The sequence below is a fragment of the Diplotaxodon limnothrissa genome, linkage group LG19, assembly GCF_057381915.1.
Source record: "Diplotaxodon limnothrissa isolate DT_005_m linkage group LG19, D_limnothrissa_male_GT1.1, whole genome shotgun sequence".
Classification (NCBI taxonomy): Eukaryota; Metazoa; Chordata; class Actinopteri; order Cichliformes; family Cichlidae; genus Diplotaxodon; species Diplotaxodon limnothrissa.
Window position 1 is genome coordinate 31,026,197 of NC_140614.1, and position 60,948 is coordinate 31,087,144.

Here is a 60,948-nt window from a genome sequence, read left to right on the forward strand (position 1 = left end):
TTACAAGCCTGAAACAATGGACATCCCTGGGAGCCAGTGCAATGTAGAACCAAACAGACTGATGTCTTCTTTTTATGCTAGGTATTACTGTATCGGTTATTATTTGTCAAATCCTTTGGTATTTAAAAGAAGGTTACACAGGTAAAAAAGAAGAAAAGTCTATATTTATTAATATAGTTGGACCAGAGAACACCTTGTGGACTTGATGTGCAACTTCTTTGTACATGCGATAAGGAAATGTCTCCCTCTAGTGTTTATGGAAAGTGTTTTTAAACCTCTATATTAAAGTATTTTGCAATCAGATCATCATCATATCTGAGATCTGTTCCAAAAGCCATTGTTGCATAATTGCTTGTTGTGTATAAATCAAACTCTTTAACAGCATCATGTGACCTGAATGGGAAAACAACATTTAGCAGAAATGTTCATAAAGCGAAGATTTTCCCAAAACTTCAAACTTTCCATATTTATGGAATTCAGCATACAGATGTTCTCCTAACAAGAGGCTAATCTTGATTATCTGGCCCATTCATCTGAAATGAACATATGGATGCACAGTGGGTGTGGCGAGATCAACGGCAACCGGCACATTCGTGTTAAAATAATGAATACACTTATGTTTGAGTAGCACACATGTTTTTGCAAGAGTAGAAATTCCTCGTTTCAATTTTTTCATTTATAATTTTGATCAAAACATCCTCGGATATTTCAGCTCGCCCATCATGCATTTCCAACTCAGGACCAAATACCCATGCGTTGCTTGTTTAGTCGCTCACAGTAAACAGGTTGCAGTTCTATGACAATACATGAGCCTTCAGGAGGGTATTTGAGGTATGCAGATTGAATTAAATACTGTACAGAGGGGCAGTGCACATCAGAGGGTTGGACCCAGTTTTTGGCAAACCACTCATTTTTTCTCGAGTGTCAGTCACAAGGACATAACATACGGTGCACGTTCAATGATACACTACTTCACTCTGCCTGTGCCTGTACTTGAAACATATCAAGGACCATACAACTAATACCCACAAGGCTTCCTTTGAATGCCGTGGAATATTTGGTGTGGCGTGTTTCTTACTGTCGTGTAAGCAAATAAGTGAAATGTGAATTCAGATTTAAGTATTCCAGTGGGATATATCCAGTATACATTGTCTTATCTACTTGTCAAAGTAATGGTTGTGGAGGAGGCTCGAGCCTGCCTGTCCCTGACCTTGGACAGGAAAGAGGGTACACTCCAGACAGCTCACCGGCGTGTCTACGGAATAAAAATTCTTAAAGTTGAAATTTAAAAACAGTGCTATGACAGGTTAAAAGTAATTGCACTGTATGGAGTGCTGCAGCAACAGGGGAAAGCTTGAATACAAATTATTTTTGCTTTTTATAGCCGTTAAAACATCATGTAAGCCCTCAAAATCTTTTTTTATTAGATTCCAAGCTTGAGCTCCCACATGTAAAAGCATTAGTTACGGTCTGAAATGTTCATCCCATATGCTGTGTGCAGCTGAACAGCACAACCTTGTGTCCAACTGGTGACTCAACAATCCCATAATCCCACACCACAGGTGTCATCCTCTGTTTCTAGAAACACTGCAACATGGAAGGGATGAAGTTTCGTAGATATGTTAAATGGCGTTTGTTTGTTTGTTTGTTTGTTTGTTTGTTTGTTTGTTTGTTTGTTTCATGTATCACATAAAGAAAATCTATGAAAATGTAAAAATAGCATTTTGACTGACGTAGTGTTTTATTTCATTTAAATATTTATTTTGTAATAAAACTGTTATGATTGTCGGCTTGTCTTGTGTAATTGTTTAGTAATTCCAGTTGTATTCAATAATTATATACCAGTAGGCAATCCTAATAGATGTACCAACTGCTGGCAGTCTTAATCTGTTTCACATTATCACAAATAATAGCAAACTATATGATAGGCCGTTTACATTTGTAGGCTAAAATATCAAACACGGTAGATTTTTTTTAAAAAAGACGTTTTTCAGCCTAAACAACTAGTCTGATGGGGTTACGCACACCATAGCGTAACCCCATCAGAGCATAAGTCTCAAAACAAGCTCCTCTTTCGCCAACCCCAAGAATAAAACATGTACTTCACCCGTTTCCGTAGCAACCTTTATGTATCAGGTTATTAAAGCCCTTAATAGTGTCTCACAGGGAGTTGTTGTTCCCGTCACAGCTCTTAAAAGTACACTTCTTAAAACCACCTAAATTACAACCACTAAAAACTGGACTTATAACCCCATCATCTGAAAACCCTTACTTACTTTTAGAAACTTATCCAGGAGGTTGCCGTAACAGACAATAAAGTTGCAAATGTGTTTTGTGCTTTTTTGTTAAAAAAAAGATTAAAAAAAATATGATTATTATTTAATACTTTCAGAAATGTATTCCATAACAAACTAATTCACAGCATGAATACTTAAATGCAAATGATTTTCTGTCACCGATTTGTTTAAAACCATATCTGCGTGAATGCGCGCACGTAATTGTGTTTACCTGTAAGACCGCGTGGAGGGCGTTTATTTTGTAGAGCACATAAGTAGAGCACATAAGTAGAGCTGGCGTTAGCAACACGGGAGTTGGGTGGCTTTAACTAGCCACATATTTTCAAGCTACTAAAGTCGGATTTTCGCTTTGAAGCAAACGACGTCTTGGTAAGGTTTGTCGAAATTATGCTGGTACTCATATTGCTTATCGATCTCGTGATAGCAAGAGTTCTGATCTAAAGCTAAGGTAGCTAGCAGCTAGCGTTACCCAGCTAAATGAATAGTAAACAGATAAAACATACTGTCGATGATACAGACAGCAGCTAATGTTGCTTTCCATATTTTGTTATTGCAGAAGCACATTTGTGTAACCCTAAAGCTGTGTGTGTGTGTTTGTGTCGCGTACGTTGTTTGACGTTAACGGCCAATGTTGACAAAGTTGCGTGTATAGCAAAACAATGCTAGCTGTAGCTAGTTAAGAAGTTATAAACGCTGGACTGGTCAGCATCCCAGCTTTATAACAATGATTGTCTGCACTGACTTCTTTATTTGTTGTTTTTGCTGGGTAAGTACGACATTGTTTTGTTTTGTTTTTTTAAAGTGTGTCTTGCCATGACTAGCCATCGCAGTGAGTGGTTGTGGGAGGGTCACAGGCCCTTCATCCAATCGTTCAGCTCGAGTTTGTAAAATGGGAGACGTAAGGCAGATAATAATACGCTTTTATGATGTTTTAATCTGTTTATTATGCAGCTTAAAACATTACGTAATCCCGTTTGTGGGTGTGCGCCTGCTCTTTTCAGTATGTTGAAAAATAAATACAGTCATGTACAGTATGAATGCAAAGTACAGGCCTTAAACGTGAAGTGATGATCAGTCTTGTAAACAATTCAAAGTAGAAGCTCTAAAAAGACAGATTACGTATTAACTAAAGGTGAGTGTTTATACTGTGACTGTTGTGCTTTTAGTCATTATACACTGTAAATCGTATATAGTAATGAGTTACTATGAAAAAATTATAGGCAAGGACAAATTAAGGGAACAACCTGAAGCCTTGGCCCTGCTGTGTCTGAGTGGCCACCTTTATCTTGTGATTGTTTACAATTATAATTGGCTGCTGTTTATTTATTTGTTCCTAATTTATATTTTATATAACTAGATTGTCACGTAAGATATGACATGTGAAACAGGTAGGTTTGCTAAGGCCTAAATATTGTAGTTTATAAAGGTTTTTAAAATGTGTAAATTATTAGCAAAAACAATCATTGTGACCCATCTGTCTGTAGCCAAAGATCTTTAAAAAGTCTCAATGTCTTCCATAGCCAAGTAGGATAATGTGTCACCTGTCATGAAAAAAATCCAAAGAAATGGAATATTACTGTTTTAAAATGGACATGCTACTCATAGATATTTAATATTCTCTCCTTCCCAAGTCACAGAATGGATTTAAAAATAAAGAAAAAATGTCATCAAACTGTATCACAAACTTGCATAAGACTGTCCTGGAGAGATTAAGTTGCAGTTATTTAACTTCGTCTGTCCATGTGTTTTTGTTTTTTTCTTTTGTTTTTCTCCTGGATAGACCATCATGAACCGGTTTAATCAACCAGGCAGTCACAGGACTCTGCCGTTCACCCGGACATCGCACCTTGGAACATGCAAACAAGACCTGGAAAGAGATTCAGGCTTCTCAGGTTTGATTTGCTTACATTCAAAAAAAAAACTAGCATGCCTTTTAAGTCTTGTGATTGTGCAAAATATTCTTGATTTTGTCTGAAAGAACACGTGTCTTGACCTGGGATATAATTAGCCTTTATATAATTAGTGTGAATGCTTGAAAAGCATTCACAGTATTGTTCTTCTAATCTTTATTCTTCTATTTTATTATCTATTCCGTACGTTTTTTGAAAGCCTACTCCTTCAAAACCGTTCAACTTAGAAAAACCATTCAAACACCATTAGATTCCTATTCTTTTGGACATGATTGCTTGTATTTTTCTCATTTTTAACATTTATATTTTTAATTTTATTCAACTTTATTCAACAAAAATTTCCCATGTATTTCAATGGGGAGACCCTTCAAATTCTCATTCAACTTACTCATTTTTAAACTCTTACTACTTCAACATACGTTCACATAGAGCCACCATTCAAACTTTAAAACGAAGACAAGACATTCAACTATTCAACTTGTATTTATCTTTTCAATATCTATTATACTTTTTCTTCAGTTCCAGTTTAAGTTTCATGATGTTTTTTTTACCCGTTTCAGAGTTTATAATGGGTGTGTATGGGACGGAATGTTGGGGCTAGAGTGAGGCAGCTCAACTGCTAGAGTGAGAGGAGCAAAAAAAATAATCTTAAAATCTTTTTTAAAACTGCTGCTGTGTCCGCAGCGTTTGCTCTACAGGTATGATTTTACCCTCAAAACGTAGCCATGGCTGTCCTCTTTCATCCAATGTGTTTACTATTGTACTAGGTGTTATGGTTCTTTCATAAATGTCACCAATGCACAGCCTCCTCCCTCCAACTCTTCCATAGACTCTAATGTTAAAATGGCTCAGAAGGTTCGTTTGAAAATCAGAAGAGCATGGTGTCTTTCCACTGTCACCACGTCCATATAATAAACTCCACAGACATGAAAACTGAGAATTTGGTAGACTAGACATTGCTGTCGCTCACAGTGAAAGAATTTTGTCAATACGACTTTTACTTTTCATTTGGGAACGATTTGTTTCGGCCTGACTTTTCTGTTCATTTTAAGCAGCAAAAGTGAGGTGCATGTCTGTGTCCGTGTGTATGGAGCCATTGGGTGCGGTCACTATAGCAACCAGGCTCACACCTGCCTGCTTAACGAGCTCTCTCTGCCACTCTGCCAAAATTCATCTTAAACACTTCTCTTTCAACTGCTGCTGTGTCCACAGTGTTAAAGCCATCATTTTACCCTCAAAACGTCGCCATCGTTGTTCTTTTTCCAACATCTTGTCTTTCAAAGCTCAGAGATGTAAACTTTTTAAACTGTGTGGGTCCAAGTGGAGGGATCACATTTTAGTCATTCAGTGATTCAAAGAATATGACCTTTTAATATTCTTTCAGATGTTTTCTGACTCTAAATGTTCTTTTCTCATTTCTTAGGTTTTTCTAATTTACAATTAAAACATTTTCAGCTTTTTTCCAACTTCTTCTTCTGTGTAACCTTCAGCTTTTAGCAGTTCAGCACTTTTGTTTTCAGGTTAAATTCGGGTTTTTTTTTTTATCTCATTCAAAATTTTTAACTTAAATTCAGTAATTATTTCATTTCAATGCATACATTCAGATTCAAGCATTCACACTGCAGTTTCTTCAGAAAATGCACTTTCTAGTTACAAATAATGTCTATCAGTTCATGAACAAGGTCGACCCTAATCAAATGTGGAGATCTAGGTCACATTTTCTATGTAGGTTATTTACAGTATGGGGGTTGACCTGAATTTGATTTAGCCCTTCACATTAAGATGATAGTATCCTTTTTCAGACACGCTACACATATTTATCTACATCTGCCACTGTTTTCATACAGCTAATGTTTTTCCACACAGAGCAGAAGCCTTTCTTTTAAACATGATGAGCCTCATATATGTGTCGTGTTGTCCTCTCAGATGCTAGCTCGGAGTACCTCAGCACAGTCGAAGTGACTGACTCTGAAGATGCAGCAAGAAATGGGTCAATAGTCAGCCAGGAGCCAACTGGTCCACAGGTGGCTGTGATGGGAGGTTCATACACTGGACTGTCTCCAATGATCATCATGAACAACTTCGTGTTAAAGCAGGTAAAATATTTCAATATTTGTCTGAACAGACTACTCTTAGAGTGTTTTATTGCTATATTGTCTTTGAGCTTTAGTGCTCAATGGAGCATTGTTTGGCTCAGAGTGTTTTGTACTCTGAACTTTTAGAGAAATTAGTTAAAAGCTTAATTTTGGATGGAGTTTATTAACTCAAATTGAGCATTCAGATCTGTCTGTGCATGTTGTGGGTAATGTTGTGTTTTAACACTTTCCTTAGACTGTGTATGATCTGGGGTTGGGCAGTTTTCTTTATAATTCAATTGTGCTATCCTCTGAGATCAGCAAAAGTGATATCAATGCTGCTGAATTGGTGGTGGGTTAATGTGCACTCACTGAGGTAATAATATCCACTCCCAGTAAGTCATACTTTGTACCCCAAACACACCAAAAGCAATAATGCTACTGTTTGATGATGATTCAGCCTTCCATAATTAGAGTTTATAATAGAACAGTTATTAGCTGAACAGTGAAAACATTATTACATCATTACCTATAGCTGCCTCTCCTTTTTAAAAAAACAAAAAAACTTTTGGGGGGGGGGCTACAATCCTCCTAAGTTGTTCAGTCTGTGTTTACTTGTGTAAAATCTCTCACCACTCTACACAAAGCTCTCACCACACACAGTGGCCTCTTTCACCGACAAACACACACATACACCCACAAAAGTTGAAAGCGTGAGATAAACAGCGAACCCGGCAAGCACTCACATGGAGCTCTCGTTTAAATAAAACCAACAGATATAAACACCCTCTGTTTTGTCTCACTTTGATATTATGATGATGGTTCAGTGTAGCAGGTCCTCCCCCTAACACACAGACACACTTAAGTCATTCATCCATTTCAAAGTGGAAGAGAGGCCTCTCAAGTATCTTATTATAATGCAGAGATGCCAACAGCAGAACTAACCAGACACATTAAATGTAATATAAATGGAAGCTTGACAATCCCTGAGATCATCGACTATAACCCTGTAACTCTGTCATGCACTTTATGTTTAACAGCTACCATATTATAGATAGTATAAGAAATGTTTTATAACATTAAAGGTCTGTTTGTTTGTTTTTTTTCTTATTTTCTAGCAATCATCCACAGCTCCAGCAGAAAAACAGTGGAACTTTCCTTCACCATTGGAAATAATGCCTCAGTCACAAGTGGTTCTTCTTCAACCCATGCTATCAAATGACAACAACAGCTCTCCTAAGACTGGCTCTGAAAACACACGTCAGTCAAAAAGCTACATGCCCATCCTCAAATCATATCCCAAAATTGCCCCGCATCCCATGGACACACCCACTAAGAGGGTAGGATCCTCAAGGGTGAGGGGGAGTACAGCAGCAGGATATAACCAGCGACAGAGGAGGCATCATCATGGCCACAGGGTGTACAGCACCCCCAGCCCCCTGTCAGCACTGCAGATGACAGCCCAAACCACATCCAACTTTGAAGCACCAACAAACCAAGCACAGAGTCAAGAGCAGCTTATCAAGTCTTTTTCCTCACAGGTAGGAACCAGCTCCCTGCCCTCCTACACAGATGAATTTAGGACTCTAGCAGGAGACAACAGGATGCTTGATGACGAATTCGAGGATGAGGACTCGATGCGCACTAATAAGGAGAAGCGCTTCAGCAATACCTACAACATACTCAACAAGTCCGGCTTGCTGGGGATCACCATGCGCACAAAGCAGCTGATCAAAGAGAATAAGCGCACCCAAGACCAGCTGCAGCAGCTTCAGGAGCAGACGACTCTGCTGCTGGAGGCTCTGAGCAGTGGAAACCCACAACTCTGGACTAAACTCCAGCTTTCTCTCCAGGACACAGAAAAGGAACAGTGGGGGGCGAAACCGCAGAGCATCCTAGCTTAAAATATGTACGGACATAATCAGTAGTCCTGAATCTGGAGACGAGGATTAATCAGGAGGCCACAGGGGGATTTAATAAATGTGGATAAATTGTGTTAAATATACTCTTGAACTAAACTTTAAGCTTTCAGACCTTTATCAGTAGGCTGTAGGTATTAATCACTTTCTGCAGCAAAGTTTAGAAATTAGACAGTTTTGGAGCAGCTGGTTGGATATAAAACTAAAGGTCTGTCTCATATTGCATGTTGTTGTTCCGACGACATCAGAATTGATATTACTCCAGGACCGTCACTTCAAACGACCGGTCACATTGTTGGGATGCAGTAGCTCTGCAACTTCGTGATAAAGGATTGTGAAAAACCAGCAGAAGTGATATGGGAAGTCAAAAGCTATTTTCAGCCGCTCCATTGTCACAAGGGTCCCCACAGTGGGTAGTTCCACATGTTTGATTTGGCAGAGTTATTATTCCAGATGCAACCCTAAAGGGGATTTCTGTCTCCAACCTAAATATCATTACGGAGTTGGAGAATGGGAATTCAGAAAATGTGACATAAAGAGCAAGAAAGTCTGTATAGATGACATATCAGGGTAGATGAATAGGTTATATTCAGTCATATAGTGCTGATCTGCCCAGCCAAACATCTTCACAGGATAGCAGTAATTATATTTGCTGCTTGTGGTGACATTTCCTATACTTCTTACCCTTAGCAGTGTCAACAGTGACTGGGCTAGTAGAGCAGAAGATATCATTGGCATGCTTAACAAGCGTTTGTGTTTTTGCTCTCAGTCCCAGAAGAGGAAGGCAAAAATTTGCACTGCTGGTTTAAGCTTAGGCAATGAAACTACATAGCTACATTTATGGGGAAAAGGGGGGTTGCAGTTGTAGTTTTAACTGCATGTTAGAAAAGGGCAGAGTCATTTGCTCTTTTTCTCTTAGTTGCACAGTCGTGACGCAATAATGTGATCGGTCCACAGACACTAAAACGCTGACATCAGATCGTGCTGAGGTCGAAGCAGCCGTTCTTATGAGATGGGAGTTAGGAAGCATGCTTGTATTTCGAACCCTTGCCTATAATGAATTTTCTTGCCTCTTCTGTTTCAAAATAGCAAGTATCACTTGCAATAGGGCTATGGCTTCTGTGTCAAACTCCTAAGTGTAGGGATGCACTGATTGTGAAGTACTGACACCAGTGTTTAGCCGATAGCCCAGGCTGATACGTTTTTATTTTTCTCTTTGTTTTGTTGAAAAGTTGCAAATGTTTAAAATTCTTTCATACTTTGTCACGCTACCTTTTCTCATTAAAACCAGCTCAAAATTGATGGCACACTGTAGATAAACACTGGCCTCTCACTTTGATAAGTGTTGTCTTACGTGCTGAGAAGCCAGTGGTCATCCACATGATTGATTTCAGTTCGTAATGATGTTCGGTCAATATATCGGTGCATCCCTACTTGATTGCATTAATGCATGCCTTACAGCACATACAAAGACACATGGGGTTTACTCCTTATACGTGGCATGAATGTTGCTAGTGTGGAGAAAGTATGAGGGTTATTTACTTCTTAGATCAAATCCATCTTTCATCTTTAGTCAGCAGGTTCCTGTGATCTTTGTTTTTCTTTATCCTTTATTTCTAAACTGGTAAATCAAACTGATAGAGCTGATGCATCTTTTGTAGGAAGTGTCTTTTCAAACGGTGTCTGATTCACAGAGAGTTCAGATGGCTTGCTAAATCGTAACAGTTTGTTTTTCGTTTAATGGAAGTTTATTTGGTGTCAGTATTATTTATTTGTAATGATGTTTCTGACCAAGACTAAAGTTGTGTGAATACTGTAAACAGAGATTATTGCACGGATTTGGCCAGTTCTGGTAAAGTAAGCTTCTTTTTTTTTATTATTATTATTATTAAATAGAAACTTCATACCTACAGCTTGTAGCAGGTGATGTGCTGTAGCTATATAACTGTGTTGCCTTTGGATTTGTTGCTCTCATGTTCATTCCTGCTTTAATTTTTGCTTATTATTTAGTATTAATTTAAACTTTAAAACAATGAAGTGGGCTTGTTTTGTTTCATTTCTCAGATTTCTGAGTTGCCTCTAAACATAAGCATAAGATAATGTGAATATAAATGTTTATCAGAAGCCCTGCACCTCTTTCTTTTTTTTTACCGGTAAGTTAATGTTGTATGTTATGTCAATGCTTGAGCAGCTAAGATTTCTTTATTTCTTTTTGAGCTTAATTTGGGAGAAAGTTTAATATACTTAAGGGTTTCCAAAGATTTATTCTTCTTTGAAGTTGTATAACCACCCACAGTGTGGTTAGATAATGCATTCAAAGTTACAGTATAGAAATCATAAGCACAAGTTAAATATTAAGTCTAGGTTCACTTTGATTTGTTTTCAGGACCACGATTTGCATACCCCAACATTAGTAATTAACCTGAATATTAAAAATGAATCAAAAGCAGTCTTGGTTTTAAAAGGGCAAAAGGAGGGTGGCAAATTATTACAGTTTGGATACTTTTTTTTTTTTCTGATATTGTCAAGTGTGCTTTGTGTAAAACTGTTGGAAGACCAGTGTGTCATTATTAAAGACAATAATTAATCACTTGCTGTGATTTGAATACTTTTATTGGTATAACAGGAATAGACAAAATATCTCTAGAAAGTATACTTATTGAAACCCAAAACCTGTTCGACATGAGCAGTGTATTTGTAGCTGGAGTCACAGAATAACAGTGAAAAGTCCTTAATAATAATATTATTATGCAGAGCGCCTTATTATTAGCAGTGTAGTGAATACCTCATCTTTGGGGTCAGCTATAAGCAAATAAGAAATGACTTTATGGCACATTGTGAATAATAACCCTGGATAATCGAATATTAATCATCTTCCCCACCCATTTTCCAAAGGAGCATTCCCTCTTCACACTGCCTGAGTCACATTACTTTGAGTAGAGTACATCAGGCTAAACATGTAATTGTCACAACAGTATTGTCAAGCCCGGCAGTTTATGCTGCAGACAAACGGCTTCTTTGTCTGATAGCCCTTAACGACAAACGAGAGTCATTGTCACGAAAACTACCCGGAGTTTCCTGAACGTCGCTTTGTAGCATCTTAATAGGATGTGTGGAAGAATATTGCACTTTGATAATCTCAGAGCACCGCATGGCACAGGCTGTCAAATAATACAAAATTGCAAAGCTGTGAAGGCATGCAAAGCCATCTTTATATTTTGATGCAAGCGTTTATAGTAGCGTAAGTAAAACTGCTGGATTCCCAAAAATGACCAACTTATTTGTCTTAATATTGCCTTTTTAAAAAGCTACCTAAAGGATACACTTAGACTACACGCTTATTTCACATTGCTTGTATGGCTCCTGTCCTTAAAGGAATGTGTGCTAACAGCTATTTCACAGACTATTTGAAACGTCAAAAAGCATCCTCTCTGTGTTCAAAATCGTTCCCCACATGGGTCTTTAGACAGCATTTTCTACAACATGTGTCACTTTTTTGACCTGTGAGGAGCTATTGTTACGATATGAGGTTTTTCTTCAGTCCTCTTTATGGGCATCTGCGTCTTCAGAGCACGTCTCTACTGTCTGCACAGGCAGTATAAGACCAAGCATCCAGCGGGTGCCAAAGACGTCCTTGAGGTTAGCTCTCCAGGGGTTGCAATTCTCTGCAAGTTGCCCTCTCTGCATCTGACACCATGTCTGCCCCCGGGCCACCAGCAGCACCTGCTGACAACAGAAACCTGCACACACCAAACCGATGCCCAGCCACACGTACAGCATCAGCACCAGGAACAACTGCAGGCCTGAGATTGTTCCTGTGAGGAGATATTGAGGAGGAGAAATTACTGTCGCATATATTATTGTTAGAATGGTGGATGGTTGTAGTAAAGAAAAGAGTATTAAATGAGGTCAGTGTATATACAAGTAATACCTGTTAGCCTGAAGCTCAGGCAGACTGACCTAAATGCTTAGTTTAAGACCATTTTGATCTCAGTGAAAGCAAATATCATTAGTGTGGCCTAGCTTTGCAAAAGCCCTGCCGCCGTGCTGTTTTAACCTTCTGTTTGCAAAGGGCATCTAATCAGGACAAAGTTAGCTGAACGTGCATGAACTGAGAGGCTGCGCCAAGATCCAGTTTGTGAATCATGCAAACTCTAGCAGACTCCAACAATAAAAATATTGAGTTGTTAATTGGTGTCCCCTCTGCGATATCAGCTTTAATGGAAAACTCACCCATGAAGAAGTAACCAGTGGAGAACGGGAGAAGAGTCAAAAAGGTCAGGGGGTTCTCAAAAGAGATAGAGTACTCCACTGTTAGAAAGGCCACGCCAAGAACCAAAGAGTATAAACATGTGCAGGATGTGTAGATGCAGAACATGATGAAGTAGCGCATGTTTTTGTTGCCGATGCAGTTTCCAGTGAAGAAACAGTGGTGGTCCCTCTTAAGGATAACCTTCTTGCAAAGTTTGCAGAAGTGACGGCCGTTTAGGAGGTAGTGCGCGTCCACTTTATCTGAGCAGTGAGGTGAACACACTGGAATCACAGTCTCGTTGGCACTCTCAGCTGGGTATTTAATAGTCATTATGTAGTTCCCTAACGCATTGAACATCAAGAAAAGGAAAATAACTGTATGTAAAACTTTGGACCCGTCCAGTGATGTACCCTGACTTGGGAAAATTGTTGGAATGAAGAAGCCAAAGTGAAAAATGAAGGTGACTGCTGTAGCCGTAAAAAAGTACGCAGGTGCTACAGCGTTGAGAAGTCTCAGTTTTAACATCCGGGTGAACATATCTGTGTGGGAGCAAAGAACACAGTTAGCAGTGCAAGTGCAAGTAACTGTAAACGTAACTGCGCAGAAGTTTCTGGTCAGTTTGAAATGTTCTTTCTTCTGAAAGCAAAGCACGTTTGTTTGTATCTAATATAACAAGAACAATGACCCAAAATGGTCTAAATCACAACTAATGGTCTGTGGAATCATAAATGATTTATCATTTTAAATGGAACATGATAATAAATTGAATGAAATGGCCTGTTTACATCAACCACCGCTCTTTCTGTGCACATTATGTTACTTAGTTCAAGTTTATTGTGCTAAAAGTCTAACTGAGCATGCGTAGAGAGCTGAACACAGTTGTGGTCAGAGGTTTAGATTCACTCATCATGGGCATCATACTCCCTTTACAAACCACCTCACGTTGGCTTGTATGGGTGTTTATCCTTTTTTAGGTAAAGGCCCTGATGCTTGCACAGTTTTGTGGAGGGAGCAGTACTTCCTGTTTTATAAAATCTGTTCTTGCTCTCTCTCTCTCTCTTTTGTTTTTTTTGTTTTTTTAATTTACTGCATGGATTAACTTTTATTCCTTAAAGCAAGGACAAAGTGATGATTTTCCAGTCCTTTTTTTAAATTTAGAGACTATAATCAGACTGAGACAGCCAATCCAGGCACTTATTTAGCCGCACTTATTGCTTCTCCAATCAGCACACTATTTTCAGTTGTGCTGACATAATTGGAAAATGGTTTTTCTAATGACTAATCAGGCTTTTAATATAACAAACTTGCATTAGGAAACACGAGGTGCCATCAAACACGCATTTGCTGAAAATAGGTCTCTGTATGCAAACACAGGTATTCATGATGAATCACTCTCAACACTTTTTACCAATTTCATGTTAGATGCAAACACAAACGTGCAGCCAAAACAGAAGATACTATAGTACAGTTTTAGCAAATAGACAAAACAAATTCTCAGCTTATGAGGATTGCTAAGTACCTAAAGAATTGGCAGTGCTGTTTGCAATTTAAGGGGCATCAATAGTCTTAATCCAGCAGTAAAGTCATTTACTTGTAGGGAGATTATTACATTAAGATACTTGAATTAAATAGTAGCAAATTGGAGGGAATGACCCTTCCAAGGACACAGTTTGGTCTGAGGCGAGATCAGGTAGGTCTTCCTTTCCATTGTGTCCAAGTGCTTGTTCACAGGGGATAACTGTTTAGTTCTATGTCTACTACTGAATGCTCTTTACCTGACAATTTGAAACCCTGAAATAAATCACACTGAATCTAAACCATTTACAAAGAGCACAGTGCAGAAATGTGAATAGAAGAGAGAATGTAAGCCTGCCGCTTAGAGTTAAAAACTAATTTCTGAGCAAAGTGGGGGTGGGGGACTCCCAGGGGCCACTGAGAATAGCAGTAATGTCTTATCCCTCCCTCTGTCATCGCATAACCTGCAGCACTGAAGGATTTGCAAATCACAAGATAGCAAACGACGAAAAGGAAAGAGGGCGGTCTCGCAGACCAAATTTAAAAGTTGGTCTTTACGTCCCTCATTAGAGGGCATCGACACTGTGGATGCTACAGAAAACAGAAAGCATTTATAATATAACTGTAGTTATCCATCTCCTTCGTGTTCTGTTTTCTTTCAGAATTACATTATATCGTTTCCAGTATGTTAATGATTGCGCCAGTAATGTTATTTGCCCATAATTTCATCTCCATGGCGCGACGCATCTGCCTACCTGCAGATGTCAGAGAGCGGAGGAGCTGTCCTTTCAGCACTACGGAGCCTCGGAGCTCAGGAGCTTCTTCAAACGCACACAAGAAGGTTTCTTTGAGAGGCACTGACGTCGTTTTTACATCACCACATTAACTCCTTTGTCTACCGCCGCCTGCTGGTCCGGATGCGTCTGTGTTCCTCTTTTTCTTCACGTGTCCCTGTTAACAAGACAAAAAAGAAATTTCAACAAAGCAAAACAAGTATTATTATTTTCACATGGTTAATTCCCCATATTTAAGTCCATATACATCCATTCAAAAAGTATATATTTATATAATAGTACATTTTTATAAGATTAATCCTTCACTTTCTTTCCATGTGAACAACTATTATTATTACAGCATGTGAACAGTCTGCAGTGTTTAGGGTCAATGCAGGAAAGAAAGAATTCAGTAGGTGGCAATGTATCCTCAGTTATCTGAAATCCCATGCTGTTAGCGTAGAGGTCCATAAGCTAATTTTAGCAATTTCAATAAAATAAGCTTTACTCACAGGATGTAAGGCAGCTCAATGCATTTGATTTCTTTTGTTAACATGACTTGACTCTCACAAACACTCCATACTAAAACACATCTTGTTGTGCAGGAGTCATAAAGGCATCAATTTTCAACATCTCACAATATAACAGGAAATTATAACTCCATTGGCAAGTCTACATGTTTACCCATCACCCAATGGACCACTATCAGTCAGGTATTGGCCTCTCCCTGTTACAAACAAATATTCTTTTTATTATTTTGTCTTTATTTAAAGTACAATTAACTTGAGCACTAATACATTTTGCATCATATCTGTTACCAGGTTAAGTCTGAGATAGATCCTCAGTATCCTTAGAGTAATGTCTCTAAAGAGCTTTCATTTCATTACTTTAGTCTAGAGACCTCTCCTTTAAGGTAACATAAGATTATTGTTAATATTAAATCCTGTCTCGCTGATATTGAGATTTCTTTTTGAAAAGACACCTGTCTGTAAAAACACATACAACATTATAAACAGGAGATATTATATGTGTTCATAAAGTAATAAAAGCATGTGCAATAGGGAGCACAGGTAAATAAATATAACCTTTTTAAAATTTTCCTGTGAAATATTAGATTGTAGCTTTAAAATCTTTTGTACCTCATTCCTTCATAGGAAGCAAAGTATTTACAAATATTTTTTTCCAATTTCATTGTGAACAAGAGGCAAAGCCAACAGTGAAATATCCTGTGATCAGAAATTAAACTAAACATAATACGCAACATGCAACATGCAACATTATATTATAATATAATATAATATAATATAATATAATATAAAACATAAACAAGTCAAATATCTTCAAAAATATCATCATCATCAAGAACAATAAAACTATTTAAACGGTTTACTAAATGGTGTGTGGTAAGAGCAACAACCCACTGACAGATGAATAGTGACTGAGTAGTTGTACCCACAAAACAATGCTGTATATAAAAGTTGTTGTTTTGTATCTACACTTGTGATATATTCTAAAGTTTTTGTAGATTTTTTTTTATAAAGAATGCAAAATATAGAAATAATGATAAATGTATATTTTAAAAAAACAAAGTAGCTTTAATTTAATAATGCTTAATTGTTTTCAAATATTTTTCCTTAATATATTTAAAAACATGTATTTTTTAAGTAAAATATACATATTTTTCTGTCTTAAATGGAATAAGCCTTTGTATTTGTGGGATGTAAACTGGAGTACGTAAAATTCAGTTTCAGATTACTGTGCATTTGGTGTTCAAAATTAACATTAAAAATATATATAATTCATTTAACCACTTAAATCGACCTAGCTAACTTTAAGGTGGATGTCTGGTCAAATATATTTTTATGTAACTTCGAATAAAACGAATGAAATTTTGTTGGCATCACCATTGCTTGATGGTCCCTTAACGCCTCCAAAGCAGGTGTTTAATTGTTAGACGGCCCCTGCGAAGGTGGGAGTTTCTCTTGTTTCTTGGCGTTAAAGAAAGATCAGCAGCATCTCTATCACCGCCGGACCTCAGCGATAAGGGAGTTTTATAAGGTGAGTGAGGTAAATATTAAAGCCGTGCGTGCCTGTAGTGATAGAAATGCAAACCGGAAGGCTTTACTGCGCTATTAGTGGCGCAATCGTTTTCATCAAGTTACGGAGCTGAAGGAAGGTGGGTGTGCAGGCTGCTGTGAGTGCTGCAGTAAGCGGGGGAACCGAGAGTCGATAAAAATGTCTGATTACGGAGAGCAATACCTTTTCCTTTATTTATAAATATCTTAAAGTTCACGGTACAGTGTGGTGGTGGTGGTGGTGGTGGTGAGGACGAGCCTGTCTCTGGCAACGTGTCAGACTCCTACACCCAAACCAGGTGCATCATTTCTCCTCTCTGTCACACCTATTGTTCCCGATTGTTCCTCGTGGACTTAGCTGCGTGGCAAACCTTGAGTGAGCATCGTTATGTGTAACTTGGGGAGCCCGTTTTTAATAAAATAAGGAGCCCCTCAGACTTCCATTCATGCTGCCACCCTCTGTCTGTGTAGCCTGATGCTGTTCAATCTGGACTCTGTTGGATTCGCACAGAAAAAAATGATACCGGTCAACTTCTTGTGACTTGTTGATTCGATGCTTATCCTATTACATGTGATGTGGGTTTTAACACAAGGGTTACCCTGTAAAATAAATGTGATTCTTGAGGTACATTGAGCTTTTACAGTAAGTAAAGCTAGCCTTTTCTGACTGTGTTTTTTCTGTTTTCGGAAATTGGGCAGAGTACTAAACTGACATCTGGTAACATTTCCACCCGACTGTGCTGAAAGCAGGTGGCCTTGAAAATGCCAGATTTGCTATGGACTTTTGACATTTTAGTGGAATACAATATGTCAAACCCTAATGAGAGCCTGGGAGGAAAATACATTTAGAATGGTGATATTCAGATTTTAGCCAAGATGTAGAGCGTAATCTTACAGGACTCAATATATGCACATCTCATCACGTTTGATAACACCAGATGAATGATAGTAATGATGGCAATTAGTGTTGTTTATTCCTTAATTAGAGAGGAGGCCTATCCTGTTTCCAGGTTCCCAATTATGCGTGTTCTATAAATAGAGGTATTGCGCTTTCAGAGAGATCTCAGAAATATCAAGAAGGGTCAGAATTAGTGTCACAGGTTGGATTAAACAAAGCCTTGCGGGTGTGAAAAGGTCGTTTTTGAAAATCAAGGACTTCAGAATCACTGCAGATGCTTTAAATGAAGGGGAGAAACTATATGTTTTTACCTCAGTGTTTTAGACAAACAGATAGTGTGATCGAATTCATACCTAGATGACAAGAACATTGACTAAATTTGCAGCTGATCAATTGCTTCAGTATAAAATATGTATATATTTCATAGTTTCTTACCAAAGTGCTGTAAATTAGTTGCAGGGTTTTATCCTGTTTCTTTAAAATTTGATCCATACGAGTGCACAGTAAGTGTCTCACAGGCATTAATATTTCAAAAGGCTCTAAGCTGAGATTGAACAAGGGCTTTTAGTAGTGATACGGATATGGTGCACTTGTGTAGCACTGAGCAGGTGCAAAAGGGATGGACAATATTGAGACGTATGTTAGAGCAAGTCTTAAACCACATTAAGCCTCGTGTTCATTTTCTCCGCATACTTTGTGTTTGGCTGTTTCTTTGTGTTTGTTTCAGCACCACGAGCAGGAGGACAGCTCCAGCTGGGCAAGTAGATGAGATGAGATTCTTTGCAGTTTTGAGATTAGACAGAAGTGAAAAGCATAGCATAATCTGTGAAGATTAATACCATGCATGCAATAATTTGCACAAGTTTTAAATATTGCAAATGTTAAATGTACCAAAATCAGGTGGAGTAAATAGAAGACAAATTATGTGATACCTCTTGGTGTGCTACACCAAAACCAAACACTGTGTTTTGAAAGACCTGGCTAATGTATTTCACATCTCATGGCCCCTACAGGATTAACTGTATCCTATCACATTATTGTGATGTTATTGTAGGGTCTTTACCTTACAATATAAAGTGCCTTGAGGCAGTTGTTATGTTATGATTTGGTGCTTTATAAATAAAGTTGAATTGAATTGAATATCTATTATTTAACCAGTTAATATAAAGCCATGGTTAAAAAACAAACAAACAACAAAAACAAAGTAGATCCTTATGTATGTCAGGCCATAATAAAAAGAGATGACTGTGCTGACGTGCCACCTTTAATACAGTGATGAATGGGAGTTACATGCATATTTGAGTCAGGGATCGGAGAGAAATAGCTCATGTTGCAGACAGATTGCTACTGTGTAGCACAAAACACGGGTCATCCAGTGAACCATCCCTCTTTCTGTTCTGGTAGTAATGCTGATGATGGTGGTAGTCATGCAGTTTCTCACAGTGAGAAATGCAGTGCAGGTATGGCTTGTGTGCACCAGACATTCATGACTGCACCACATATTTGATGTTTTTCTGCAGGTCATCTCCTCAGCCCCACCACCCCACATACCAGACTGCCAGATGGAAATAAGAATGTCAGAAAACCTTTGCTGTCCTTTTAACAGACCGTTGAACACAAACAGAATATCAGAACAAAGCAAAGGCTGATGATACCACAGTTAGCTGCGAAAACTCCATTTGTATTCCACCTGTCATCTAACCACAGCATTTGTTGGCTCGGGCTTTGTTCTTTTGAAGTCTTTAGTAGAAAGTAGGCACCCTGCTATTTGAGATTCAAGCTGTGAATTTTTACTGCTGTTCCTCCGAGGTCTATCACAGTGATGCTGATGCATGCAGCGCTGTCACTGATGTATTGTGCACAGACTTTCACAAAGAAGCACCCCGCCATAAACTTACCATACAATGAGGAGTATCAGATATTCACAGTCATACATAAATGTCAGACTGTCTTTTGATACTTCATACTGACAGTGCCTTTTGTGGGCTAGCATTCATATCAGATAAACCTCCTTAGACATTCAGAGAGGTCACAGCAGCAAGAAACAGCATCAGATGCTGTAATTTTCAATTTCTAGTTATCAGATGAATCTGTACGTATTAATCAAATATTTCGAAGCAACTATGCTATATATTCATTGCAGTGTTTTTAAATGTGAATATTTTCCTTTTTTGTTATGAACTGCTGGTCACACAGTACAATATGTTATTCTCCGCAGGTATGTTTATTAAAATGATCTGGATATCTGCAACAAATTAAAGTCCATTAAAGTTCTTTATTAATGTTTTCCACAGTAATATGTGCATATATTGCACTCAGCTTTATTTTCAAGCAGCTGTGGTGTTTAAAATAAATAGACTGTACATGTATAGGTTATATAGTGTGTAATGCTGATAATTATATCTGTTTCCGTAAGTCTCTCTTTGATTAAACCATTGCTGATTGTTTGCCTGGCAATTTTTTGTGTGCCAAGTAATTAAATGCTACTTTTTTATGTAAATATGGTTTAGATAGTGACAGAGACGTTTGTCCAGAATAATATTTTCCAACAGACAGGATTTTATGGTTGACGTGGAGGTGAGGTTTATATTGATTGGGGCTCAGGTTTTCTCACAGGCCCAGTTTTAGGATCATCTACAGGAGAATTTGCAGTGTAAGAAGCTGTGGGTGGAATCGTCCACATCCTGTGTGGTGTGCAGAGAAAATGCAGCTCAGAGAGGTTCTGTGGTTACTGAATAGGTCAGGTACAGTGTAATCAAGCATTCATATCTTAGAGCCAAGAATCACAGATGCTACATTGGTCCTAATAAGGACTGGCCCAGTCCACACAGCAACAGCAAGGCAGACACACAACCACAATCTCTCGGGGCCTTCTGAGCATGTGCAGCCAGACAGGAAGCAGGTGTTAGGTTTGTTGAGGATAGCCTGTGTGTGCAGTCATCGCTCCAGTCATGCAAAGGCTCATTCAGCCTTCAGAAGGAGGCTGGGTGGGGAGGGGACGGCGCGTTAACTGTGAACTCTGAGCAGACACACCTCAGTGATCTGTGTTTGTGTGTCTGATGTGATAACGAGCAAGTTGTGAAAAGAATAAAGCCCCCTCCCTTTCCCTCCACTGAGCAGGTGGTGAGCAGATTGCATTAAAACCTCCGCCCCAATCCTCCTCAGCCTCAGGCTGAGTCTGACAAGGGCTGCCCATCCACACATCCTCCGCCCAAAACCCTTCACAGCAGAGGATGTAGCTCCTGCAGAGTTAGGAATAAGATGCATTCACACATGACATCCCTGTCACAACAGCAACAGTCTACCAATCAGATGCACCACATAATAATGGAAATGTCCCCAACTCACTAGCTCAGTGTGAAGTTAATGAAGAATGTCTTGCATGTCTTGCACTGAGATGGACAATCAGAATGTGTTTAATTTTCGATTGTTCAGGCAGAACTTGCCATCTATAAATGTAGCCGATAAGCCGAAGAGCTCACATTATTATGCTCCTGATTTTGTAAATGCACTTTCATCCCTGGACTTTGCTTTGATAAGAAATTATTAAGCTATTATTGATCTTCTGTTGGATTATTTGAGGGCTTAACCATGTCCTGCAGGAAAAGTACCACAGCTGCTTTTGAGTGTGTTGGTGGAAAACTACCGGGGGGAAATCTACAGGGGGCATTCAGTTTTAACCCCTGTCTACTACAGGGGGTTAGACAGAATAATATAAACTGACTCAAGGTGTAAAGTCACACAATTACAAATGCTGCAATGATTGTCAAATGCCAGTGTGAGGTGGAAAAAATACATGTATGTTACTGGGAATTATGCAGGTAATAGACGAAAATATAACTGTACAGGCTAAAACCTGAAATTATGAACATAATTACTGCCGTGCTCCATTTGTTTTTGCTTTTTGTTAATTGTTGCACTGTTGAAATTTTTATTTCTTGTTCATTTTCAGCCAACAGCTAAAGCAGGCATTGACATGATGCAGAAATTGTAGTTCAGTTAATGACTGCAAGGTCAGTCTTCAAGGCTACTGGTTAACCCTAAACCAAAAGATTCCCACCATCACACTTCAAACTTGGCATCGTGTTCTTCTATTGAACAGCTGTCCTTGCTCGGCACCAAATATGAATGCTGCATCTGTCCAGTGAACATTATTCCAAAGCTTCTGGTCTTTGACTGTATGTTAATTAGTAAAATTAGCAAAATGCAGTCTTCACTACATCACTCACTACTAGAGATGGACCGATCCGATATTACGTATCGGTATCGGTCCGATACTGACCTAAATTACTGGATCGGATATCGGAGAAAAATAAAAAATGTAATCCGATCCATTAAATATCACGAAAGCACCTCACAAAACTTGCAACACGCCGTAACTCACCTCAGAACGTTAGCACGTCGGAGCAGTATGCATCACGTGATAGAGCGGCTGTGGCATGCGGGACCTGTGGTGGTCTGGATAGCATTTGGAGCTTTGCTAGCAACCCGGCATTTCATCTCCGACAAAGTTATCCCGAGAGAAGTAAAGCAAGTGTGTAAGTCCATCTCTGAATGTTTGTAAAGCATTCCTGCGTTAAGCTTAACAAGCGACTGCCTCTTCTTGCTGCTACTTCAATCATGAAACTGCTTAACGATCAGCTGATCGGCTTTTCTGTCGCGAGTCCTTGTCTCTCGTTTGTTTTTGGCCCACTTTGCACCAGAAAGAGGAAACCAGCGGCTGAACAACAGCAGCACGTTTAAGCTTGATCAGCTGTTGTTAGAATGTATTTAATATTACTTTCTACTCGAGGATCTTTTTCTACTTAGCTGACGCTGGTAACTGTGCAGGGGCGGATCTAGCAAAGTTTAGCCAGGGGGGCCGATAGGGCATTAACAGGGAAAAGGGGGCACAAAGACATACTTTTCTTTCTTATTCTCATTTAAAATGTCGAGCTTTTAATAAATAATTATCTGACACCCAAAGTTTTAATTTGATGCAAAATGAATAGAAGTCCATTACTGTATATAGTGACTATTAAGTCTAATATATATACCCTAGTAAGCTATAGTACTTTTTCCTTTGGGAAGGTACCATCTGTGCAGTCTGCAATTCTGTTGAAGAAAGATGTTGAATCTATTTAATATTTCTTGAAAAATAATTGATTTCTGTGCATTTTTTTCACACTGCATCAAATTAAGGTTGATTACGTCGATTAAGCATCATGAGGTGGAGCGTGAGGGGTGGTTCCCCATTTTTTATTTATTTATTTTTGTTGTTGCTGGGAGTTGGAACCCTATTAGTTAGGTTGCTTAATATTTATGCTAAGTACTCTTTCAAATACCAGAATAGGGAGGATGGTGTAGGTTTAAGTTTATTAGATTGATCAGTATTGCTGAACTATGAAATAATTTTTTTTGCATACAGGTATAACAGAATAGCTTTAGTGTAGTTGTTGTTTTAAACTTGAGTATGAACTTATACAAAATGCGGCAAGATATTTAAAAAACAGTTTTGTTGATTAAAAAACACTATATCGGATTCATATCGGTATCGGCAGATAACCAAATTTATGATATCGGTATCGGTATCGGACATAAAAAAGTGGTATCGTGCCATCTCTACTCACTACAGACCCTGCGATAAAACTTTGGTATTCCTTACAGAGCAGATTGCTCTAAAGCTGAATTTTTTATCATCAGCCTTTCCTAATTTGTTAAATTTTTAAGGCTTATTTACATCAGAGAATAGTGTTTGGCTCTAGCCTTGCTGGATATCGCAACAGCATATAAATCGTCTAGAGAAGCTGCTAATAATAATAATAAGATACTAGAGAAGCTGCATGGACTTGGACTGCTGCAGGAAGCAGGCTTCGAGTCATCTGTATCTGATGCCAGTGGCCAAGGGTCACTGTAAGCAGTGTACAGAGAAACAGAAGCCAAAGCTTCTCAGCTTGAATGGATTCTCGATAAGTGCTTCAGCCACTGAGGTTTGTTTCACTGTCTGCCCTTCAACATGATTGACAGGAGAGCAAACGCATAGATTATATAAAAGAAAAATATGATCCTCCTTTGAAGTTTGATGAGGCCAGACTGGAGGTTGCACTGACTCCCCATCTCATCTTGAAGTACAAAGCATTACAAAAGGAAAGAGTCTGGTTATCATGGTAACCTAGCTCTCTCTACATAACCCTCTCTTTTTACAGTCTTTTAGGTGATACCATTATTAAGCTACGAATTTTCTCCATTGTAGCTTTAAGGTTTTCATCAGAGTCAAGTGGCAGTTATCTGTTAAATTTTTTTGTCTACCTCCACTCACTTTATCCCATACATCTCAGCACGAAAGGTCGGAGGAGATCTCCCACTATGTGTTCTCTCATGCAGTTTCATTGGCTTTTTAAAAGTCAAATAAAGAGAGATTCTTTATGCAAAACACTTTTTAAAAACTAGGATTTTGCTAATTAGGGTCTCACCTTCAGAAAACCCTGCAGGGCACGGCTGACAAAAAGAAAAGTTCATGCATATTCTACCAGCTCCGAGCCGTCACAAAAGCAAACGATAAGGGAAATGTCAAATCTTTCCTGTCTGTGCAGGTGCGGCCGTCTCGCGCAGAGAGGGCATATTTTGCAAACACAAACAGAACAGCGGCAGGGGGAAAATGTTTAACAAGGCTGCAGTCAGTGCAGTCAAGAGGAGAAGCGCGCCTCTGAAGTCGTGAATGTTTTATTTATGGCGATTGCAAATTGTACTCGGGGTTATATCATAGTTATGGTGACAGTAAGTTGATTGGGTGCAGAGGTTTGGAAGTCACCAGAAGTTTACATTTTATATATAGTTCATTTCTCAGGAAAAACGGGCCCATCGCTCTCTCGTTCTCTCAGGCAGGGGATATATCTTGATCCAGCTGAATGTTTTACGAAGGAATGGGAAGTTATACAGAGACTGTCCACCAAATGCTTTATGGTATTTATTAGCCTGTGGTGCAGCTGGGAATTAGAATCCAGCCTCTCTGAAGCAAATTTATATGTAGAGATTACGGTTTTCCCTGACATGGATTTTATATCATAGCAGCTTCTTATTTCAGCATGACAAATCATCTGTGAAGAGATATGGCACAGTTATTTAAAGGATAGTAAAAGCTAATAGTGGATGCCAACACTTGGTTTGAATATTTATTTCTTTATCTTGCTTTCACAGCCCAGCATATCCAGTGTCTTTGATATGGCGCTATATGGTGGAAGACAATGCAAGTTTGTTTGGCCCAGATTCATGGCACAGAAAATGGATCCTAATGACTTTGGAAGCCTCCCTGTTGTTTTTCTTAGCACCACCTGTTATTTTTGTTTTTGGTGTGATTGTTTAATAGTTATTGATGCCAAATTTGCTTCACACATTCATGTCCCTGTCAACATGGATTCCACTCACTTAGGTGAACCCACTGACTTCTCCTCTAGTGCCATCGAGAGATCAACAAGAGTATAATCAAGTGTCTTCGAGCTAGTGGGATTCCCATCAACCCTCAATTGCTTGGACAGGTTTTGCCTTCAGGACTAATTCTTAATAGCAAAGATTCAACAAGGTGCTGGATTTTGGTCCATATTGATTTGATAGAATCACACAATTGCTGCAGATTTGTCAGATGCAGATCTGCCGTTGCACCACATCAGAAAGGTGCCAAACTGAATTGAGATCTGGTGACTGGGGAGGCCTTTTGAGTACAGTGAACTCGTTGACATATCTTCAGGAAACCAGCTTGGGATGATTTGAGTTTTGCAACATAGTGTGTTATAGTGCAGGAAACAGTCATCAGAAGATGGTACACTGTGGTCATAAGGGATGGACAGGGTCAGCAGCAATACTCAGGTAGGCTAAGTCTTCCATTGGCCTATTTTTCTGATGTTGTGCGAATTGTAGCCTCAGTTTCCTGTTATTATCTGACAGGAGTGGACTACAGTGTGCTCTTCTGTTCCTGTAGCCCAAGTCCTTTAAAGTTTGTGTTGTGCGTTCAGAGATGCTCTTCTGCGTACATTTGTTGTGGATGTTTGAGTTACTGTTACCTTCCTAGCAGTGATGGGAATAACGGCGTTACTTTTTTCAGTAACGAGTAATCTAACTAATTACTATTCCTATCGTTACAACGCCGTTACAGTTACTAACAAGAAAATGCGGTCCGTTACTATTTTTCAACAAACAGACGGTTGAAGCTGTCTTCAGCTTACCGCATCTTATATCAGTTGCACAGAAGTAGCTGTAAGTAATCTGGACGCTACAGCTTTAAGCAGCTGCGCGCGCTCGTAACTATAATTAATTACTTTTTCAAAGTAACTTGCCCAACACTGCTTCCTAGTAGCTCAAAGTGGCTATTATCCTCTGATCACTCACTTTAACAAGGTATTTTCAACCAGAAAACTGCAGCTCACTGGCTTTTTCTTTTTCTGACCGTGATCTGTAAACCCTAGAAATGGTTGTGTGTGAAAATCCTGAGAAGATCAGCAGTCTGACATACTCATTGTTATTGGTGCATGTCTGGTGCACAAAACACGTTGCATTCAAGGTTATTCAAATCATTATTCTTCAATATTCTGATACTCGGTGTGAACTTCAAGAGGTCGTATTGTTGGGCTGATTAGATATTTGCATTAGCAAGCAGTCGAACAGGTGTACCTAATAAAGTGCCAGTGAAAGGGTTAGTGCTAATTAGCACATTTTTGCATTGTCACCATCATTGAGCTTGTTGACATGTAAATATTAGCTTTTTGCTTATAATACTACCATCAGTGTTTCAATATGAGGTTCTTTTTCTTTGTGTTTTAACAAATAATTTGTAGGTAATGACACAACAAAAATAGTCTTTTGAAAAAAATCCAGAAGCTGGTTTCATCAAAATAATATTAGTAAGGGCATGAAATATGTCTGGATTGAATCGCAGTTTACCGCAAGTGATTGATTTGTTGATGAACAGTGAAATTGTTTTGTCTGACACACACACACACACACACACTTGTACATTCATGACTTGAGAAAACATCACACTGAGTTATATTCATTCTTAGGAGCCTCCTTTAACCTTCACTACTTCTAAAACACAAAAAATATCACAGTGAAAAATACTGTTAGGTCCATAATGTGTTGGACTGAGATTATGTAGTTTTTATCACGAACGTCACCACAGCAGATGTTAAATCAGATAGCCAACGTGTGTTTGAAATGCAGAGTTTTTACCTTTAATTCAAGGAGATTTAAAAAAATAAATTGCACTGTTTATGAATCACATTTTACAGACAGTGCCTCATTTTTCAATGTTCAAAAGCAATTGGACAAACTAGCATAATTTTAGATATAAGGATTTTTTTTTAAAGATACTTGGATTAAAATCCTTTGCAGTCAAGTGCATCAAGTGTAGAATCAACAGACAAAACTAATTGCAGTGTTTTCGCCCTCGAGATGCTCTACCAGACCTTCAGTTGGTGCTTGTTTTTTTTTTTTATATTTCTGCCTTCAGTTTTGTACTTAGTAACTGAACAGCATGCTCTGTTGGGCTGAGATCAGAAGAATATCCAATTTCTTTGCTTCCTTGTCTTGGGTTGCTTTTGCACTATGCTTTGGGTCATTGCTTGCCATCACCAGTGTGTGAATGTGTGCGTGAATGGGTGGATGACTGGATATGTAAAGCGCTTTGGGGTCCTTAGGGACTAGTAAAGCGCTATATAAATACAGGCCATTTACCATTTACCATTGTCCATTTGTACTGTGAAGCCCTATTTGATCAGTTTTGTATTTGGCTCAATCTGATCAGAGAATACAGCCACGGACACTTTACAATTCATCCGACTGCTTCTAACAGCAGTCACATCCACAATAAACACCAGTGACACAGTTCCACCATGCATGCTCATGCCATAACATTATCTCTACCATGTTTGACAGATGATGTGATAATCTTCAGATCATTAGCTGTTTCTCTCCTTCTCTATACTTCTGAATTCTGATATGAATTTTCAGACTTTTTTAGAAGGTTTTTTTTGGCGAAGTCTAATCCAGCGTTCTTGAGTGTAACCGGTGGTTTGCACCTCTATATTTATATTTATGAAGGCATTAATTGATTGTAGACTGACACACTTTGTCTCTCAAGTGTTAATGACTTGGGTTGATGTTGAGAAGTTGTTTTTCTTAACTATGGAAACAATTCTACCATCATCCACTTTAGTTGTCTTCTGTGAATTTCAGGCCTTTTGGTGTTGCTGAACTGGTCAGTCTTTTTTTCTTTCCTCTCTAATCCTCTGGAGTCAACGAACCCGCTGGTGTGTCCAAATCACATGACCAGTTTAAGATGGCGTAGCAATAAGACGCAGCCTCGCTGAGTCTCTGTCTCAACTTGTGTGGAAAGTGCAGACTTTTTAATCTTAACAGTGCAGTTATGTGAATTTTATTGGCAGTTTAATGCAGTCCTACCTCACAAAAAGCCAGCAAAATAACCATGCCTATGTTTCCCATGTTGTGGACACATCTTACTGTAAACAACACTACAGAAGCATTTCAGATATTTAATAATGTGACAGTGTTGCTCTTAAACTATGTAAAAATAACCGTTACAAAAGCAAAAATGTTCCGAATCACATTTAGTGTTATGTTTTAGATCATCTCAGTAGATATTTGGGTTCAGGTGTTTGCCTTAGTTTGATATTGCTGCTCTCCCAAAGTGTGGTTAGGGTTGGCACAGACAAACACAAACATCCATCAGCTGTTTTTCTGGTGCACTGAGCAGATTAGATGACTTGAGCTAGGTTTTTCTTCTTTACAGCTTGCCATTTTTTCTGCTTGCCCGACTCAAACTTAGGTGTAGCTCATCAGAAGCTCACGGCTCCTGTATTGACTTCAGCATCTGTGATGATAATAGTCTCACTGAGCACAGAGGAAAGATACCACTCATTCTGCCAGCGGGAAGCACAACACTGCTTCACAAGCCAAACATCAGTTTGTAATCTGCTGCGTTGGCTTGGAAGCTTGATTCGGAGGAGGAGAGATGTGGGAGCAGAGGGAGAGGCTTAAAAAGACTCCGGATTTGCAGAGTCAAATAAGCTGGAGGAGAAATGGATACCTTGGGATCAGCATTAGCATGTCTGAGCGTTTAAGCACGAGGGTTAGGACAGAAAAGAATAACCATGGAGTCGCAGCATTAAACTGCTGAGTCATGCTGTGACGTTTGTCCAAATGTTGTGCAAAACCACTCCACAGTCAGCCTGTATCCTTCAGCATCCTGCCCGGTCCTTGAGGCGCAGAAGAAGAGTTTCACTGTTTGCATCAGCAGCCGGCAGCAACAGAAGTAAGTGACTTGTCTGGTAAAGGAAGGGGGGAGAGCTCAGTGGGTCAGTAGAGGTGTGTATAAGCTTCTGCAAGTCAAAGTAAAACGTAGCATGTTTTCAGTTTATACTTACCTTGCGGTCATCATTTCTGTTAGGAAGATTGCAAAAGGGATAGAGCTGTTGTAGAAATAAACCACTTAGATTTAGTCTGTTAATCAGACAACTTGGACAAAAATAATCTCCAAAAATTCATCATCCAGTAGCTGCAGGTATAAACTACACTCATTTCTTATAATTTATGTGACAAACTACTTAATGGCAGTAGGAGTTTCTGTGTTTGTTTAGTCAGAGCACAGCGTTCGCTCTTTGTGCCATAAATGTATTTGTTTACTCGTCCATTTTTAGCGCTAAAACAATCCCTTTGTTTATACTAATGGCTCAAATTCATCACTGGCAAAGGGAGAAAAGGTGATCTATGAAACAGAGTGTGTATGTTATGGATTCAATTTGTGACCAGTCCTCAGGGAATCTCCTTCCAAGTCATCTCCACAGGGAGGATGCTGCTGTATCTGACAGCATCTGAATATTGACTGTAAGCTATACAGTTTCACAAGCCCTTCCTGGGTTATATTTTTAACTTTCTGCTCCTCAGACCTTTTCCGAGTGTGACGTACAACACTCGGGCAGCACTACCATTGATCTGCTCGCCTCCTACACGAGAAATCTTGCTGTGCACAACATGAGGTGTTTGGTAAATGCTTCAGAAAGCTGTGATGGAGCTTCTCAAGAAGTGACATCATTGGTGCAGCGATAAATCATCCCTAGATTAGGTTCAGTAATCGTTGCCAATTTGATGGCTTTTAGTCTCCTTTCCTTTTTTCTCACTCTGGTACCTTTTTATTTCTTGGCTGCCGTTTCCAACTGCGACTCACGCAGCGTATTTACTACAGAGCATGCCGTTCTGTGACAGCAACAACATCTCGTGGAATATTATTTTCACCATGAAATCTGGTCGTTTATGTGAATCTGCAGCACTGACGCGGAACTTTGTCAGCACTGCGTTTCGGCTCCATTTCCTCCGAATGTTTATTTAGTAAGGAGTGTACACAAGTCGAGCAGCTGGGAGTGGGGACTGTATTGATTGAAAATGAGGATGGTGTGTGCTGGAGGACAGATGGTTCAGGCCTTCATTCTGTGGTCATGGCAGTGTGAGTGATCATATCCTGTGCACGCTTCACAATCTGTTCGAGCTTGCAGTTGGGTTTGTTGTTAACTCTTGTTGGGCTTGTTTGTATTTTTTCTAAAGAGCATCCGGTAAATCTGTTATCCAGTTTGTCACTTTCATGTAGCATCTCTACTTCCATTTGTCTGATAAAGAAAAGGAGCAAACGGATCAATTGTAGCTAATGGACCGTGATGCTCATTAAACTGATCCTTGCAAATGCAATCATAACTGCACTTAGAGTGTGTGTGGCACTTGTCTGATGAAAGTGAGTCACAGCAGTGAATGAACTTCCAGTTTCACAGATTATTGCTAACTAACAGTGTCATTCTGATTCTTTACAGGCAGAGGCTGGGTATTCAAAAGATGGGTGCAATAACAACAAAGACTAAAGCTGTTTAGAGTGACCCGTGTATTCTTTGAGAGATGAATTGCCACATTATTTATCACACAAAATGAAAAGGTTGGCTCATAAACCGTGAAGTAAAACTCCTCATTTAGCTGGATTGGGTGCTACCGCCTAACTTGAAGTATGAAGGTGGTTCTTGTTAGCTAATATTAGCACACTTTAGGTATATAACACTGCTGTGTAAGTGTAGTTTATATACCACCTGTGACTCTTTTAAAGCCTTTCATCTTCAAAAATGAGGAAACTTATTTGTTAAGCAGATGAAGTTTACATGTAATAAAATGTGCTTTTACAATGGAGTTTTTAGCTAAATGCTAAATATTAACATGTTAAGATAATGCTAAATTAGCATTAGTTTAAATACTATGGCTGACACATTGTAAGTGATGCTCATCTGTATTTCCCATTAGATATGGTCCATTGCTGATGGCTCAGTCTGAGCTGTTCGTGACGAGAGCTTCCCCTGTGGAGGCGAGGCCCGTGGAGCTAGATGTTCTGGGGTTCCTGCAACGTTTTGGGGATGAAAACAGCACAGCTGAGAGATGCTACCGCTCGCACTCCCACAGCAGCGTCCTCCAGGGTCTGCCATTTGGTGGGGTTCCCACGGTCCTCGTCATCAATGTCGTAATCTGGATGGTAAAGACTCAACCAAACTAACTAACACTCAATATTACTACACAATAATACAGAGCTTCCCAAAGTGTGGGGCCCGCCCCCTAGGGGGGGCGCAGAGCCATTGCATCGGGGGCGCGGTATGAAAAGGGGAAAAAAAAAAATGCTTGGACACTGCTAGCACAGGGCGCCCGAATATGCTGAATATGTTTCCAAAACTACTACTAACTACTCCTACATTTTGGAGATGTTAGCTCTTTATACAGTAAAGTTACAGTGGGATACAAATAATATCAGGCTCATCCTGCCACGATTTAATCCCCCGGTTCAAATCACGGACAAACAGTATCCCACAGCTGTTTATGTTTTTGAACCCATTTTGCACAGAGAGGCTTTTTTTTTTTTTTTTTGGAAAAATGTATTGATAGCAATGTTGAATATTATTACACAGGAAAAAACAACTACATGTAAAATAATGACACCGTGACGCCTCTGCCTTTCTAAATGGAGGGACAGTAACTGCGTGTGTGTATGTAAGCCTGTAAAACCTGAAGATAGAGACAAAATACTGTTAATCTGACTATCTGCCATTCTGCAATTCCTCTCATGTAAACAATAACGTGGCGCACAGCTGACGTGAAAAAAGGCACATACCTTTGACGTTGCGTGACGAACTCTGTATTCCTCGTCCACACGTTAACGCAAAAAAAGGATTTAAAAAAATCTCAGTTATCGGTGATTCAAAACGCCGTTTACGTGTGGACGAAACAGCTGCGTTTTCAAAAATACCCGTGTAGGTGCGGACGTAGCGTAAAAGAGTTAGTAGTTTATTTTATTACTACCTGCAGATTACTTGTATTTGCTTAATTGTTTACTAAATGTTTGAGGTGTGAAATAAACTGCAATGGAGCAAAATATGGGCGTGTGTGGTTGGAGGATGTGTTTGTGCGTGCGCGCGCACCCGGGGGGCCGCGAACATTTTTCTTGTAAAACAAAGAGGGCCCAGCAAAAAAAGTTTGGGAACCGCTGCAATCATACAACAAAGTCACAGTAGCATGCAAAAGTCTTGAGCCACCCTTCATGTCATTGCATTTTCTTTCCAAGGAGCCAGACTTTTCGTCATTTTTATTACGTTGGTCCTGAGTAATAGTTACCTGAGCTTTGTGAAGGTCTCTGGGCTTTTTTGGCTGATTTTTCACTCATTATTAGTCCCATTTTGTACCCAATCATTTTCCAACTCATGTTTTTTTTTTGTTTGCTAAACCACTTAACAGTAACCTATGAGTCATTCAAAGCATAGAAAAGGCACCTAACTCAATAGATGAGCCAGTGTTGTGTCTAGATATTACAGATAGCTTAGCAAGGAAGCAATTTTAAATGGTATCTTTAGGCAACAACAGAATTTGTTCCCATTTCTTTATCTGAATTTATGAAAAATGCCAAAGATAATACAGTTTGACAGGCATTAAATCTTATTTTTGCATCAACAAGGTTATTCCCAAAGAGTTATTAGCTGGAAAACCTGACATGAATCAGCGTGGTGTCCAGTGTGTCCTTATAAAATCTGATAAAACTGGGCAAGTGGAGGAAAAAAGAACAGGTAGCAGATGAATAGCGTTCACTGAGATGCATCTGGCCCTTGAGTTGATCCATCTACTGTTTGCTAAATGGTCTCAGTGAAAGGGTGGCTGTGAAGAAGCCATTCTTATGGAAGGGAATCAGGGAGAAAAGGCTGAAATATGCCAAATTATACAAGAACTAGACTAAAAAAATCAGTGATAACAGGCCTGGATTGATGAATCCCAATTTAGTTCAAATCACTGTGAATAGTTGACCTCCTAACTCTTTCATGGCATGCATTTTAAACTTGTCTTTGCTATTTTCTTTTACCTAATTTTTGTTTCTGATTAAAGTTAGATCCACACATGAGGACATTCACTTTAAATTTCGATAGAACAGTTGCAGTATATGTCCTCGTAAGTGGATATCAGGCCCTTGTAGAGCAAAATGTAGTATTTTCTTCTAGACAACCCAAAATGTGATGTCCACATATGTGGACACCAGGTCCTAGGAGGTTAAGGTGGTGTTCAGAAGAGAGTTAATGTCTACAGCCACCTATAAAATGTAGAGGAGGCTCGGTCATGGATTGAGGGTCTATTTTAGCCGGTGGTGATAGGGACGGATTTATGAACATAGAAAAGTATTGTCAGACAATACGGCAACACCTTCTTTTTTCAGCATGACACTGATCCCAAACACACTGCCAGGGGCCATACTTGGATACAAGAACACACAATGGAAAACTGTCAGTCATGGATTAGCCTCCCCACAGCCTGGGCATCAACATTACTGAACAGTGTGAGATCATTTTGACAGAGAATGAAACAAAAATATACTTTATTTCCACATATGTTTGCGCAAGTTTCTGTAAATACACCTATTTCCAATTTTCATGCAAAGTATAAAGACATTAGGAAATCCCAAGGTTTTTGCACAATACTGTAACTCTGTAGCGTCATGGCAAATTGAGAGATAAACTTATTTCAAGTCCTATGTTGATATTATCTATTCCTATATTGATTAATCTACTCACTATTCCCTTTTTGTCCAGCAGAAAGTAAACAGTGATTTGTCTCACAGCTAATATTGTTCAGAGACTTTTTCTCTGAGCGTGAAAAAAACAGAATATCTTTATATTCGAGAAACTGAAACAGTGGAGTTTTGTATGAAAATAAAAATGAGATTCTTGAAAGTTATTCTTTCCCAAATTATAAATCCTTCAGCTTTGGTAAAAGCACATAAACATCTTCCAGTTTATAATATTTGTGTCACCTTCCCCTTTTGTATATTTAGAGCCAAAATCCGTAACATCTGCACTAAACTACCTAATCTTACAACTCTGACAAGGTCAGTAGCAAGTTGTGGGAATTACTATATCCTGTATAACACTTTGCATATGGAGTCTTTTGCATAATTATTGTGATCTGTGCATGCACAATCTATAATCCAAATGGAAGTAAAAGCACTGAAAAAATAAAAACCTTCAATTGCTGCAGGACCAGGATAACACCACTACCTTTACTCAACCTACCATAGCTTTTCAAACCTATCCACCGTGTACGGAGGTTGACCCAAACGCAGGACTCCAAAGATAAAAGGTTAACTCAAAAGGCAGCTTCAATGTTGAACTCCTACAAAGATACAAAAGAAATGCAGGACAGGAGTAAAAAATCCAAAAACAGATAATCTTCAAGGAGAACATGATACTAGGAAAGACACGGCCACAAGGAAAACTTGACAAAGGACAAAGGGAGACAATAACTAATGAGGGCAGAAAAAACAGGTGGGAATTTCAAAAGCAAATAAGTAATAACAAAACAAGGGAAGTAACACTCAACATATAACACGCATGAGAGGAGAAACTTTCACAATAAAACAGGAAATCTAACTAACACCGAGACAGTCTCTCAACACAAAATTGACACAGACAAAAAGGTAAACAAACACAGAGACACGACTGACTTCACAAAGGAGACACAACAGGACAAAACCCAGAGAAGAAACTAAGGGAACAGAAAGGGAACAGACAGGGAACCAGTGAACCAAAAGTCATCTATAACTAGCCTAGAGACACAAATAGGGAACCATTAACAATAAGAAAATAACAGAATACAAATAATAAAAATCACAAGGAAACTACCAAAACTCAAAATCCTGGGTCACACATCAGGGACCCAACTCCATTAGTTTTGTTTTTTCTTTTTAAAAAGCTCTTAAACAGGATATAAACCAGTCTCCCTGGTGACAAACTTGTGATCCAAAGCTTGACTCCCACTTGTTCCGCATGATCATTCAACAAACAAGGAGCATCAGGAGGATATCAAACACTGATTCATGTGTCCTGGAAAAGCTAGAAACACACAGAAAGCTTCATGTTTTTTACTAATTGCATGACATCCCATTGATTATGCAAATTTCAAACCAAAACTCTTACAATTGCATGTAACGTCAAAGAGTCGTGACTTGTTTTGTTACCACCACTCCAACCTCCTTCTGTAGACTTTGTTACTCTTTAAAAATTGAATTTGCACTACAGCCCACTTGTCTGAAATAAACCAAAGGCTGGGGCAAACTGCGCTGTCCTATCAACTAAAGGCTAAATGCCAAAAATAGAACTTTAAAAAAAAAACAAAGGAAAACCTTTTCTGTGTGTCTAATATTGCTACAGTGCGTGCGTGAGGGGCCTGAACCAAAAGGTCATCCTGTGCGCATATCTGTGGCACCAGCAGCATCTTACAGAACAGCAGTAATTGACGCCCAAGGACAGAGACTTTTGAACAGAGATCTCCGATGTTGTTCCCGGGATCTGCTGGAGCCACTCGCCTAGCTTGGGAGTCACCGCACCTAGTGCTCCGATTACCACGGGGACCACTTATTTATTTATATATATATATATACACACATATATATATATATATATATATATATATATATATATATATATATATATATATATATATATATATATGGTTGTAGGTATTCCCGTAGTACTTGGGGATCCCACAGGCGAATGGGAACCATGAAGAGGCCGCTAGAAAAGCTGCAACCACCAAGTACCTGCAGAGGGTCAGGCAAGTCCTGAGGAGTCAGCTGAATGGTAAGAACAAGATCCGGGCCATCAACACGTACGCCCTGCCCGTGATCAGGTACCCTGCTGGGGTAATAGGCTGGCCAAAGGAGGAGATAGAAGCCACTGACATAAAGACAAGAAAGCTCCTTACCATGCATGGAGGGTTTCACCCCAAATCCAGCACCCTGAGGCTGTACGCTAAGCGGAAGGAAGGGGGCCGGGGACTGGTGAGTGTCAGCACCACAGTCCAGGATGAGACAACGAACATCCAAGAATACATTAGGAAGATGGCCCCAACTGACCGAGTGCTCAGTGAATACCTCAGGCAGCAGAAACCCAAGAAAGAGGAGGGAGACGAGGAACCATCATGGAAGGACAGGCCCCTGCACGGTATGTACCACCGGCAGATAGAGGAGGTGGCTGATATCCAGAAATCCTACCAGTGGCTGGACAAAGCTGGACTGAAAGACAGCACAGAGGCACTAATCATGGCAGCACAAGAACAAGCTCTGAGCACAAGATCCATAGAGGCTGGGGTCTATCACACCAGGCAAGACCCCAGGTGCAGGCTGTGTAAAGATGCCCCAGAGACAATCCAGCACATAACAGCAGGGTGCAAGATGCTAGCAGGCAAGGCATACATGGAACGCCATAACCAAGTGGCCGGCATAGTGTACAGGAACATCTGTGCCGAGTATAACCTGGAAGTCCCGAGGTCAAAATGGGAGATGCCCCCAAGGGTGGTGAAGAATGACCGAGCTAAGATCCTGTGGGACTTCCAGATACAGACGGACAAAATGGTGGTGGCTAACCAACCGGACATAGTGGTGGTAGACAAACAGAAGAAGACGGCCGTAGTGATCGATGTAGCGGTTCCCAATGACAGCAATATCAGGAAGAAGGAACACGAGAAGCTGGAGAAATACCAAGGGCTCAGAGAAGAGCTCGAGAGGATGTGGAGGGTGAAGGTAACGGTGGTCCCCGTGGTAATCGGAGCACTAGGTGCGGTGACTCCCAAGCTAGGCGAGTGGCTCCAGCAGATCCCGGGAACAACATCGGAGATCTCTGTCCAGAAGAGCGCAGTCCTGGGAACAGCTAAGATACTGCGCAGGACCCTCAAGCTCCCAGGCCTCTGGTAGAGGACCCGAGCTTGAAGGATAAACCGCCCTCAGGGGCGTGCTGGGTGTTTTTTATATATATATATATATATATATATATATATATACATATATATATATATATATATATATATATATATATATATATATATATATATATATACATATATATATATATATATATATATATATATATATATATATATATATATACATACACATATACATGCATGCATGCAGAATCACCATTCAAGTTATTTATTAGGACAGTCAAAATGTGGTGTAGGCGTGAATGTCAGTGATAAAGGTTAAAGCATTTTTAATTTGTAGTTCTCTTCAGGAAAAGGCTGGAAAAATAAACCCAAACTTTAAACTAAACCAGCGCCTTGCAAAAAACAAAACAAAAGCTCAATGCTTTCTGTTTGTCTCCTCATTGTCTGGGTTTTGCATAATTATGTACAAGAACAGAGAGAAATACAAACACATTATGTACATGTCATAGACGTCAAGTTAAATCTGCACATTTTAACGTCCTTTTTTGCAAAGAATAATACAGCGTGCGCACTGTTTACAAACACAGATGCATTTCTTTTCCTCCCGTGTTCCAGATAATAATAGGCTTCCATTTTCAGCTGTCAGCTAACTCAGTTCCACTGTCAGGCCTCGTCAGGCTTGATCTCTGCGCTGATAGGACTTCTCCATCTGCCACCTCCATGTTTTAATTGGCTCATTTTTATCAATGCCTGGTTGTCAAGCCAACAGCGAAGGTTGAGCGCTGTCTCTTAATGACGAGCATGAGTCAAAGCGTGCTTCCCCCCAGGTGACGGGAGCACGCCTCTGCATCAATTCCATCATCATACAGAATAAATCATCAGTGGGACTTGAGGAGAGCGTGCCCACGCATAAAGACAGAATAAACCGAAGAGCTGGGCCAAAACGAGATAATGGAGAGATTCTTATTGTGCCCTGACTGCTAATGTAAACACAGGCTGTTTATTCATCTACAAGCCCCAGTCAAGTCCTCTTGATTGTCATTGCATGGCTTTAGAGTGAATCATTCGACATTCATGGGCGCTTTCTTCCTATTAGCACAGCTGTCACCCCTTATCCACTAAACCTAATGTCTTTTCAGTTCAAATGAGGTAATAATTTAATTGCTGCAATTAAAATCAAACAGTCATCACCACTAGGGCTGGGCCATATTATACCGTTCACGGTAATACCGGTATAATGTTAGGCAACGATAGGAAAATGAAATATCGCGATAGAATATGAGTAAAACGCGCATGCGCAGTGCCTTTGTTTTCATACGCACATGGCCGATTGTTGAGTGAAACAGATGAACCAGAATTGGTTTGTAAAAATGGTGCAACTTCAGTGATGTGGAACTGGTTTGGTGTTTGTCCGTCAGATACACAACAAAGCACATTTTTTTGCAGAACATGCAAGCGGCCGTCGTTATTGTCGTATTTGTCGGACTAAGATGCTCTTAAATCTGGGAGTAATCTGGGTCCTAAACTCCATATGCTTCAGGTCAAACGAACACTGCAGCATCACTAAGAGTTAAAAACTGTCTAAATTCTTTCATCTTTAATAAAACGATCAGCATTGCTGCTTTACCAGGTGTAACTATGAAGTTTAACTTCCAGGCATCCATGAAAACAAAATGTATTACATTTAACGGAGTTAGAAGCTAGCAGGAAGCTAGCGGAAGTTAGCTCGCTAGTTTCGCTAGTTACCTAAACATGATATTGCATGTTCTGACTGAGAGATTTCTGAAAAAAATCAAACGTACAGCTCTGCTATCACTTCCAACATAAATGAAGACAGGAAACTAAACAGCAGTGACGTTTGTAGGGTTACTGAAGTTGGGCTAGCTGGTATATAATGATGTGCTACGTGATCGCTAGCGACACAGCTATGTTAGCATAACATAAACAGTGAAGCTGGAGGACAAACACTAACACTTTTCCACTTATAAAAGTTAACGTTAAGGTTCCTCATGGTTAGAGACAAATGCAATCGCGTGGCAGGATGCTGTAAACGGACCAAACTTCAGTCAGGAGAACAACTGAGATAATCCATCCACAATACGAGGTTAGTCATTAATATACTGCAACAACATGGGAATAGAGCAGCTGCCAGAGAATTCAACATTAATGAATTAATGGTACAGAAGTGGAGGAAGCAAGAAGAATGAGTTTAATAAAGTTTGATTTATCTGACTGCTTTGTTTCGCTTAATGTGCCTTATAATCCCGTGCACCTTATGGTCCGAAAAATACGTACTGCACACTGCAGTTTAATGTTGCAAAGCACCTCTTTTTAACTTCAGTGGATATTATACATGGTTATGCTCAGGATATGTCAGCCCATTTCTACTGGAAATGCCTTTTGGTTAAACTTTCAGCAAGGAATTTGCATTTGCACTGTTATATTTTTATAAAGCTTTAATGTACATAAAAACCAGCTTCTTGTTTAATTTTTAAGTGAAAATAAATGATAGGTTGTCTTTTTGCGCTAGTAATGTTGTGGAGTTGTATTTTGTCTCGCATCAATTATATCGTCAGTTATATCGTTATCGCAAATTTTCAAATATATATCGTGATAAATATTTTTGGCCATATCGCCCTGCTCTAATCACCACTTTTACTGCGTTTGTCAACCTTCATCCATCACGGTCCAGTTATGCTCAATGATATTTCATCAGGGAAGCTCAGCACAAATCCACTATTGTACAGGATTGAATAGGGTTTTATTTTGGACCTCATTGTTGTGCTCAGTTTGCTCTCCATTTGTGGAAAATGGGAGGTATTCAGCTTGACCGCGCTCATTTTTTTCCTCACTGAACAGCATATGTCCGCGTGTGCTCGCTGATCTATTTCTGGACCACATAGCATACAGACAAAAAATGCTTCATTAATGCTGTGGCATTTTGAATCTGTTGTTGTAGACTGCTTTTTCGAGTGATTTTAGACAGAATCAAGGAGATATTTTATCTAGAGTATAATGAGGACAGAGACTGTGTAAAATTGTTTTTCTGTGTTTGTAGTTTTTACTGCTGATCTTCTCATGTCTGAGGAAAGCTGCTTGGGACTACGGCCGCCTGGCTCTGCTGATGGAGAATGACAGGTAAATCTCTCACTCAACAATATCAGTTAAACTCTGACAGCTATGGCAACTTTTAACATGTAGTAAGAAGCCTCAGTGGAGAGAGAGAATTGATGCTCTAGCTCCCTCTGCTGCATGTAAGTGGTGGCAAACTGCCTTGCTATACTTGAAACACTGATAATACTTTACTGTATTTGTTTTATATTAACAGTGAAAGTAAAATTTCATGGGATGGTCAGAATTTATTCTTCGCTTAATTCTCTATTGAATGTAAACACTGAATTGGACATTTAAGCATGTTATCTATCTTATATCCACACCTATGGTCAATTTAGAATAACCAGCTCACTTAACACTGTTAATGTTTTCCATCCAGGTTCATGCAACACTCTGCAGCAGTTTTCTTTGTGCTCGCTCCGAATCTCCTCTTCAGGGGAATGTGGGCTCGATTAGTCCTGCCTGACCGACGATGCCCTCGTAGCACTTGAGGGCAAGCAGCATCTGTTCTCTTTGCCAAGCGGTCGTCTCTCATTGTAATTCAATTACCCTGCTTAATTTGACATCCTGTTGAACTGTCAGTGTTATAGCCCACAGAGACAATCCACAAATTCAACTGCTGCACTTGTTTCACCATGTGAACTGGACCACATGTTATATTATTTTAATGTCTTCTGTGTATGCACAGATTGATCCCAGATGGGTACAGGGACTGCAGCAATTACGGTACATCTTGGTGTATTAATAAAGCCATGTCCGGCTATGATCACCAGGATTCTGTTTCTTTGTGTGTATTCTTCCTTATGCAGTCTCACATCCCTGTTTTATGGAGAACCAAGTGAGAAAGAGAAGTCGCCTTCAGAATCCAGTCCCTCTGACTCTGAGACCAAGGACATGGTATGCTCAAACCTTATCTTACATTTTTCAAAGGATACCTCATAATTTATTTCCCGTGTTGCAACATTCTTGTTGTTCTTCTGCTCCTGCTTCTTCTTCTTCTGCTTCTGCATTTCAGGTGTGTTTTTATTTCACATCATCAGACTAGTTTAAAGCCACAGCAGACAGTTGTTTTCAGTTTCTGGCAGAAGTTATGACGAACACACCGCATACTCATGTACCAAATAAGAGATGAGCTGTTGAACATAGTGGAAAAACTAGCAGTAAAATATTTTATGTGCTTATTAGGGGTTTGGAGAGTTAGCAGTCAGCAGTCACATGTGATAAATTAAAGCTGGTGAATGTGTAAAACACACTTGCCAAACGTTGGTCAGTTCTTTGGTTATTTCATGCTTTTAAATAAGCAGTTTTTACTGACTCTGAGCTAGTAAACTGGATTACCGGCCCAGAAAAGAGCAGTGCCTCATCTTTGTTGAAAGAAGCTCCCCTTAATCTTCTGTTCTGACCACGAAGAAGCTTTGCCATGGAATTTTTTCTCTGGACAATCTAGGTCAAAATACATGCAGTCATGTGGTGGGGAAAAAGGAAGATGTGAGCTAACTTCTCAGGAGTGGACATCCCAACAAATTAAACCCAAGGTCAGAGTACAGCAGAGTACATGACAGTACAATTAGACACAAAGCTGAACAAGTCTGTCTCGTTCAGACGGTTTGCCAGGAGAAAGCCCCTCTTCTGTAAAAAGAACGTAAACAGCCTGGGTTAGGTTTGCAAAATTGCATCCGATGAAACCGCAAGACTTTTGGAACAATGTCCTTTGAACAAATGAGGCCAAAATGGAGATGTTTGGAAATAATGCACGGTGCCACATTTAGAGAAAAATACAAATGCCTCTTACCAGCTGTCAAACATGGTGGTGGAGGGGTGATGATTTGGGTTTGTTTTGCAACCTCAGGACCTGGGCACCTCGCTGTTATTGACTCAACCATGAACTTCTCTGTATACCAGAGTACTAGAGTCAAATGTCAGGACGTCTGTTTGACAGCTATAGCTTGGCCCAAATTGTGACAAAACACGTGACAAGACAATGATCCCAAGCACAGCAGCAAATCTGCAAAAGAATGAGTGAAAAAGAAAAGAGTGAAAGTCGTCCACTCGAACTCGAGACCTCAACCCGACTGAAATCCTGTGGTGGGATCTTCAGAGAGCTGCAAATAAAAGAATGCCCACAAACGTCAATCAACTGAAGCAACATTGTAAGAAAAAAAGAGGGCAAAAGTCCATACAGGATGATGTGAAATACTGATGAAGTCATGTTGTTGAACTAAAGCTACTAAATCAGATGGTGTACTTAATTTTTCACTGTGAATTTTTTTTCTGCAAAGCACTGGAAACCAGGAAGGGGGCTCATAATGGGATAATCAATACAATCAATACAATAGTATCGGAGTACTCTGCATCAGAAACCCCACTAATGCAAAAAGCATTTAAGTATTATCAACAAAGATCTGGATGCTTAACATGAATGAATGTGCTGTGTGACTGTCGTAGAATTAGATACTATATCATCTGAATATTGTCACTCATGCATTAATGTATAAGTAGGCGTTTATTATTAGCAGCAAATCAACTGGTGCTCATTTCGAATGTTTCGTATCCAGCTGCACCGAATGAATGTTTTCACTGTGGATTAATCTGCCAATTATTTTATTTTTGCGAGATGTCATTAGGCACGCTAAACAATTATTGCAAATGTTTTGGTAATTGATTCACTTGACTTACTGGCTAACAGATGAATGAGTTCATATGTGCTTGTATAAATTGTTGAGCAGCTGAATTCATAACAAAACATTAACATTTTAAGCTTTTTATGTGTTTGCGTGCAAAAATCATGATTTAAAAAGTATCTCGTAACTAAAAGAGTCAGATAACTGTAGCAGGAAAAAAGTCATTGAAGTGACATATAGCAGAGAAGAATCAAAAGAGGCTAAAATTTGTACTTAAGCACAGAAAGCTGCTTGACTAAATGCACTTAGTTCCAGTTCACAACTGCACTGAAAAGCTGCAGCTGACCCTTTCCACGTGTCTCTCTCTTGATCAGTGACCCATGTTCAGCTTTATGTTTGTGGCGTGCATGTGTATTCTCATGCATTTGGCGGCAAAACACATCCAAACAAAAACATCAGTCTGCTCACCGAATGGCTCTACAGTGCCACTAGTGGTTAAAAATACCACAGCATATTTTTATGCACTATAATAGTGTAATTAGGGCAAAGAGGCACCGCGTTTGAGGAGGAAAAGGGCAAATTCCAGTCATCGTTACACTGCAAATTATGAAGGAGAGGGCCTCATTTTAAAGAAACACTATCATTACCAATAACATTGATGTTAGACAGTCTGCCAGTCTTCCTGATTATGTTCTTGTGTATTTACACTAATTATACCAAGGTGTCACAGTTAATTTCCCAGTGATATACTGATGTCTAAAAAAGCTCCATCCTGAGCTTCCATAATAAGTCCTCAAGTCGTCACCACCAAGATGGCACCAAGTCAACAGTTGTAAGAGGAAAGTTTGGATCATTACTCAGCGGGTCTGTCTCTGACTCCATGGCACCTGAGTGATAGACTGAGGTCATTCCCTGCATGTTTATAGCAGTGTAAGTCAAAGAGTCAGACTGGAGTCATCGTGCTGTGCCTGCACACAGCTGAGACTGCAGTAAACTGATTACAGCTCCAGACCTATTAAATCTCCATCTCTGTGTCACTTTGCAGACCGTGTTACTATTCAAATGGAGGTTGAGTACAAGTCACCAGATATATAACTGCCGAAACGTGTAATATGTCTTCAATAACCAGTTCACTGGCTGTTTTATGATTCTTTTTTTCAGGGCTTCTGCTCATGGCTGTCATCGCTTTACCATATGAAGTAAGTAAACCTAAAGCAGCTGCTCCTATAATTGTTTCATCCTCCTCTCATCTTGGCTTCCAACCCTTCGCCAGCCTGTTGTCTTCAAAGCTGATGTCACCATTGAACGTGAAAGTCTGGTCTTATATCTCACTTAGCAAAGAAAATGTTTAAAAAAAACAAAAGAGTCTAGGCTCATGCGACCGCTGGTGCCACGGTTTCCTGTTGAATATTTGCACTTGCTCGGGTCTCGACTCCACACAACAGATTTAGAGCTATAAAAAAGCAATTTCGGTGGTATCCATGGTTTCCATAGTATTATGGTGGAGTTTGGGTGCTTCTGTTTTTAGCTCTCCTTTGCCAGTGGCTCACCCTGGGATCCCAGGCGAAGTGCAAACCCACCCTGTGAGTTCTCGATGTGTGGGCTACCATGAGACCAACGTGCACTTCTTTTCTTTCATGCCTTTTTTTCTATTTTATGACACTGGGTTTCCTGAACCTCCCTGATCTGGTAACCACAGATTCTGACACCAAAGTAGTGGTGCCACAGTTTTTTACTCAGGATGAGGTAGAAGCTGTGAGGGTCATTTTTATCCAGGTTCGGCCTGTATGGAGCCACTGCCACATGAAGAAAAATGTGCATGTTTATCACGCTGCGTGGAAAACCTCTGAGATTCTGAGAATGCATCTTCTTTGTTCTGTTGCAGGGATGAGGAGATCCGAAGTAAATGTGGCATTGATGCCGTGACATATTTGTCCTTCCAGCGCCACATCATCCTGCTCATGACAGTGGTTACCCTGCTGTCTTTGGCTGTAATCCTGCCGGTCAACATTTCCGGGAACCTCCTGGGTATTTTGGTCTTGAAGTGATGGTCTAGCTAGCTCACTGAAAAGTCAAGGGATATCCTTAACCTCCGATAACAACACACCGGACTCTTCATAAAAAGAGAAGTTCGGTTAAATGCACATAAACTTTATCTTTTAACAATTCATGGTACAGCTGAGTTTAAAACAACCCGATCTCTTTCAAAACTTGGAACAAGTCAAAAGGTCAGTGAAACCAAAATAAACACTGATTACATGCACAAAGGCTGCACTTCATCTAAAGGGAGTCACTGGCACACCAGTGGCAAGTCATCAAGCACTTGCCCAAGTCTGATTATAGAAATAGAAAGTGCTTCATTTCCTCTTAACATACACATGTAGGTGCCAGGGGTGGGGCGACACACTAAACAGGCTGCTAAATAGCAACAGAAATGCCTTTTTGGCAGTTGTGTGCTTATTTTGTAGGAAGTGTTGAGGAAGCCTTTCCACTACAGGATGAAGTCTATGAGGAGTGGGGCTGTCCACAGTAATGTTTTTATTACTGGTGGTTGTCACCATCATTAAATAAAATGGCCAACACCCATAGGCAGGCTGCCATGGTGACGGCAAACAAAGGGTTCCCAAGTTAAAACAGCGCAGTTAGGCATGTTTGAACTTGAACTTCATTGAGATGGCTGATATTTCATTTGACTGGATGGAAAACATTTTAGTATTGCTTCATTTCTTGGCCTCTCCCAGACAAAAGAGGGGAGGGGCTTCCTTTTAAGTCATTACAGAAATTAAAACGTCTCGCTTTGTGTCACGTTTTATTATCTCTACAGGAGACAGTCCTGAAAACTTTGGAAGAACAACCCTGGCGAATGTTAGTGCAAAGTAAGTCCAGCAATGCAGGCATGACATCAGATCTCATGAAGCATCCCAGAGCCGCGAGCAAACCTGGGCAAATCTGTAATTGCTCTGTTTATGTTCCTTGAAGGGACAGCTTTCTGTGGCTGCACAGCGTCTTGGCTCTGGTTTACTTCATTATCACGTTGCTGTGTATGGCTCACCATTCGCTGCAGCTGGAATACAGAGAAGATGAGAAGGTCTGTCATCATCCAGTCACACTTTATACCATCAAGGTCCATCCAGCAAAAGATAAAGTCAAATTATTGAGATTCTAACCAAAAGGTCTTTTTTATTGTTTCAAAAATCAAATACAAGAAAAAATAACACAGCAAAAATATTTTAAAACAAAATTAAATGTAAAGACCGACGTGCTCTGGATTTCTGGCTTCTCCCTAGGTGCTGCATTCCTCTGTTAAATGCAGAGAATAGGGCGTTCCATTGGTGATCAATAATGATATCATTGTTTTTTATTATTCATTTGTCTTCAGAGAATAAGACTATAAAGATCTATAAAAGGATTCTGCAAACCACCAACTATTCACCCACTTAGTTTGGCATGTTAGCATGCCTGCGTTCTCTGATTAGTGCAGTTAGGACTGATGGGTTTGTCATTACTATTAACATTTCATCAGAAACTAAAGAAATGGAAAAAGGAATAAGTACTCTTGTATTAAAAGAAATCGATTTATGGATCATCCTGAGAAGTTTTAAGTCAAAGTCCTATGGCAGTCCATCTGAAAGTTAATGAAACTTTTCCTTCCTTAACATGTAAACCTTAACAATGAAACTGCGATTGATCTCTGTGGATCAGAGAAGTTTACTACTATATAGGCAACAACCTGGCATTGGCTTCCCTAGAGCCGTTAAAAGAAAGTATAACGGATTTATTTATATTGTGTTATTTATTACAGGTGGCTCGGACACTGATGATTACCTCCATACCCAAGGAGATCTCTGACCCAGGACTCATCACCAAACATTTCCAGTACACATGTTTTCTTCATTAGATTAAATAATCTTCCTGTGTTTGATTGGAGAGCTGTCTATCATTTTATTCATGCACATCCACACTTAGAAAATTCCTTATAATGAACATTTTTTCTTGTTTTCACCAGTGAGGCCTACCCAAGCTGCACTGTCACCGACATCCGGTTCTGCTTTGACGTCCACAAGCTAATGAGGCTGGACTTGGAGAGGTACGGCGGCTTTTACGGACTGGAGCATCACAGTTTTTGATCATATGGCTCTTGTCTGAGGACACTGTCGTTTTTCAGGCGCAAGGCAATGAAAGGCAGGCTGTATTTTGCCACAAAGGCCCAGAAGGAGGGAAAAATCATGATCAAGACTCATCCGTGTGCTCAGATCTTCTGCTGTGACGTCTGCGGCTTTGAAAAGGTAAGATTTGTTCATATCCTTCTGTGTACAGTTGCAACTTAATTGCACTGCATGGGAAGAGAATCACCACTGGATGGCACTGCGATGCAAAAATAGGTAAACACAAGCAGCAATGTGATATTTTTGCCAGTGTAAATCTGAGAGTGAAAGATGAAGTGAGCAACATATCCTTTAACTCTTTTTTTTTCTGCAGGTGGATGCAGAGCAATACTACAGTGAATTAGAAGAGAAGCGGACAGATGAGTTTAATGCTGAGAAGAACCGCATCACCATGAAGAGGTTGGGCATCGCCTTTGTGACCTTTCGCGATGAGCGGATGACTGCTGTGTGAGTAAACAAGAGCGTGACACTGAGGTCTGTGTTTGATAGGTTCTCTCATCATACAGATGCAGTCACGGCAGAGAGTGAACACATAATTCATGGTAACGTTGCTGAGTAGTGATGCAATGCCTTTTGAACATCTTGTTTTGGTTTCCAGCATTGTGAAGGACTACGGTCGCGTGAACTGTCGTCGCAGGCCCCAGCAGTCCAGCATCAGCACCGTGGTGCAGTCGCACAAATGGGACGTCAGCTACGCACCTGCTCCAAGTGATATTATATGGTGAGAACTGTCACGTTTGTTTGTGCCCTAATGTCTTTTAAAAGCTCAAGCTACTCTTGGATTTTCTCCTGATTGTCTTTGAAGTCTCAGTTTTCCAAATTGACAGCTGTGTGAGTCATTCTGATCTCTTCATATCGCCATGGTGACCTATTCCAGCACACACGCTGGGTACACCCTGGGCAGACACCCATTCACATCTACACCACGAGAAATGTATTAATCTAACCTGCTTGTCTACTGACTGTGGTAGGAAGCTGGAGCAGCCAAAGGAAATCACACAGAAACACATTTTGAGCACAATGTCCAATTTTACATGACTTGTGCATCATTTAGACACATTTCCCTGTAATTATGCCTGACATATTTGGTATCTCTGGTAACCTGTGGATCAAGACTAGACTTCAGATCAACATTCTGTGGGTTTTAGTCATGCTTGTTTGCGCAGCTTTAGCTTGTGAAGTTGGACCTAAAGGGTCCAATTTAGAGCTGAGGTATGCATCATGCAAATGTTGCTTATTGAGACTATTTGATCCCAGTGTTGCTTTTGATACTTTTGATCACCGTAATTTTGGTTTTAGAAGCTCGGGCAGTTGGTGGAACAGCTTTGATGTGGTTCTTCTCATAACTCTCAGGCAGACCTTTGTTGCTTAGTGGTTGTAATAACTCTGTATAGCTGTATTTCTGTCTTGTGGTGTTCCCCAAGTTTCTGTTGCGGGCCCCATGCTAATTGTACTTTGTGTCTATCAACCAAATATAAAGTCACTTTTAAAGTCTACCGTCAGTGTCATATGTATGATGTGTTTGTTTAAGTTTCTGAATGTTCCAAAAGTTTCTGTTCTGCTGAATACTTTTCTACAGCTGAATAGTGACAAACAGAGGTTATATCCATCCCACAGGTGATGAAAGGCTTGGCTCTTTATGGTATTATGTTAAACTTTGGTTCTGAATCTGTACCCTGTGTAGTACTTAGTGAAGCTTTGAGTCACTCCCTTTACTACCAGCTATGAAACATGACTAAAATTAAGTCTGTACAACATTTTCCTTGTTGGTGTTATAACTGCAATCAGACAGCAACGTAACGTGTACTCCAGCAGACTCACCAGACCTTTTTTTTCTTCCAGTAAATAAGGTTTCTCGCTCGCTCTCTCATTGTGTGTTACATGTTGAGCTTATGTGTGTGGGCCACTGGACAGCTGATGCTGATTTCTTTACACTGGCTTCTGATCAGACTCAAAATTTGGTTCTTGTGATGATGTTTTGAGCCTTGCATGGACAGGCACTCACTCATATTAAAGACCTGTTGCAGACACATAATACCAGTGGGAATGTGAGGGCCTTGGATCAGGCCTTGATAGCTGTTTCCACACAAGGCTCAAGGCAAAAGGACTCGATGCTTCTTTGGCTGTGGACCCCACTGGAATCAACTGGACTCTGAAAGAATCATTAGTTTAAATTTGCTTTTGTTCATTTGTTTTAGTTCTTCTATTTTTAAATCCTCCTGGTTTTATCTGACTGTCAGTGTTTAAATTCTCCTGTTGTGTTTGCTTTTTAGTTATCCACCATCTCTTGAAAGGCACTATGTAAATAACACAAAATGTGGATGTTTCAGCGATCGGTGCCTGCATTAGCATTGCTATTCCTGCTTCTTTTTCATAAGTTTCAACTTCAAAGACATTTAAGATTATCGGTATGTTGTTTGCTGTAAGTAGCAGATCTCAAACACCGTCTAAAGCATAATCAGCATCCACGATTGGATTAGCTGCGGTGCATGTTTCTTATCTCAGAAAGCAAATGCAGAGATTATGTAACAAGTGAGTGCTGCATATGTATGGGGATTAATCAAAGGAGGCTCACAGTTTGAGCTTCACATCTGACTGACTGCAGTGTGTTTGTGTCTACGCATGAACTGTGGCAGTCGCAGGCTGAGAGGTCGAGCAGGGACTGGGAGCTGAAGTGAGCTGGTTTAAACTTGCTCTTCTACCCAGTACGCTGGACCGCTCTTAGAAGAGACCACTCATCCGGCTATTTCAGGCATATGTCAAAACATAAAGTACATGTACATCAGAGAAGGGTAATATGTTAACTGTGTTCATCTTGCTGGATGATTGGTAACTGAGGCTCGTCATTTTTCCCATCGATAGGGAAAACCTGTCAGTGTGTGGATCTCGGTGGTGGCTCCGCTGCGTCCTCCTCAACATCCTCCTCTTCTTGCTGCTCTTCTTCTTCACCACTCCTGCCATCATCGTCAACACCATGGACAAGTTCAACGTCACAAGGCCCGTGGAGAGTCTGAGGGTTAGAGTTTCAGAGCAGTTTAAACTTACTGACGTCTGTGCTCCATTGTGAACCTCCTCACTTTCATCAATCGCCATTTTGCTGTCCAATGCAGAGCCCAGTCGTTACAGAGTTCTTCCCGACCCTTCTGCTGTGGGCGTTTTCAGTGCTCCTGCCCTTTGTTGTCTACTACTCCGCCTTCTTTGAGTCCCACTGGACCAGGTACTGGGTAGTCATCAACTACTGCTCTCCTCAGCCATCTGAAATAGAAATGTGGATATTTTGCTTTGTTTACTTGCAGCGGTTTTTCTTCCTCTCAACTATCAGCGTTCCTCTTTTTTTTTCCATCTAATTTATTTCTTTTTCACCCTCTTGCTCTTTTTACTCTCTCCCCTCTCTCTCCCTCCTTCTCTCTGCCACTCTCCCTGCACTGTTATTCTGGGCAGGTTGTCATAGAGATCTCCGTGCGAGGATAATGATATGAACAGTAGTCACCGTGCACCGTTTCCTCTATGTGCGGTGACTAGCAGGAGGAAGAACAAGTGTGCATAAGAACAACCTATAAGCACCCTTTCTTTACATAACCACCCCCACAAACGTGTTGTGCAGGCGTGATGTGTGAAGGACCGAATGCAAATCAACTGTTTACTGTAGTGAAAAATGTAGTTTGTGCTAATGGGTACAAAGAGTCAACTGTTTTTTCCATTTTGGGCTTTTAATTCATGAATTTATTATGTTGTTTTTTTCTTTTTGTGGTTTTTTGTTTTTTTTGTTTTTTTGTGTGTGTGTGTGTGTGTGGTTTTTTTAGATATATGTTGCAAAATATGTATCGCATGTTCTCATCTTATTGGATCATTTCATGTCTCAGATCTGGTGAGAATCAAGTGACGATGCACAAGTGTTTTTTCTTGCTGGTCTTCATGGTCATCATCCTGCCTTCACTTGGTCTGTCCAGGTACATCTACAGTGATTTCCCTTTTTGATCTACTTCTTTTGAATTATTCCTGGGTTTTTGTGGCTTTTTTGTAATGTTTATGCACTTTTTCTATTTTATTTCTGCTCTAGCCTTGACCTCTTGTTCACCTGGCTCTTTGATGTCAACTTCCTGGAAGAGAAGGATTTAAAATTTCAGTAAGATCAAAAAATGTAATGAGAAGTGCAATCAAACACATTATTTCCACTCCACGATTATCTTCTTGTGCAGCTACACACTGCTATCTGCTCAGGTGCTATTTTTTAGATCACTCTGTGGAAGTAAATAAATAAATAATAACAGAATGAAATGATTTACAATTTTCACAAACTCATATTTTACTCACAATAGAACATAAAAAAATGTTTAACCTCAGAAAATATGAATTCATTTGAATTTGATGGCGGCAACGTATGTCAAAAAATCTTCTTACACCTTCTTCTTTTACTGACTTGTTGCCATTGACTTAATTAGTTGCAAAGCATTTTTCTAGCTGTTTCTTTTTAGTAGTTTTGAGATGTGTTGCTTTCATCAAATTCAAAATGAGCTAATATTTTTTTCAAATTGGGACGTTTTCCCAGTTTAAACATTTCAATATGTTTTTTTTCTATTGTGAATAAATTATGGCTTTAGGAGATTTTTAAATCATTGCATTCTGGTTTTTACTGGGGTTGCAGGTAAAAAAGTTGATTTTTGCTGCAGTAATAGTTTGCGGTCCTTTGTCCAACTGTAGGACATTAGTGTTGATAATGGGGCTTTCAGCTTCATCAGAGTCCCTTCACTTGAGAGCGAGCTAAAAACAGGAAAGCACCGCACAGATGCACAAGAAGATGACTTTGAGCCAAAGTGAAATCTGATGTATATTTTTTTATTATTATTTTATTTGTTATTTGGAAATTATTTGGTTAAAACTGAGTCTCAGAAAGAATCTCCAGCAGCCCACTTCTTGTCTGTGTCTTAATGCAGGTGTGTGTTTCTTCCTGACAACGGTGCATTTTTTGTAAACTACGTAATTACATCCAGTTTGATTGGCACGGCTATGGAATTGCTACGTATCCCTGCACTGACGGTGTACGCACTGCGCCTCTGCTTTGCAAAATCCCAAGCTGAGCGGATTCATGTCAAACGGGTAAGCAGAGCCTTGGTGCTTATCTTGGCATCTTAACACGCTGTTTGGTTTAAACTTTAAGAAGCCAGCTGTGTTTATTTTGTCTCTGCAGAGTCAAGCTTATGAGTTCCAGTTTGGCCTTGAGTACGCCTGGACCATGTGTATCTTTGCTGTCAGTATGACCTACAGCATCACGTGTCCCATCATTACACCCTTTGGTGAGCAGCACACAACTACACTCTTGTAAAGCCATCTACCTCTTCTTCTCACCCTCTCTGCTCAGCCATCTGCATCCCAACACGTCCCGTCTCAGTCGTGTTTGTGTAAGGCTGTGTCTCCTCGTACTGTAACCTCACTCTCCTCTGCTGCCTGCCAGTCCGATGCAGACTGTGTGAATTTGCTGCTGTAGTCCCAGACACTCAGACACAGCGAGCTGTGAGCCAGACGCCCACTCTGCTCCTGTCTCTGCCCGGCGCTCACCGAGCTTCTATTTACTTCTGCAATCTAATCGTCAGTCAAAAACAGGCCGCCTTTAATACACCAAACTCTGTGTCTGCTTGCATTTCACCTGCTTTTTTTCTTTCTTCTAGATTTCAGTTTTCATTTGATAAAGAAGACCAAGACAACAGATTTTTTTTTTTTTAATTTAAAGGCAAAAAATTTAAAATTAGCTTCCAATTGATCAAAAACAGGGACTAGAACAGGGTGTAAAAAATAAGGCCCGGGGGCAAGAACCTGTTTGGCAAAAACAAAAATCTGACTCACCAAAAGGCTTTGGAAAAATTTGAATGAATGCATAAATTTCTATCTTCTAACTTTAAAACTATAAAATAAATAAGAATAATTTTCTGTGAATTAACAAAAATTTTCTTTTCCTGTAAATTTGTACATTTAACACGTAGAAAAAAACAAGACACACTGTTGAAGTTGCATTTCTTTTCTTCTATTAAAGGATATCCCAGGGATTAGATGTTTAGTTAAATATCTGTCACTGGTCTGGTCTGAGTTCAAAGTTTTATGATGTAAATGAGTTTGAGGTCATATTTATCCCGTATTAGTATCTTTTAATTTCCTCTCTTAAATCCATAATTTAATTTAAAATCCTAGTCCTGACATACAAAGTCTTGAGTGCTCACATCCCATTACATCTGTCAGACCTTTTAGTATCATAAAATACAACAAATCACTTACTGCAGGTTTATTTGTTTTTCTTAGAGTTTCCAAAAGTAGAATGGGAGCCCGAGCCTTCAGCTATTTAATCCCATCAAGTCCCATTTTGGACTCAGGAAACAAACACTCTGCTTTTTGTACATCACAATCCTCATTAGATTGATCAAACCCTGTGTGTGATGTTGACATCGATCAGATAACTTTGTCTCTCTTTCATGTTGCAGACATCATCATCAGTGCATTTCTGTTTAACTTTTTTCTTCCAGGTCTGCTCTACGCGATCCTGAAGCACATGGTCGATCGATACAACATCTACTATGCTTATGTTCCCACCAAACTCAACCAGCGAATCCACAGAGCAGCCATTAGCCAGGTCATTGTAGCTCCCATTCTCTGCATGTTCTGGTTGCTCTTCTTCTCCGTGCTCCGATTAGGTAAATATCCCTGCCATAAAAATTCATAAAGATCGGTGGATTGTCAGGATGCTGTAATATTGTAATTTTTCATGTTTTTCCCCTTCACTGTCACAGGTCCAATGCATCCGATCACCCTCTTCACTTTAGTGTCCCACATCTTCTGCATTGTCTGTTACCTCCTCCGCTTGTGCCTTAGGAAGCAACCAGACAAGTCAACAAGCTACCAGGTCAGCGCCACCAAGTGTCACAGAGACAAAATCAGCTGAAGATGACTTATACTGAATTTGAACTAATATTTTTCCCATGCATTGTCTCTTTTGTTTCAGATGTCTGATCAGCCAGACGGGACGCTCACTGATGCAGACAGGAGTACCGTAACATCCACCACCGCCTCCAGTGTACAGTACCATTTCTTTCTCTGTTGGCCAATACACAACCAAAGCATATTATTGGAGAGAGACCTAAATGTGACAGAGAAGGCTTACGTTATTTAAGTTAATATATCAGTGGATTGTGTGCTGGATGAGATTTCCACTGAATGAGATTTAATTGTTTAGTTTTCCATGAGATCTGAGAGCCATATAGAATAGAATAGAATAGAATAGAATAGAATTCAACTTTATTGTCATTGCACATGCACAGGTACAGGGCAACGAAATGCAGTTTGCATCCATCCAGAAGTGCTTTAGTGATATAGATATATTACAATATATATTAGCAATAGTATAGATATGTAAGTATACTACAGAAATGGGTCTATTATGGTATGTTATAATGTACACGGTATGAAGTATGTTGTGAATATTCTATAACTAAGTATGTAAAGGCTGTAGTGAGTACAAGCTATGTACAGGCTATGAACAGGATATAAATATGAAAAACTATACAGAATATGAAATAAATAACTTTACAGAATCTGAGATATACAGCTATACAGAAATGGGAACTATGCAAGTTGTAAACAGTTGTAGGATTAAAGATTATTGAATGTACAGAATGATTATTTACACAGAGCTATACAGTAGTGCAGTTAAGATAAGTGAGGGTGTAGATAGTTTCTACAGAGGCTATATAAAGTGCTAGTGGTTGTGAGTGGTGGTTCAGTCCATGTTATTATTGTGTTTGAGGGTACAGTTGTCCATTGTGGGTGTGTGTATGTTCAGTCCATGAGTTTAACGTGGGTCAGATGTCAGGAGGCAGAGTTCAGGAGTCTGACAGCTGTGGGGAAGAAGCTGTTCCGGTACCTGGTGGTCTTAGTCCGGAGGCTCCTGTGGCGCCTCCCAGAGGGCAGGAGGGTGAAGAGTCCATGTGATGGGTGACTGGGGTCTTTGATGATTTTCCCAGCCCTTTTCAGACACCGCTTCCTGTAGATGTCTTTTATGGCAGGAAGTATATGCTCTTATGCTCTTAAGGTTGTGAAAGAATCAACCTCAGAAGACAAGCACTGGGGTTATTCCATATAAAATCAAATATATCACTAAAAAGTTCCATCTTGACTTTATAACAACATAGTTTTTCTCTTTTTCTCTTAATTGGGACATAACAAAAACTCAACCAATATAATATCCATGACATGGGAATAGTAACAAGCTCAGGATGTTTGAACTGTTAATTCACAGGAGAAAGAAGTTGAAAGAGCTTTTTGATGAACCATCTCCATGTGGGATAGATAAGTGGTCAAAGCAAGTTATAGCATGTGAAAGGTCTCTTGTTTATCTCCATTTTAAACCAGGCACACACTGCCTGTGAATAAAGTGATTTACTGGATGACACAATTCCAAAATGTGCATTGATCTGCTTCCCTCAGCTTTTTGTGGCATCTGTGTTGCTGGAGCCAGAGCTGGCTTTGACTCCGATGCCCTCCCCAGCCCACCACAGCTATGGCGCCATGGCCAGCTCTCAGAGTTCAAACCGTGGGCCAGCGGAGGAAGAAGAAGGAGAGGGGGAACACACCCAGACCCATGAGACTGAGCTCCAAGACCCACCAGACCTCTATTGCTCCACCACGCTCATGGACAGCTCCATGGGCTACCAGTAACACCAAATCTCCACCCAAAACTGACTTCTACGTGTCCTTCAGCTGAAGAACACAGATTACTAAATGCCGCAATGCTGCGTTTTCACCACTGACCTCAGACTCCAACTACGCTGCTGCCTCGGACTCTGAGACTAGACTGTGCTTGCTAGTAAGGCTGAAGAGCCTGAAGAGTAACGGAGCCTGAGAATACAGGAGCTAAATGCTCTTAAACATCACAGTTGCAGAAGAAAGCCATTTGCCTAAACAATCTGCCGAACCCATCAGACACAGCTCAACAGAACATAACACCAAGCTAAATGTACAGATTCTTTTAGCTAAATGATCAGATGCTGATACGGACTCTGTCTTCTTCTATGGCTTAATTTGCAAATTAAAAAGGTTACAAGTGATGCAGACTGTAATAGAAATGCATTATGGTTTCAGTCAGAGATACTCTATCCATGCTGTGTCGCTTGGAAATGAGTGGAGGCGAAAGTTCCCATCAGAGTGGGTGGTGTGAACAGGCTTGCCCCGACAGACTGACAGAGGGGTTTGGGCATAGGTGATATCTGGTTCCTCTGTAGCAGAGCTCGGCAAGGCTGAGGGTGAGGGCAGCTAGTTGTGAAGCCATCTGCAGTGAGACAGCAGACAGACGGACGGAGGGCCAAATGTAACTCAGAGATGTACCGTAATATATGTACGCTCTAAACGGAGGCGCAAACAGCTTGACTCAACCTGAAGCTTGTAACTATTATCAATATAAGGTTGATATTTTTGCTACAGTATTTTTGGTGTCATTGATATTGTGCTTTGGGTTGGGGGCGGGAGGAATCGAGGATGTACAATGATTTGCAGAGATGTCTCATCTTAATCAAAACCTTACCTAATTATGTTTCGACTGTACATATGGTCAAAGTGGAATAGCTTGAGCTTTTTGGAAATCTGCTATCTATTTTCTTGCTCACAGTTTGGTAAGAAAATAAAGCATGTAGCCTGTTAGCTTAGCTTAGCACAGGTTGGAACTAATGACCACTGATTGTGCACTAATTTTCTGGTAGGCGTAGCGAGATACTCTGAGGGCATTATATAGGGTATAGTTTGGAAAGTACTTTTAAACGTCAAACTCACTTTACTGTTAGCATTGTTACGTCTTTGTGTAACGTTACTGAAACTTGGGGACTCGAAACATGGAGAAAGGGCTAGCCTACAGGCAGAACCAGTAACTTTGTGGGGTGTTGATGCCAAGAATCTTGTCTTCACTTGTAGACACACGGGCACCCTGGTAAGTAGTTATTTCTATAATACTTTTTTTCAAGTCCACCTAAAGAATGCATGTGCAGTAGCTGCACTGTAGAGTAGCGTCTGGATTAGTCTACACAGAAAATAGGCAGGCACTTGGTTTTCTTTACAAAACCTGTAGTTTACCTTCTGAAATTTAGATCTCTTGGCCCCAGGGAGACATTTGTATACACTGGTTAAGTACAGAGTCATGGCAAAAACAAACTAAATGTCTTTCAGTTCTGAGGTTTTATTTATCAGGACATAATAAAAAAGTTGTGTCTTTATAAGGTAACAAAATTGGATAAATACAACCGAGGATGAACAACACATGACATATTACAACAAGTCATTATTTATTTAAAAAAAATCTAAGCCAAAAATGCAGAAGCAGTCCTCTGGAAAACTAAATCCATGTCATGATTCAGTAGCTTGTAGGAGCCCAGTCATTCTTTTCTGTGCGATGGCATCAGTCTCTCATATTATTCTGGAGAAATAATAGCTCACTCTTCTTTACAGAGTTGTTTCAGTTTATTGAGGTATTCATTTATGCACACCATTTCATTCAGGTTGAGGTCTGGTCTTTGACTGGGCCAACACTGATTGCTTTCGTTTTCAGCCATTCTGTTGTAGATTTGTTGCTTTGTATTGGATCATTGGCCTATTATGCAAATCATTTTTGGTCGAGCTTTAGCTGTCGACCAGATGGCCTCATATGTGACTCTAACATACCCAGATCCCTTTAGCTGCAAAGCAAACCCAAATCCTCATCCCTCCATTACAATTAGTTGAGGTGGTTGGTTTTCACTGTGGATTGAGGCCAGACATCTCCACTTTAGTCTCATCTGTTCAAAGGACATCGATCCAGGGGTCTCACAGTTTGTTCAGAAGCAATGTGGCAAATCTAAGCTGTGCTGCCATGTTCTTGTTAGAAACAAGAGACTTTCCCCTGGCAACACTTCCCAAACACTACTTGGTCACTCTGAGATGTAGCTCTTGCGGTTTTTTTTTTCAGTTTCTCTGATTGAATGGTCTGACCTTTGGTTGAATTTGCTGTGATGTCCATTTCTGGGAAGATTGGCAACTGTCTTAAATGTTTTTCACTTCTCACTGTAGAATAATGGACTTTAAATTGCTTGGAAAAACTTCTAACGTTTCCCAGATTGACGGGCAGCAATAGTTCTTTCTCGAAAGTCATTGCTGATGCCTTTCCTCCTTGGCATTGCATTAGCACACATCTGAATGCTCCAGACCAGCAAACTGTCAAAATCTCTGCTTTTACCGAGTTGGTCAGACTTACTGACGATCAGTTAATCAAGTGCATTGATTAGCAAGACCTGACTGCTACTTTCTCTTTTAATTCCTAAGGAAGCAGTAAGGGTGTACTTTCTTACACTGCTTCTGCATTTTGGCATTGCTTATGTTAATCAGTAACGACTGAGTGTAATATGCCATGTGTTGTAGATCATTTAAGGTTTTCACCATGACCGTATAGCATTGTGCATAGCTAGCAGTCTGTTCGTTTAGCCCATAACAAAATTACAATATCTTTGGCTTAGCATACAGACCTGAAAGGAGGGGAAACAGCTAGTTTCTGGTTTTAAACCAGAGACTGGTTTAAAAGTAGCAGAGACTTTGCTTTATGGTGTGTTGCTGCTAAGCTAAGCTAACTTGCTATGGTACTAATATATACATCAAAGTGCAGGCAAGAAAGTGTTTTGTAAAATGTGAAGCTGTTCCTTTAAGTTGTGAAGAAATGGAGTATAATAGAAGCGCATCCTAAAATTACATCATTTTCCAAATATGCCATGGAGTCTATTTTGTGCCACTGCAGGAGAACAACATGGAAATCTCCAGAAGAAGTTTTTCGGTTTTGCTAAGTTTGCTAAACTCAAAAGCTTTTATAAAATGTTCCAGTTTTTTTGATGTTGGTCAAATAGGTCATTGCTGAAATTAGGTTTTGTTATGTTGCAAAGACAAACAGTAAAATAAAGCACTATCATGCTGTTTTCAGTTGACATATGCTATGTAACACGTCACTGCATGTTAATTATATATCGTCTAAATGAGGTATGCATTTCATATGTGCTAAACTTCATGTTTTTTGTGTCAATCTGTTGGTTTTTTTGTTCTTTTTGTTTTTCTTTTAAATCCTCTTTACAGCGGGTCAAAGATTTTCTCATGTGACTGAATGTTAATTTCTTACTCATGTCTTTTGCTGTGCCTTGGGGAAAAAAAACGCCCTTATTGTGTGACAATCCAGCATGGCCTGAAATATGCTGCATGGACGAAACAACCAAGAGATAAAAATTGTAACAAACCCAAAACTCAATTTTTTAACAGCCAGTGCGTCCTTCATTCAGAATAAAACAAACATACAATGTGAGCTTATTCTACTAAGATATTAACAGTCAATCTGCACACGAGGTCCTCTACCTTTATCTTTATCTAGAGCTTTTGAATATATCACACGATCTTCATCAGCATATTAACTGGCTCAGCTGTCATCCATTCATTCAAAGCTTACACCATCCTGCGTACTCGTGGGACAGGAAGTCCTAAAGACGAACAGATCACTGACCAGTGCGCAAACCTCATCTGTTCTTGAAGACCAAGTGATGGGATCAAAAGCTGTAGAATAGGAAAGCAAGTGAATGTCATAAAAATGGTTAATTGCGAGGTTAAGAATGAGCGCGTGGCTTGTAGTTGTATCAATATTTTGTATTGTGTACTTGTTTGTGCCTTGTCACTGATTTCAATCAAGCCCTTTTTATTCCTCGGTTACCTTATTTTTGGATCATACGTATGTATGACGGGGTTCTCTAAATGTTTGTCTTTGATTAACAGTGACTGCTATGGGTTAGGTAGCTCCTTGTTGTTAAGTAGAGTAAGTTATAATCGGTTTTCTGTTCTGTCTGAGAGAGTGTATCATGATATACTTATAGTCATGCTTTATATAACATTAATGGCACCTTTTGTTATAAAGTGACATGTATTTTGCTCGTTTTACAGGGACTCTAATTGTAGTAGCTTATGCTGTATAAAGTAGATGAAAGCTAGCAGCAGAGCGCAGATGAAGTGGCCACTGCAGAGGATCATGAAGTTTAAAAAAACAGAACATCAAAGAGCATCTCAAAATTTCAGTCTCCAAACTGCAAACATGTCCCATGGCTTTCTCTTCCAGAAGCCCGTTTCACAGATCATTAAATGTGCTTTCCTTTGAAAAATACAAAATAAAAGCTAATAGGGTATTCTTAGCTCTAATGGCCATGCGAAGAGGGATTGTCCGTTCCCATGCTTTACTAGTTTTATTGCATCCGGACATGTCTGTTCATGTGCAGTCAGCTTGGCCAACCGAGGTCTATTGGGTTTCCAGACGTGCCCGATGCTTTTTGCTCTTCGTTTATAAAATATGTGTATCATAAGTACATTATTTCAGATTTTATTCTGCTGTAAAAGTGGGCTGTTATTATCTCCAAGAAGTCTGAGGTTTAGGGACAGGCTGTGTTCAAGATTGATCTCTGTCAGGCTAATGAGTTTTCATCTGTTATAAGTGAAGTGCTGTGATCTGAGATTAAAATGAATTCAGCTCAATCCACTCATCTTGTGCCATGAACTTCTTGTTACTCTCTGCTGTGGTCTGTGATGGAAGCTTTTTCAGACACAGTGAGTCAGACTTCATGTGGAAAATAGAAGAGCCGCTGTGAGTGCGCTGGTATAAGAATACGATTCCTTTAGGAAATGTGCAAAAACATGTTTTGCACAGTACTTTCAAATGTTCATTTGATATTTAGGAAATATTTTTATTTATGTTAGAAAATAATGTGGATATCATCTGCTCTTATTCTCTTAAGCTAAGGTAAGGGCAGCTTTAATGGACACATCCAGTATCCCATCTAATTCTTGGGAGGAAACTGTGTAAAAAGTTAAGCTACTCATTTAAAATCTACCAGCTGATAACAGTGTTTCTTCTCATTTCCAGGCTTATTACCCATACTGAAGGTCTTCACACAAATGACTTTTTGGACAGTTACCTGTACATACTAGAGAGCTCACTTGCCCTGAAACCACATCAGAGTGTGGATATAGGAGTAAATTTCATAATCGAAC

The 60,948-nt window shown here is 39.8% G+C and overlaps 3 protein-coding genes across 3 annotated transcripts; 2 read left to right on the forward strand and 1 right to left on the reverse strand.

Moving 5' to 3' along the window:
- Positions 1 to 2,557: 2,557 nt before the first annotated feature.
- On the forward strand, positions 2,558 to 10,238 carry cipca (CLOCK-interacting pacemaker a). The gene is made up of 4 exons (XM_085342886.1): positions 2,558 to 2,666; positions 4,078 to 4,189; positions 6,134 to 6,303; positions 7,401 to 10,238. Exons 2-4 carry the CDS (start codon positions 4,084 to 4,086, stop codon positions 8,184 to 8,186), a joined length of 1,062 nt encoding a protein of 353 aa, XP_085199012.1. The 5' UTR covers positions 2,558 to 2,666; positions 4,078 to 4,083; the 3' UTR covers positions 8,187 to 10,238.
- Positions 10,239 to 11,738: 1,500 nt separating this feature from the next.
- Positions 11,739 to 12,990, reverse strand: zdhhc22 (zDHHC palmitoyltransferase 22). The gene is made up of 2 exons (XM_085343453.1): positions 12,435 to 12,990; positions 11,739 to 12,016 (listed from the first exon to the last, which is right to left on the reverse strand). Exons 1-2 carry the CDS (start codon positions 12,988 to 12,990, stop codon positions 11,739 to 11,741), a joined length of 834 nt encoding a protein of 277 aa, XP_085199579.1.
- An 18,063-nt stretch (positions 12,991 to 31,053) lies between these two features.
- tmem63c (transmembrane protein 63C) lies at positions 31,054 to 55,581 on the forward strand. The gene is made up of 22 exons (XM_085342410.1): positions 31,054 to 31,263; positions 40,039 to 40,118; positions 40,904 to 40,991; positions 43,877 to 43,914; positions 44,601 to 44,743; positions 45,540 to 45,591; positions 45,695 to 45,803; positions 46,518 to 46,591; positions 46,722 to 46,802; positions 46,881 to 47,001; positions 47,195 to 47,328; positions 47,480 to 47,602; positions 49,744 to 49,897; positions 49,992 to 50,098; positions 50,745 to 50,831; positions 50,942 to 51,007; positions 51,816 to 51,978; positions 52,070 to 52,175; positions 53,394 to 53,561; positions 53,658 to 53,770; positions 53,870 to 53,941; positions 55,351 to 55,581. Exons 1-22 carry the CDS (start codon positions 31,054 to 31,056, stop codon positions 55,579 to 55,581), a joined length of 2,520 nt encoding a protein of 839 aa, XP_085198536.1.
- The last annotated feature ends 5,367 nt before the right edge of the window (positions 55,582 to 60,948 follow it).

Bases quoted from the DNA above. Each gene is read 5' to 3' on its own strand.
- cipca (XM_085342886.1), top strand. From the start codon at position 4,084: ATGAACCGGTTTAATCAACCAGGCAGTCACAGGACTCTGCCGTTCACC. The intron at 4,190-6,133 runs GTTTGATTTGCT...TTGTCCTCTCAG, and splicing joins AAGAGATTCAGGCTTCTCAG to ATGCTAGCTCGGAGTACCTC. The intron at 6,304-7,400 runs GTAAAATATTTC...CTTATTTTCTAG, and splicing joins ACAACTTCGTGTTAAAGCAG to CAATCATCCACAGCTCCAGC.
- zdhhc22 (XM_085343453.1), bottom strand. From the start codon at position 12,990: ATGTTCACCCGGATGTTAAAACTGAGACTTCTCAACGCTGTAGCACCT. The intron at 12,017-12,434 runs GTGAGTTTTCCA...ATCTCCTCACAG, and splicing joins CACTGGTTACTTCTTCATGG to GAACAATCTCAGGCCTGCAG.
- tmem63c (XM_085342410.1), top strand. From the start codon at position 31,054: ATGGCTCAGTCTGAGCTGTTCGTGACGAGAGCTTCCCCTGTGGAGGCG. The intron at 45,592-45,694 runs GTAAGTCCAGCA...TGTTCCTTGAAG, and splicing joins CTGGCGAATGTTAGTGCAAA to GGACAGCTTTCTGTGGCTGC. The intron at 50,099-50,744 runs GTACTGGGTAGT...TTCATGTCTCAG, and splicing joins TTTGAGTCCCACTGGACCAG to ATCTGGTGAGAATCAAGTGA.